General features: G+C 38.1%; 4 protein-coding genes and 1 non-coding gene across 6 annotated transcripts; 2 read left to right on the top strand and 3 right to left on the bottom strand.

The window, feature by feature from the left end:
• On the bottom strand, positions 15,962-24,407 carry LOC109825568 (E3 ubiquitin-protein ligase RFWD3-like). The gene is made up of 3 exons (XM_020392424.1): positions 23,883-24,407; positions 16,615-16,693; positions 15,962-16,509 (listed from the first exon to the last, which is right to left on the bottom strand). Exons 1-3 carry the CDS (start codon positions 24,332-24,334, stop codon positions 16,219-16,221), a joined length of 822 nt encoding a protein of 273 aa, XP_020248013.1. The 5' UTR covers positions 24,335-24,407; the 3' UTR covers positions 15,962-16,218.
• Positions 25,367-27,623, top strand: LOC109826807. The gene is made up of 4 exons (XM_020393826.1): positions 25,367-25,683; positions 26,527-27,144; positions 27,253-27,327; positions 27,500-27,623. Exons 1-4 carry the CDS (start codon positions 25,367-25,369, stop codon positions 27,621-27,623), a joined length of 1,134 nt encoding a protein of 377 aa, XP_020249415.1.
• LOC109826149 (arsenate reductase 2.2-like) lies at positions 45,551-50,156 on the top strand. 2 transcript variants are annotated; one of them, XM_020393131.1, is made up of 5 exons: positions 46,241-46,270; positions 46,301-46,336; positions 46,494-46,637; positions 46,756-46,894; positions 49,816-50,156. In XM_020393131.1, the coding sequence occupies exons 3-5, from the start codon at positions 46,555-46,557 to the stop codon at positions 49,984-49,986; spliced, it is 393 nt and encodes a 130-aa protein (XP_020248720.1). In that variant the 5' UTR covers positions 46,241-46,270; positions 46,301-46,336; positions 46,494-46,554; the 3' UTR covers positions 49,987-50,156. The 2 variants fall into 2 exon arrangements, with proteins under 2 accessions (XP_020248719.1, XP_020248720.1); XM_020393130.1 differs by lacking the exons at positions 46,241-46,270; positions 46,301-46,336 and adding an exon at positions 45,551-45,826.
• Positions 51,110-51,183, bottom strand: TRNAV-CAC. Its single transcript has one exon. It is a non-coding gene; the product is annotated as a tRNA-Val (tRNA).
• On the bottom strand, positions 54,909-60,040 carry LOC109825878 (F-box/kelch-repeat protein SKIP4-like). The gene is made up of 3 exons (XM_020392788.1): positions 59,957-60,040; positions 58,332-58,818; positions 54,909-55,628 (listed from the first exon to the last, which is right to left on the bottom strand). Exons 2-3 carry the CDS (start codon positions 58,787-58,789, stop codon positions 55,031-55,033), a joined length of 1,056 nt encoding a protein of 351 aa, XP_020248377.1. The 5' UTR covers positions 58,790-58,818; positions 59,957-60,040; the 3' UTR covers positions 54,909-55,030.

Raw genomic sequence — 72,089 nt, 5'->3', positions numbered from 1 at the left:
GGGAGGTCATGCCAACAGACGATACGATTTTTTGGCAATCATACCGATGAATCGTATTATCAAGTTGGGGGTGTGAATAAATTTCGAAAGAGAATTATTCGAGAAATAAACTCTTATTGTTCCTATACGCGACTCATTAAAGTAGCATTGTCAGAATATAACTACGCCAAACGAAAAGTCATCCCGCAAAGAGTCTCAGTGTTCCAGAGGCTTTTCACCGAAATGTCAAAGCCCAGGCCGAGACGTTTCAGCAAGAAGTTTGCTATTCAAGAGGATGAATTCCCTGAAGTCACCATCAACATGGCTAATAAAGGAAAATCTAAGCGATGTTCAAATGAATCAAACCCAGACTTTTCCCCGGGAGGAAAAGTCAATTCAAGAATTGCCCAACGGATGTCTCGACTCCAGTTAGCAGCTATCAGACGTAGAGATTACAAGAGAATGTAAGAAGGAATGTCCTCGGAGGATAAACTCTCGGACACTTGTTCTGCGATCGCTTCGGATGATACAATATCTAGCACAGGACAAACCAAAGAAGTGTTCACAATCACTTCTGATCAGTTTGCTCAAATACTTCAAGAAGCTCTAGCCAAGCAACGTGAAGAAATCAGAGCTGAGATGAAGACAGAGATGAAGTTAGCTATCCAACAAATGAGAGAATTGCTACCTCAATGGCCTCAACCTCCTGAGTCCAGTCAGCGACCTGAATCCAACCGCCACACTCAGAATGTTGTAGATGACAGTGATCCAGAAGTGAATAAAGTCATTATGGCTGATACACCTCCCAATGACAATAATACTGGGGGTGGTTCAACAGATCCTCCCAACAACAATATTGGGGGTGTTTTAATTTCATCACTTAATAACACTGGGGGTGGCCTAATTATTTCTGCTCAACATCACTCAAAGAGAGATGAAGATGAGGACAAGAAAATGCAAGACCTTGAAAACAAAGTCAATGCTTTGATGTCCGCTCAGGAAGTAAAGAAGACGGGTATTCCGTGTCCCTATCCAAGAGAATGGATTCAAATTAACTTCACACCGTTTGACGGGAAAAGCTCGCCTACTCAGCACTTGATTTATTTCAAGTCTCATTTGTGCATGATCTCTGGAAACGAGGCTTTAATGGTCAGGTCATTCGTTGGCACCCTTCGTGGGCCCGCCTTCGGTTGGTATCGATGTCTCAAGCCAGGGAGCATCAATTGCTGGGATGACTTGGAAAGTTTGTTCCTCAGCAATTTCTTCGATGATGACACCGAAGTGTCAATCGGATCCCTTTTAGATGAGAAGCAAAAAGACGGAGAGTCAGTCGACAATTTTGTCAAACGCTTCAGTAACAAAGCAATGAATTGCAGAGATCCTATTATAGAGGAGTTTATCCTGCAAACATACCACAATAATCTCTCAATCGATGTCCTGGAAGCCTTGGGGGTCGTTCCATCCGAAACTTGGAAAGATTTGAAAATGCACGGTGAACAAGCTGAACACTTTCTTAAAAGAAAGAAAGCTGAGAGAAGCCGACCGACGATATCTACAATCACTGAGAACGCGACTCTCGATTCGAAGTTTCAAAGGAAGTATTCTTTCGAAAATGATGAAGCTCCAACCATATTGAAATATCTCCTCGCCACTGACAAAATCGAGCTACCACCTATTAAAGATCAGGAAGGAGCTAAGAGGGTTACGGATCCAAACTACTGTACGTACCACAGAAGGGTTCTTCATCCCACCGAGATTTGCTTTGGACTCAAAAATAAAATCCAAGCCTTAATTGACTCCGGTGTCATAACAGCGGAACAAGCCAAGTAAAGACGACTCCAACTCCATTGGATACACGAGTATAAACCGTTTTCCTTAACTCCGATGAGTATACGAGTATAAACTGCTTCTTCACTCACTCCGAAGAGTATACGAGTATAAACTGCTCCTCGATACTCCAATAGGTATATGAGTCTAAAATGTTTCCTACTCTTGACGGGAAGTTCCTGAAGAATTTTTAAGGATAACCCGGTCATGTAACTCAGTATGATGTTAGACCCAGTTTCGCGAAGGAAGCTGGGGGTGGATGGTTCATATAACGGGAAGTTCTCGGAAGAATGCTATATGTAATTTTCTTAGGGATAACCCGATCATTACAAACAAAGTGACAAACACTACATCCCCACGGTGATTTCCGAATACTTTTTGCTGAGATGAGATTCGATCACTTCGTGGGATCAATCTTCCCTCACAAAACTCATATTTGGTTAAACCTTTAAACAGTTAGGACCAAAGCCAAAATCCCCTCTCGATTCCTTCAATGAACGAGAGGTCCACAAATTGAACGATCAAACATTTAAACAGTTAGGATCGTATCAAACTCCCATATGGTCAAACCTTTAAACAGTTAGGACCAAAGCTAAAATCCTCTCTCAATTCCTTCCATGAACGAGAGGTCCACAAATTGAACGATCAAACCTTTAAACAGTTAGGATCGTATCAAACTCCCACATGGTCAAACCTTTAAACAGTTAGGACCAAAGCCAAAATCCCCTCTCGATTCCTTCCATGAACGAGAGGTTCACAAATTAAACGATCAAACCTTTAAACAGTTAGGATCGTATCAAACTCCCACATGGTCAAACCTTCAAACAGTTAGGACCAAAGCCAAAATCCTCTCTCGATTCCTTCCATGAACGAGAGGTCCACAAATTGAATGATCAAACCTTTAAACAGTTAGGATCGTCTCAAAACTCCCATTTGGTCAAACCTTACTACAGTTAGGACCACAATCAAGATTCCCTTTCGATTCATTTCACGAACGAGAGGTCTACTTTTGAATTGAATAATCAAACCTTATGACAGTCAGGATTATTCAAACCAGTCCAGATTCTCAAAGTGGAGATCCCACTTTGAGTTTCTTTTGCGTCAGGAGATAGAATATAAAATTCCTAATCTCCGATTCTGGATTTATCTCTACCAACAAACAAGAGACCAGGAGATAGAATATAAAATTCTTCCTCTCCGATTTTGGGTTTATCTCTACCAACAAAAAAGAGACCAGGAGATAGAATATAAAATTCTTCCTCTCCATCATCGGGTTCAACTCTACCAACAAAAAAGAGACCGGAACACTCCAATAGGTACACGAGTCTAAACTGTTTCCATGCTGTCAACAGGAAGTTTCTGGAGAATATCACTCAGAATATTCTTAAGAATAACCTAATTACCTCCCAACGGGTATATGAGGTTAAACTATTTCCCAAACACTCCGATGAGTATATGAGTATAAATTGCATCTCCTTGAACCTCCCAACGGGTATATGAGATTAAACTATTTCCCAAACCTCCCAATGGGTATATGAGGTTAAACTATTTCCCAAACACTTCAATATAGTATATGAGTATAAACTATTTCTCCATTCTTCGACGACAGTTCTAATTCAAGACTTCGACAACGGGCACGCGATAAACGCAGCACCAGAGGAATTTTAGCTATTCTACAAAGCACTGAATAGGCTAAAAGATGAAGAAGTCAAGAATTGAAGCCATTTATAGGCCATCTTACGCAACTTCCTCAACAAAGTACTGAAGAAATTGCAAGGAAAACTTATCATATCCAAAGTGTCTCAGACTCCTCTCCAAAATAATGAGTCTGAGATACTTTGGAGGGGGTATCTGTAGGCGTCAGAAAATGCTTACAGACATCCAAATACCACTCAAGGCAAAGAGGAGACGATAAACGCCATTCTCTTAATCAGATGAGATCATTCAAAGGAGGTGAGACAACATGGAAGAACAATGTACACACAAACAAGCAGTACATGGCGGCGCGGCTGAGGCACGACAGTACATGGTGCCGCGGCTAAGGCGCGACAGCCCATAGTGCCGCGGCTAAGGCGCGACAGCATACATTGTCGTAACTGCCCCTTTAGCAGCGGCAACCCACACTACCTCGCCAATAGCCGCGGTAGCATGGACTGACGCGGCCAAAGAACAGTTGTTTGGTCAGTTATCTCGCCCCCATTTCCACTGTTATGCACTGCTACCCCTATAAATATCTCCCTAGACACGAAATAAAGGACAGGGGAGCGGATTGGAGCAGCAAAGGCTTGAGCTTTTGGTGAATTGGAACAAGAGAGAGAGTCTTCCTTCTTCACAAACATCCTCAAGAAGCTTTTGGCGATTCCTAGAGATCTAAGCTCTGATTTGATCTTTAGAAGAGTGAACATCTTACATCGATAAGATATTCGCTTTAAATTCTTACTTCGATAAACGAAGGAAGAATTCCCAAAACCTTCACGATTCAATCAGAATCTGTGAATCGGTGGTCCACGGGCTAACGCACCCCCGGCACAGGCAAAGATCCCACGCAAACAGCGATCCAAACAACGATCCTGCGTTTGTTTCTAAAAAGTTGTAATTTTCCTTTTGTTGTGTAAAAGAAGTCTTATAAAAATGTTATTTCTTTTGAATTTGTTGTAATCGACCGAAGATATAATGAATTCCACAACGAGACCAACTTTTGACGCAAACAACTATCAATCCCATAACTTAAGCTCAGGCATCAAAGTAACACTAAAATCCCTCCATAATCTATTAAAATAATGTTCAACTGGAAGACTGAGTCCTAACCTCTCAAGGTTTTTTATATTGGATGAAGACCTACCTATAATGCACCCCCATCCCTACCCCCACCCCACCCCCACCCCACGGGGCATTTAATCGTACAAATTTACAAATGTTTGCACTAATATCATGCACAAAAGAAATCATAGTTAATCTTGGGATCCCTTCAAATCAATTGTTCCAGCAGAATCCATTGAACTTAGTTTTTCAACAAGAAGGTACAAACAATGGTAAGGTACACAAGATTGAACAGAATTTGGCCTTCCCTTTCATAAATTTTGTTGCAGTGGGGGGATTCACAGACATTGAAGATATCTATACAAGAGTGGAGAATAACAACACTAAATAAACACAGTGAAGACAAAAAGAATAGCACACAAGAATTTAACGTGGTTCGGTCAGTATGACCTACGTCCACGGGCGAGAACAACAAAGAAATTCACTAATTACAAAAGAGAAGATTACAAAGGGAGATCAGTCTAATGTCTCACCGAACTCACACAAAGAAGAGAACACTAAAAAAAACTCTCCTTTTCTTTTCTCTTCAAATCTCTCTTTCTTCTCCCTGTTCTGAATTTCTGTTCTATGCTCTAACCCTTCACCACTCTCCTCTATTTATAGCCTTCAAAAGGGTTGGTGGAATAGTGTTTTGACTTGGTGGAACAGTGTTTTGGGTTGGTGGAATAGTGTTTTGGTTGGTGAGTTGAATTCAAAGTCAAATAACAAATCTCCACATTGACTGTGAATATGAAGATCTTCTCTTCACTCTTGCTGTTTCGCTAGAAGCCCCTTACGGGCTTAACCTCCGCTTTGTTGAACTCCAAACAATTGGAGACAATGCTCAAACTTACGTGAATGTACGAGCTTCGTCATCACATCTGCTGGATTATATGCAGTACCAATTTTCTCAATCTTGATGACTTTAATTTCTTTGATAAAATAATACCTGACATCTATATGTTTGGTTCTTTCATGATACATCTGATGCTTCGTTAAATGTATAACACTCTGGCTGTTACAAAATAATGTAGTAACACCTTGGTGTAAGATGAGATCTTCAACCAAACCTCTTAACCAAATGGTTTCTTTTACTATTTCTGTTACTGGCATATACTCTGCCTCTGTAGTAGACAAAAAAAATGTCGACTGTAGAGTCACCTTCCAACTTATGGAACTACCTAAAAGAGTGAATATATAACCTGTCAAGGATCGTCACTTATCCAAATCGCCCGCATAATCTGAATCAGAATAGCCAAATATTCTGCAATCTGAGTTTGTGTTTCTGTCAAAATATAAACCAATATTAGTTGATCCTCTCAAATATCTAAGTACCAATTTCATAGCCTGTCAATGGACCTTTTCAGGCTTATCCATATACCGACTCACAATACTGACTGCATGTGAAATATCTGAACGGGTTCAGACCATAGCATACATAATGCTTCCAACTGCACTCACATAAGGAGCACAAGACATGTACTGCTCCTCCTATTCAGTCTGAGGTGACAAATCAACTGAAAAACAAAAATGAGCAGCAAGCGAAGTCTTCACAGGCTTGACATCAAGTATGACAGATCTTTCCAACACCTTCTTGATGTATTTCTCCTGAGATAGGAATAAACTTCCTTCTCGCCTATTCCTGTGGATCTTCATTCCCAAAATCTTCTTCTGTTCTCCCAAGTCCTTCATCTCAAACTCATGTTTGAGTTGAGATTTCAACTCGTTGATTTCTAACATATCTTTAGCTGCAATCAACATGTCATCAACATACAAAAGTAAATACATAAAAAATCCATCATTGAGTTTTTTTGATAAACATAGCTATCATATTTACTCCTAGAGTAACCATGCTCAAACATGATAGTATCAAATCTCAAATACCACTATCTCGAAGACTATTTTAAGCCATAAAGAGATTTCTTCGACCTACAGACATGATCTTCTTTACCTTCAATAATAAACCCCTCTGGCTGATGCATAAAGATCTACTCTTCAAGCTCGCCATGTAAAAGGCTGTCTTCACATCAAGTTGCTCAAGTGCCAAATTAAAATAAGCAACCATAGCAAGCAACATGCGGATTGAGGTGTGTTTTACAACTGAAGAGAATACTTTATTGAAGTCTACACCTTCGGTCTGACTATAGTCTTTAGCTACGAAGCGTGCCTTGTATCTTACAAAAACTGTATTCAGAGTTTCTTCTTTCTTCTTGAACACTCATTTACAGCCAACGATATTATGTCCCCTTGGTGGCTTCACTAACTCCCATGTCTGGTTCTTGTGAAGAGACTTCATCTCTTCCGTCATTACAACAGTCCAATTTACAGCCTCATTCCACTAATAGCCTCCTTATAGGTAGAAGGCTCTGGAATCTCAATCGACTCTGCTATACTCAAAGCATAAGCAAGCATGTCTGCATAACGTTGAGGAGGTCGGATTTACCTTTTTTTTTTCTCCCGGTGGCAATAATATACTATTGCTCTTGCGGTGTATCAGTATCTGAAGTTGAACCTTTTATAGTGTCAACTGGTTCAACATGAGCACCCTCAAGCATTCTCTTTGAAGCTGAGCTCTCTAGCTCCACCTGCTTGCTAAACTCCTTTTCAGTACCTATGGTGTCAATAATAAAATCCTTTCTTAGGTAAGCCTGGATTTCTCATCAAAAGTAACATCCCTATTAATAATAAACTTAGGTGATTTGGGATCAGAACACCACAATCTATATCCCTTCACCCTAGTAGCATATCCTAGAAAGATAGTTTTCTTTGCCCTGGGTTCAAGCTTACCATCATTAATATGAAAATAAACAGAGCAACCAAATACTCTTAAATGAGAGCAATTAGCAGGGGCACCAGACCATACCTCTTCTGGAGTCTTAAAATTAATTGATGTAGAAATAGATCTGTTTATCAAATAGCAAGCTGTATTGACTGCCTCAGCCCAAAAGTTTTTTGACAAACCGGCATTAGAGAGCATACACCGAACTCTCTCTAGAAGTGTTCTGCTCATTCTTTTCGCAATTCTATTTTGCTGTGGTGTATGCCGAACTGTACAATGAAGCACAATACCTTCATTCTTGCAGAATTGATCAAACTCTGCGAAACAAAACTCCATATCATTGTCGGTTCTGAGGCGCTTCACTTTCTTTCCTGTTTGCTTCTCAATCATAATACTACATTGCTTGAAGGTTGCAAACACATCACTCTTATACTTCAAAGGATACACACAAACTTTTTTAGAATAATCATCAATCAATGTTAGCAGAAATAGAGCTCCACCTTTCGATGGAACCTAAGAGGGACCCCAAACATCTGAATGAATATAATCTAAAATACCCTTGGTTCTGTGGACACCGGTACTAAAGCAGACTCTATGATGTTTACCGAAAATACAATGCTCACAAAAGTTTAGCTTACTAGTTTTCTAATCACAAAACAGACCTTGTTTGCTCAATACATCTAGTCCTCTCTCACTCATATGCCTTAATTGCATCTGCCATAAACATGTGGTGCCAGAATCTGAATCCTCTAAGGATGATATTGCTGTAGCACCTGCCACTGTGCTGCCTTCAAGGACATAAAGAGTATTTATCTTCTTTCCTTTCATCACAATAAGAGAGCATTTACTAACTCTTAAAACTCCACCTTTAGCCAAAAACTTAAAACCATTTGAGTCAAGGGTGCCTAAAGAAATGAGGTTCTTCTTTAACTTTGGTATATGTCGGACATTGCTCAATGTTCTAACAATACCATCATGAGTTCTAATCTTAATTGATCCGATACCAACAGTCTACATTGCTCAATGTTCTAACAATACCATCATGAGTTCTAATCTTAATTGATCCGATACCAACAGTCTTGCAAGGCATGTTATTTCCTAACAATACCATCATGAGTTCTAATCTTAATTGATCCGATACCAACAGTCTTGCAAGGCATGTTATTTCCTAACAAGACATTCCCATCATCGATAGACTGATATGTGACAAACCAATCTTTATGCGGACATATATGATAGGAACAACCCGAATCAAGAACCCGCTCATCTTGTGAATAAGTATTAACACTAACTGAAAGAACTTCATGTGAACTAGAAGACTCTTCAGTTATAGTGACAACTAAAGGTTTTACCTCCCCAGACTTTGACTGTGAATTATCTTTTGCTTTGAGCGTTGGACAATTAGGTTTTATATGCTCATACTTGTGACAGTAATAACATTCAACATTTTTTCTTAGCCTGGACTTTGATCTAGACATATTTTTAGATTTTCCTCTACCACCAACACCCTTTTCAAGACGATCACGAGCGAATAAGCCTTCAGTTTGATCATCTCCTCCTACAACAGACACTTTCTGCCTTAACTCTTTTGAATGTAAAGCTGATTTGACATCCTCTAAAAAAATATATCTCTACCGTATAACATGCTATTAACAAAATTCTCATAGGAAGGGGGTGATGAACAAAACAAAATAAGGGCTTGATATTCTTCATCAATTTTAACATCAATATTCGTTAAATCCATAAGAATAGTGTTAAGTTCATCTAAATGATCTTTAATCTGCATACCTTCCTTCATGCAAAGGGTAAAGAGGCATTGTTTCAAGTAGAGCTTGTTCGTTAGAGATTTTATTATGTACAAGCTCTCCAACTTGAGCCACAAGCTGGGGACGGTATCTTCATTAGCCACCTCCTGCAGGACCTCATCGGCCAAATAGAGCTGTATGGCACTACGCGCCTTCATCTCCAGCTCTTCTTTCTCATCATCGGACATAAATTCGGGCAACTTATCCTTTCCGGCCAAATGAAGCTATTTCTCCCATCGAATTTATCCACTTTGTATTTTATAGAAGACATCTTGAAGTCCACTAGAACAGTAACTGTAATTATGAACAGTAACTGTAATTATGAACAGTAACTATAATTATGAACAATAATGATGCTTGTGAGCAGTAACAGTACTTATGAATAGTGTCGTGCTCATGAATAGTTTCTAGTGCCTTTAAAGAGTAAATGATAATCTAACTTATTTTCTGATGTGGAGGATCCACTTTTAGTGGCAGCCACAGAGCATACGATAAGCAGATACACGCATTCTAAGCCATGCTCTAATACCAGTTTGTTATAGCGGGGGGCTTCACAGACACAAAAGATGTCTATACAAGAGTGGAGAATAACAACACTAAATAAACACAGTGAAGACAAAGAGAATAGCACTCAAGCATTTAACGTGGTTCGGTCAGTATGACCTACGTCTACGGGTGAGAATAGTAAAGAACTTCACTAATAACAAAAGAGAAGATTACTAAGAGAGATCACTCTAATGTCTCACCAAACTCACACAAAGAAAAGAACACAAAAAAAAAACTCTCTTTTTTCTTTTCTCTTCAAATCTCTCTTTCTTCTCTATGCTCTGAATTTATGTTTGATGCTCTAACCCTTCACCACTCTCCTCTATTTATAGCCTTCAAAAGCGTTGGTGGAATAGTGTTTTGGTTTGGTGGAACAATATTTTGGGTTGATGGAACAATGGTTTGGTTGGTGAGTTGAATTCAAAGTCAAAGAACAAATTTCATGATCATATCTAGTAAATCCCACAAAACGAGGGTGAGCTATGAAGCATAAATTAGACTCAATAACACACTACAATAGAAATAACTAGACCTATAAAATCCAGTTTCAACTAACATTAACTCACTGAATTCTCCAGTCACAAGATAGATTGATGAGGAAGGGAGTCATAAATACAAATGTATGCAGCTTGTGTTCAGGTGATAGCTTGGAAAGTCAGAACCATCTTTTTTTTAAGTGCAGTTTTTCTAGTGAAGTATGGAATTGCATCATGAATTGGTTAAAATTCACTTGGAAATCTTGTGACTGGAGAATTCTATTGAATTGGTATTGCACAGGACTGAGGGGTAAATGATTCAAACAATGAATCAAACGCATGGCATTTTCTGCAGCAATTTACAGGATTTGGGGTGAAAGAAATGCTAGGATTTTCCAACGAAAGCAAATGAGCATGGAATGTTTGATTAATGATATTAAGATGAATATTCTTGTAGGCTGTCTAAAAATCACAATAGATAGTTGATCCCCCATCAAACACCAATGATGGAAGTTATAATCTGACAACTTCCAGAAGGCTACAATTTGAGGACTTTCACGTAGAAGGTTACAATCTGACGACCTTCACAACAACTAATGAAAGCCCCAATTCAACAGTCTTCACAATCAACATCGGGAGTTACAATCTGACGACTCTCGTATTTTTAAGGAGCCAAGACGAAGATTACAAGAGGACGATCTGTGCAAAGCTCTAGCAAAAGAGACTACAAATTGACGGTCTCTTCATATTAGAACGCAGATATCTCTCAAACCGTAGGGAATTTGGTGAAACAGAGGAAGCGAACTGAAGCATTCGGCTTGGTTCGGATGGCCCCGTCTCGTCGAGATAGCCGATTTTCATATATAATTCATCCAATTCTGACTTACAGTTTGAAAGTTACGACCTGTTCTTCGCAGCAAGTTATGTTCTGAAGTCCGTCTGCAAGACTGGACTTCGTCAGAACATTGGACTTAGCCTGAAGCTCGCCAAGCCCGCCTAAGGTTCGCCTCTGCATTACAGAGTCAAAACGCACAGGTCGAACCAGCGTTATAACCTCAAAACGTAAAGGTTATCCTCGTGATATAACATCAAAACACAGAGTTTTCAGGCCAACTGTGCGTTTTCAGGCCAACTGTGCGTTTACAGGCTCAACTGTGTGTTTTCAGCCTGAAACAGGCCAACTGTGCGTTTACAGGCTCAACTGTGCGTTTTCAGCCTGAAACAGGCCAACTGTGTGTTTTCAGCCTAAAACGTCCCAACTGTGCGTTTACAGGCTCAACTGTGCGTTTTCAGGCCAACTGTGCGTTTTCAGGCCAACTGTGCGTTTTCAGGCCAACTGTGCGTTTTTAGCCTAAAACGTCCCAACTGTGCGTTTTCAGCCTGAAACAGGCCAACTGTGCGTTTTCAGGCCAACTGTGCGTTTTCAGCCTAAAACGTCCCAACTGTGCGTTTTCAGGCCAACTGTGCGTTTTCAGCCTAAAACGTCCCAACTGTGCGTTTTCAGGCCAACTGTGCGTTTTCAGCCTAAAACGTCCCAACTATGCGTTTTCAGGCCAACCGTGCGTTTTCAGGCCAACTGTGCGTTTTCAGGTCCAGAAACGCACAGTTCGGGCCCAGAACGCTGTTTTCAGCGTTTGACTCGTTCAAGCACGATTTGAACGGTTCCAGAACCGTTTTCTCCCCAGGATTTTAGGGGATCACTACCCTATCATGGAGAGATTTATGGGGGGCAGTTACACCCTATTAAACCCTCATTAAGGAGAGATTTAAGGGGGCGGTTACACCCCTAAATCCCCTATAAATAGGGGGAAACTCAACTGAGTTCGGGGCTTTTTTTTGGCTGACATTTTGGGGATCCTTGATCGGGCATCTTTGAGCTTTCTGCAGCAACAGAGAGCTTTGGAGATCAGCGACTTGAAGGAGCTCTTGAATCATTTTGGAAGGCTTTTATTGAAGCCTTTGAAATTATTCGGCCTTGGCTTATTAACCGACTTTCGGTTAAATCAACTCTTCCATAGAGTTTCAAACTCGTTCAGAGTTATCAACTCATTCAGAGTTATCAACTCGATCAGAGTTCAAAACTTGCTCTGCAAGTTCTTCTAAAACTCACTCTGAGTTATTAACTCGTCAAGAGTTATTTTTAAGACTTGCCACGCAAGTTCTCCACAGCGTCGAATCGTGAGGAGAAAATCACGTTCCAGTGAATCAAGACGTTCGGATCGTCAACGAGAAGCAAACTCGACGCGAGCATTCGAGGGAGGCATCTCATCGCCACCGTGAAGAACCCAGAATTAAACAAAGGGGAGAATCAAATTCATTCTCCTCTCTTTTGTAATCGGAATCCAAATTGTAATTGATTTTGAGAGGAATAGAAGTCAATTTTTTTTTCATTGTCTTTTTACTGCAAATTTCCAACAAACAATTCTCATGTCCAATCTTAATGCACCAATATCGGATGAGAATAAGAATTGGTTATGTTCCTTGTATAAGCTCTGTACATATAGAGTTTTCTTTAGAATTTTCTTTTTGATTGATTCAGGTTTTGGATATCTCAATGTTAAGGAGATACTTGATGTACATAAATTTCTCATATTTGGTAGATGAATAAAAATTTCATTGACAAAAAAAACATTCTAAGCGTAAGTAGAAAGAGCATGGCACATTTAGCATGACTTGCGGTGAGGCTCATCCTGGCAGTTACATTAGAACTTGTGGATCTCACCACTTTTAATTCTCTGTAGCTCATTTCACTAAATGAGTTGGCGGACATGCGTGCACACACACACATAGTTATCGACGTACATGCATGTATATGCAGTGGCGTAGCCAGATTTTTTTTTGCCCTGGGTGAAAAATAAAAGTGGTCTACGAATATGTCATGAATCAAACTCCTCTACCATTTCTTCTGTGTCGAGGCTGGAAGTAATTTATTTTTCAATATAAAGTATCATGTTATTAGCAAGCAATTCATCTCTCATCTTGTTGTGCAATAATGTTTTTATGAGTTTCATCACCGAAAATGCTCTTTCTGTGCTTGCAGTCGAAGAGTCAACACGAACCGAATCAAGTTCTTTTATAATGTACAGTGCTGGTTCTGAAATACTAATTAATTTCTTTTCATATTGCTTAAGCAACTTATCTCAGTTGCTCATAAGAGGTTAATAACCGTCGTCACAAGTGTTTACCTTTGAATGACCCCTCCACACAAGATACAATTCTTGCCTTGGGCAGCTGCCCAGGGCAAGCCCTTACTGACTACGCCTCTATGTATATGCATACATGTGTATGTGTGTATAAGTATATCTGCATGTGTATATACATACATACATACGTAGCTGCCAGATCTGCATATTGTCTAGATGCGCTAATCTCCTGAGCATCTCGTGTGGCATAAAACTATTTGTGTTGCATTGACAAACAGGCTAGTGACAAAGACTCATAGGTCAAAACGACGACTAATTATTTGCATTTTATTGACAACAAGCTAATCGCTAAGAAATTAATTTACACTTCAAGTTGTGTGCTACGCAAGTTGCTTATTAGATATGCACGCGTAATTGATACGTGGATCCTGAAGCTACATACTGCATGTACAGGCACCTACGTATCTGGAATCAGTTCACACACATATCAAAACGAATTAAACAACCACAACTAAGAAAATCAGGATTTCCCCCCATAAAGATTCTGAATCACAACCTACCAAATTTGATGACGACCCTCCGAGTCCGAAGAACAAAAGCAAATGCATGGGGCGACCAGCGCCGCCATGCTTCGAGCTCTCAACCCTATTCTCTTCTTCTTCCTCCACCCCCTCATCAGAATCAGAATCAGAATAATCATCAGAGTCGTTATCGCTATCCTCTTCCTCCTCCTTATCCCCGTCATCATCGTCATCATCATTTCGGGGGTCGGAGCTAAGGCTTGAGGCTACTGATGGCATTTCAGAGGGAGAGGGAGAGTGAGGCTAATTTCCACTTTGATACCCCGAGTTTACCTATTTCTTTCACTTTGACGCCCCAAAATTTCAAATCTTTCATACCCCCATAAATTTTTTTGGGGGTAAATATCAAAAAGCACCCTTAACTTTGGACGATTAAAAAAAATATCTCTCTTAACGTGCAAAATATCAGAATGTATAGGTATTACCAGCAAATCACCTTTAACTTTTATAGTGTTTTGGGGAGTTTAGTAGGGAATGAGAAGGGAAAATAAAATATGGTAAGGGAAGGTGGAGAAGGAGAAGAAAAATATAATATGTTTTCTGGGAGTTCGGTGAAAAAACGGAGGAAAACTTGTTTTATCATTTGACAGTTTTAACTAAGAAAAGAGAAGGGAAAGAAACGATCAAATTTCTTTTATAATTATTTTCCTTCCCTAAACTCCCAAACAAAGTGACCTCTCAAATCCTCTTCCCCTACTCTCTCCTACCTTCCATCCAAACACACCATTAGATTTTTATAAGAAAACCCTTTGCTTTAACTTTGAGATTGTATTAGAGAAACCTCTAAATTAGGGTGTTTTCTAAATAAAATCTCAAAGTTAAAGGGCGGTCTTTTGAATAACTCTTAAACTTAATTATGGAGCATTTTCTGATATTTTCAAAATTAAGGGGATTTTCTAATAATCATCTGAAATTAGGGGGTTATGATATTTAGCCGATTCTTTTCGAACATTGTCCCCCATATTGATAGTTGTCAACAATACAAAATGCATCTAGCTAAAGCTGTCATACAAATTTAATAGAAAGTATAAAATTAAGGGAATTCACTTATGTTAGTCTTCTAAACGTGATGTAGATATGATGTATATAACTGTGTATTAGTAAAGACTAGTTTAATTTTATTTTTAAATTGGACTCATAAACGACCTTTATTTGAGATGTCATCAAACATATAGATATGAAAAAGCTAAAACTTCTATGACCAAAAACTAAGTTCCCCATACACCTTTTGGCACCGGGTCCCTTCCCAATCTCATGTAGACGAGTTAGCTCACTGATCCATGATTAACACTGTGGCATTGCGTGGATCAATTTTGCTCGTTTTATTTAGGTGTTGAATTGAGAAAATTGTCTATAAATTTCTAAGATAGCGAAATAAACAATACAAAACTTTTTGGATACGAATTCACTTATGTTAGTCTTCTAAACGTGATGTAGATATGATGTATATAATTGTGTATTAGTAAAGACTAGTTTTATTTTATTTTAAATTGGACTCATAAACTACCTTTATTTGAGATGTCATCAAAGATATAGATATGGTCCATATGGAAAAGCTAAAACTACTTTGACCAAAAAAAATAAGTTCCCCAAACACCTTTTTTAACGCCCAGGAAGAGGTGGGAAATAAATCTGGGATATAAATCTTGAATTTCTGTCAAAATTGAATTTCCCTAGAGATTTTAAACACTATGCTCTAATCATGAAACGGTCATGGAAATAAAACCATAAGCTCACACAATATGAGTCTATGGTCAGTTTCATTGAAAAAAAAAACTATGGTAAGATTCATTAAAATACATTCAAGCTCTACAGTTGAAAATCAAAAACAACATAAGCCCAAGGAGCTGGGGTTTAAGAGAGAGAGAGAGAGAGAGAGAGAGAGAGAGAACTCAATAAATAAAATTGACCAATAAAATGCCAAAAAGGTATCTATGAGATAAAGATACGTCTCCACCAAGAAGTCACCAAGATCATGATCACGTGAAAATATGAGTCAAGGTTAAGTGTCTTTAGGCATAGAAGCTGAAGGAACTGGAAAAACCCCAATTTTGTTCCTAAAATCCTCAAACCTCTTATTGATATGTTCATCTATCATTTTTCCAACCAGTTTCATCCACTACATCCACTATTTGCCTAATAAGCCCTTCAATTACTAAAGAAGCTGCTTCAATGTTGAGGCTCATTGTATCAAACGGATTCTCCGATACATCTGATGGATTCTTATACAATTCTAACAGTTTCTGGAAATTTCGTCGATTTTCTTTCCAATCCTTTATCCAATTATATCTGAATATTTTTTATTTCTGATTCCAAGATTTGCAGCATCTCAAGGATAAGTCCCAATCCGCTAAGTCTTGAATGCGAATTTTCATTTCTGTTATACAGGGAGTCCACTCTTGAGCACAACATATCCCAATTCGCTTTGGTCAAGGGCCGTTCCTCTTGCTCGCCTTGAACTTCAACTTTTTCTCCACTTGCACTCGCATTATTGCTTTCATTTGTAGCTGTAGTTAGTTGTGCATGTAGATTGATGATGTTCTTATGCTTAAACTTCTCTCTGCATTGAGGGCACTGCAGAATAACCGAAAGCAAAGTAAAACAAATACTCTAAAGAAGAATACCCTTGATGGGCACACCAAAGTCCAATGTATGATATCAAAGTAGTAGAGATATTACCTTAGCGCTCTTCCTCTGATGCCTTTGGAGCCATTGTTCTAAGCAAGATCTACCATATATATGTCCACAAGGAATACAGCTTATATAACAAAAAAGAAGATAGCATGAGGAAAAAATGTTAAACTGCTAGTACACAACAAAGTAGAAATCTACCACATCAATGTTCTTAACCTTAGGGTGGGTTGTGTAATGAGCGAAAATAACAACCTTAATCTTTTCAAATATACTTGAGTTTCCATGTTACTGACCACAGTAAACTTCTCTTATATTAATAAGAATAAGTGAATAACTTATCAAATCATGATACCTACATGGTTGTGTTGCAATTACATCTCTAGTTCTAGTTTGTTCCCGCAGAAAATCAAGTATCGTTTTTGCTCGGGTATTTTGAGGGTTGCATGACCCATAGGTCAGTCTACTCATCAAATGGCCTTGAAGATCTCAGGATTATTTGCACTTAAGTATGTCAACTACCTCAATTTTAACTTTGATAGCGCAGAGTAGGGTGCTAAACCATATCTGTATCCGAGGTAATATTTGTAACCGTATCCGTTAGGCTACGGATATGGTTACTCAAATCTATAACCAATGAGATATGGTTATGGCTATGGTTTTATAGTAAATATCCGGATCCGTATCAGAAATATCCGAAAACATATTAGTCACACTGTCACAATAGTTTTAATCCTTAGATTATGGATTTGAGGTTAATTTTGATGATCAAGATGTCTAATCTTAGCTTTTCAGTTATAGTGAACATATTAATGAACTCTTTTGTATCCGCATGAACTATTTTTTTTCAATACTATCTAGTTTTCCCATATCCATTCTGTATCCGCATGCATATCCATTTATATATCCGCATGTATATCCGTACCCGTATCCGAATTCTGCAGATATGGATATGAATTTTCCTTATTGATGTATATCTATATCTGTATCCGTATCCGAGATTGGTAAGCGGATATGGATATAATAAGTATCATATTTGAGTCGTATTCGGACCGAATGCACACCTAGCCCAAAGTCAATTTTGCCTAGAATATACCCCAAATTTCAATAAAATTTAATTATGGGATGAAGGAAATCGTGCTATGTCTACATGCATAATACACAGCGGAAGACATGTATGTACAAAAATACTAAGCATGTAGAGAGCATGAAATATTCATATGGATCGTCTAATTAAATCTAACATGATCCTTATTATTAAGTGAGCATACAAGAGTTAGAAAGTCATACTTTCGTAGCGTGATTCGATGGAAGATCGAATAACCCCTAGCTCTTGCTCCTTGTAGTAGAAAATCTCCTTGTAGTGGATCTCCAAGTCTTCAAGTGAGCTTGATAAAATGGGAGTCTTCTTAAGACACAAGGCAAGATATCCACCCCGGGGTTCTTAAAATCCTACTACTTCCTCTTGCTCAAAGATTGCTAAAGTTTAGTAAGAGGAGAGCTCTCTTTTATTCTCTTATGAAAAAAAAAATCATAAATACGGTATATAGTATTATTCCAATCTTTAACTAATTAGTCACTATATGACCAAATAAATCAAGAGTTGACCAAAAGTCAACTGTTGACCAAAAAGTCAACTAGTTGACTAAAAGTTAACTTTATGGGAAAAATACTGGAATTCATTTCCTAAGCATATAGCATTCCGATTTTATCGATATACATAACCGTTTATATGTATCCGGAAGAAATCATATATGCGTATCAATCATACGCATCACTCCATAAATTGTCTTTCATAGGATTCAAGTACGCGCTTGGTGTGACTCTAGGGCCCAACTTAAAAAACTCGGTAGTGGATCATATCCATAAGTACAACAGAGGTGCTAGCTACACATGAAGACCACCCGGGTATAAGTTGTGATAAAGGTCTGCAAGATACTTATCCACTTTTATCAGGACCACTCAATGATAATACCGTATAGTGCGATCTCTTCGTCAAACCATGTCAAACTATTGAGCCTAGGGTATGGCAAACTGTCAAACCCTAATAGCTTGATTAGTGTTTATTGATATTAAACTCATAACCTATAAGATCAAACTGACACTCAGTTTATCTTATTCACCTTGGCCAAGGATTTCCAGGCTATAGTTATATCAAACAATCTTATGACATCAACCCCTATACTGGGAGAGACGAATCCCTTCTTGGCATCTCAATATCTACTTATGTCTCGGGATGTACCCAACAAGAACCGTTATGCACAATTCAATAAGAACTGTGGTTAGGTAAAAGTCTAAATACATCTTTACTGACATATAAGATATTGCACTCATGCCTCAGGTCAAGAGACTACTATGTACTATATCACTTGAGAACTTCTATTTGACAGTTAAGTATATTACCAACTAGATGTTCTCGGCGAGTCGTTCAGTCAACTCATTCACTAATGAGTCACCTGTATACTGTATCTTGATGTCTCACATCAATGATCTAAGAGATTGATCATCTCCTTCAAAAGGAGAAATAAAGCATACACTAGTCTAAACCAAAATGATGATGTCCTATCTCAACACTTCATCAACTAGGAACATTTTAGAATATACGTTACTGACTAATCAGATCTCTTCATTACGATCACTATCCGAAATGTCTGATAGTCTAGTATTTATTCTAAGGATATTATCTGTATATTTAGAACATCAGACAAATCTGACCAAAATAGTTTATTTGGTCAACTCTTGATTTATTTGGTCATATAGTGACTAATTAATTAAAGATTGGAATAATACTATATACCGTATTTATGAAATACTGTATTAGTGATAATAATTTGGTATTCTCATTTATGAAATACACATACCATGTATAATGAGTCATGAGATGAGTCACTTAGTGGTATGGTTTGAGCACATGGTTTATTAGCACATGGTTTTGAAATGTAATGATTCATAAGATGATTCATTGCATGACTCACTTGATTAATCATTAATTTTTGATGATTCATTACATGACTCATAGGATGAGTCATTCATATCATGAACACATTTCACTCTATAAATATGAGCTCTTTTTCTTATGGAAAGGTTAATGAAAAATTGGCTAAGTGTTTTTTTCCATAAGAGAATAAAAGAGAGCTCTCCTCTTACTAAACTTTAGCAATCTTTGAGCAAGAGGAAGTAGTAGGATTTTAAGAACCCCGGGGTGGATATCTTGCCTTGTGTCTTAAGAAGATTCCCATTTTATCAAGCTCACTTGAAGACTTGGAGATCCACTACAAGGAGATTTTCTACTACAAGGAGCAAGAGCTAGGGGTTATTCGATCTTCCATCGAATCACGCTACGAAAGTATGACTTTCTAACTCTTGTATGCTCACTTAATAATAAGGATCATGTTAGATTTAATTAGACGATCCATATGAATATTTCATGCTCTCTACATGCTTAGTATTTTTGTACATACATGTCTTCCGCTGTGTATTATCTGTATATTTAGAACATCAGATAACCTGGCTCTGATACCATGAAGGAAATCGTGCTATGTCTACAGGCAATTATTGTATATTGTAACATGGGATCCTAAAGCTTTTTTTGCCCAAAAAATACCCCAAAGTTCAACATAATTTACCTTTGATACCTCAAACTTAAAAATTTCTGGTTAAATTTGGGGTATCAAAGTTAAAATTTTTTTAGAAGTTTGTTGAACTTTGCACTATTGTTCGGGAAAAAGAGAAAACCTTTGAGATATCAGAGTTAAAATACGTAAAATTTGGGATACTTTTTGGACAAAAGAAAACTCTGGGGTATCAAAGTTAACACAAAGCAAGCTTTGGGGATACTTATGTGCAAATAACCCTAGATCTCATGGAAAGTTCTTGTATTGCTTTCTGGTTTCCAGTCTTAAATGTGACACCAGCCAAAAAGGTAAATATCAAGCTGGTAAGCCAAAAAGGTTGTGAAATTTAATCTGAGGGAGGAGTGTGCTCCATAGGTAACCTTATGCTAACGGGACAAAAACTTTATGTTCAAACAAAATATCTGTGATACTGTGGCAACTCCCGGTCATAGGTCTAGTTGAGGGAGAACCGATGTCGCAAAGCCTAGAAAACAGGCAGGTACGAGTCTAACCAGAAAATCCATGGTCTCCAGACAAGCAAGAATTTGCTCAGTGTCAGGAAACAATGACGCGCTTGAGATAGAAGTATATGGGCTGGGGAGGATGGATTTCTGCAGATGTTATGCTAACAAAAATAGCTATCAATCCCATAACTTAAGCTCAGGCATCAAAGTAACAACAAAATCCCTCAATAATCTATTACACTAAAGTTCAACTGGAGGACTGAGTTGTTACCACTCAAGGATTTTGATATAGCATGAAGCCCTGCCTTTCTTTTCCCCGACTTAACCATACAAATTTACAAGTTTATTATATCTTATCTCCATAGTTTTCTCCATCCCCTATCCAAGGTCTCAACTTTACACATCCTTATATGTCATACTAAATACTAAAAGCACAAAAGAAAGGGAGTTAATCTAGGGATCCTCCCAAATCAAGTGTATTAAACTTTGCTTTTCAACAAGAAGGTATGAGCTATGATCAAATGTACACAAGACATTGAACGAAACTAGGCCCTCCCTTTCGTCAAGTTCATGATCATAACTAGGAAATACCACAAAAGGTGGGCCATCTATGGAGCATAAATTAGAGTCAATAAAGTACCATAATAGAAATATCCAGACTTTTAAAATCCATTTTCAACTATCATGAACTCACATTGAGGCTACATATTCATTGTAAGCATAAGCAAGAAGAGCATGACTAGCGGTGAGGCTCCTGCTAGATCAGAACATGTGGATCTCCACTTCTATTCTTTGAGCTCATTTTGCCAAAGGTGTTGGCAGTTTATACCCAATATCCCCACCCACCCACAACCATCCTACACCATGCATGCATACTCACATACACATATTTATGTATGTATATGAGTATATACCTAGATATATAGTTTCAAGTTCTATAGATCATTTAGTTGTGCACATCTCATAAGCAACTTCTGTTGCACAAAACTTGGGGTTTCAAGCTGCACAAAAACTTGAGGTGAAAATTTGTTACTTAGCAAAAAACTATTTGTATTAAACTGACAACAATTTGTTACTTAGCAAAAAACTATTTGTATTAAACTGACAACAATCTAGTGAAAAAGACCAGAAGGTCAAATGACAACTACCATTTGAATAATTCATAATTTATTTTTGGATTATCACTTTAATGCCCAAAGTTTTACTCATGTTTAGCTTTCGGACCTTGAACCCTGAAGTTTAAATTTCACAGATGAAACTCCAAAATTTCACCAATTTTACACTTCAGTGTCTTCCATTACATGACCGATGGAAGTTTTGCTTAAAAAGCATTACATGATATTATTTTTGGATTTTAGACCCTTAAATTGAAAAGGATTCCCCTGACTCCCTTTCTTAATCAAATATCAACTTATCCACAAAACCCATTTAAAACAAAACCCTCATTCATTTTTGCGCTCAACCTAAACACAAAGTACTTAAATTTGGTAAGAAATTTCCACATCACTTTACAATAACTATGTTTTTTCTTCTCATTTTTGCAGTGAAAATAATGATCTTTTAACTAATTACTCATGTTGTCTAAAAATCAATGCCATAACTTAAAAATATCAATAGTTGAAGAACTTATTAACATTACAGAAAGAATCCTAAATGCCAGTCCCATATTTTAACCTAATTTGGGGATTTGGAGAAAAATGGAAAGAGAACCCAAACTTGCCATAAAATCAAATAATTAACCAAGAAAATGGATACTCTCTCCAATGTCTCCATTAGGTTAATGAGAGTGAATTGTAGCTTAAAAACTTTGGAGTGTCATTAAAAAAAGTAAAGTATTAACCTGCAGCCCATCCCCCACCCAGGGGGCAACGTAATGTAGTGGGGTTAAAGTTACAATAATATCCATTTTCTTTAATTGGTTGATTACTTTGGCAACTCAGGGTTTCTTTCTTCCTATTTCTTCCAAATCACTGACGAACAATTCTTAAATTAGGTTAAAATTTGGGAATAATGTTTAGGTTCTTGCCGATTGTTAATAAGTTGTCAATTTCTGATATTTTTAGTTATGATGTTGATTTTAAGAGAATATGAGTAAATATGAATTTGAAGGAACATTATCTTCACTGAAAAATTGAGAGAAAAAAATCGCAGTCATGCCAATAACAATGCAAAATGAAGTAACTTAGAAGTGAAGAAATGAGTTAGGGTTTCTTAGTAGATGAGCTTTAAGTTAAATAAATATTGGATAACGAAGATAGATATTAAAGTGTATAGCTGGTGAAAAGTATCATTTCGAAAATCTAAACTTATGGGTTCCCTAGTTAAAAATGAGTGAAATTGAGGGTATTAAAGCAACTAACCCAAAAACAAATCTCGGTTTGAATAAGAGTTATTCTCATTTTGACCTTCTAATCTTTATCACTAGTTTACGGTCAACAAGTAATTTTTTGCTAAGCAATAACTTTATACCTCCTGTTTTGTGTCATGCAAGATATGCACATCTAAATGACAAGTATATCCAGAAACTCTATATACATATACTTATAGTCTTATACACACACACACAAACACACACACCCCTATCCATAGGCATACAAACATAAATATTACATCGTAATTAAATTATAGGTTTTTTGTAATATTAGATCCCAATTCTTTATTCTATATTAGGTCGCTAAATCTATTAAGCTGTTTTAAATAAGACCCTCAAATCTATTAAGTTATTTTAAGTAAGACCCCTATTTTCAACGAGGATTCAGATCCTCTCCAATTAGGTGGTAATTGGAGAGGTCCAATTCTCTCAATCCATACCATTTATCTCAATTCTAATGGATGAGACCACGCCACTTAAAATTTTCAATAGTGGTTTTGACTACCGTGCTTTTTAAGTTTACTAGTGGTTTTCAAGACCAGAGTGGTTTTCAAGATAAAACCTATGTGGCGTGACCTCGTCCACTGGAAGTGATATGGGTGGTAAGAATTGAGAGAAGTTAATCCTCTCCAATTTCCACCTAATTGGAGAGGATCCCGATCCTTTGAACAAATATGAACATTTTGGGGCATATAACTTAGAAATATGAAGATTTAAGGTTCTAATATTTGACAAAAATCATACATTGCATATGAGTTATCTGGAATCAGTTCATATACAAATCAAAATGGAAGTAGCATCGCGCAATTAAACAAACATAATAAAACAATTAGGGGTTTCCCCTAAAAATTTTCAATCTAAACTTACCAAATTCGATGCGGACCGTCCGAGTTCCAAGAAAGTAAGCAAATGGGGCAATCAGCACCACAGCTTTGATTGCAGCTTTCGATCCCATTTCCTTCTTCTTCTTCTTCCTCTTCCTCCTCCTCCTCCTCCTCAGAATCATCATCAGAATCATCGTCATCATCATCACCATCGCCATACTCTGTACCATCATCATCATCGCTACCCAAAAGATCATCGCTACCATAAATATCATCATCATCATTTGTGGACATACTATCATCTGCATCAGCTTCGATGGCATTGGGCCTTCTCTCATGTTCTTCAACTAGGGTTTCTCGTCCGCGTTGTGGATTGGAACTAGGGTTTGATCCAGAAGATTCGACGTCAGGGGGGCTCATCTCTTCTTCTTCTTCGTCTAGGGTTTCTTGTTCGGGCTGGAGATTGGAACTAGGGTTTGAGGCCATTGATGGCATTTTTAGAGAGAGAGAGAGAGAGAGAGAGAGAGAGGCGAGGTGAGGGTGAGAGAGGAGGAACCAGCTCTAAACTAGCGGAGCAAGCCGAGGGCCCAATTTCTATTAATTATTGGACGAATTTTCAAAACCAACGTATTTCCACATTTAATCCTAAAAAAAATCTGCTTAGAATTTATTTTTAAAAAACAACCTGGTTTTAGCTCTATGCTGAAATCAGAACGGTTTTTTAAAAAAAATTCCGAAACTTCACGGGAATTCAACTTCCATGAAGTTTCATAGTTTAAAAATTTTTCACAAAACTTAACAGTTTTACTAAACTTCATGGGAGTTCAACTCCCGTGAAGTTTTAGAAGCTTTTTCACAAAAACCGACCTGGTTTCAGCGCCAACACTGAAAACCAGGTCGGTTTTTGCAAATAAGTTCAAAACAGATCGTTTTTTGGGATTAAATGTTCAAATAGGATGGTTTTGAAAATTTGACCATTAATTATTATTAGGGTTATTTACACTTTGGTACCCCAAAGTTTAAGCCATTATTAACGTCGACAACCCCAAAGTATTTTTTTTACCACTCTTTTGTTTGTAACAGTGCCAGAGTATCATTACTCTTTTTCTGACACTTCGGTACCCAAATTTTAATATATTTTTGGGATTTTTTTTGGGAAAAATGTGTCCAGGCCCCAAAAGTGGGAACTTCGTGTGACTAGCCCCCCTGTACTTTGCCCCATGTGGAATAGCCCCCAAAGTTGAGCTTTTATGTTTTAAGCCCCCTTCACGTCAGCTTTATACTAAAAGCAGATCGTATTTTGTAAAAAAACCGAAACTGCCCTTCTCTTTCTTCCCCATACGAGTCCTGGTCCCGAACAACAGAAGTCACTTCTCATTAATGCGATATGATGGGGAAAATGAAGGAAAATTTCCCCCTTTTTTTTACTCCATCATGAGCAATAACTAGTTAGTTCTCCATTACTCCTCCTCCTCAAACCAAAATTCTCTCCATAACTCTCTCCATTACTCTTACTATCCCTTCAAAATGGCTGAAAAGGACATCATCTGCATTATCTCTTCGCAGTATAAAGCGGTATTCTTGAAGATTAATTCTTCAACCACCATCTTGGATCTCAAGTTTGATGCGGCAGAGAGGTTAGATCTTCCATACGAGTCATTAATTTTGGCATACGAAGATCAAACAGTTGGAAGCTTAAAATTTCTCATTGAGAACGATGGTGATCTGACGTCTATGGTGGAGCATTGCCACAATCTTGGACTGAAAGAGGTTCACGCGCAAGCTTTTAAAGAAGGAGATGATTCTTCGAATAAACAGGAAAACGAGCAAGTCCGACAAGACATGTAGGTTAACTGTAAAATCAATTAACTTAAGTTCTAATCGTCTTCTTGTTAGTTCTATACTAGGTTTAACTGGACTTCAGTTCTAATGTTTTATTTGTCATTAAGCAGTTCTTTGTTATGCTCCATACTAGAGTTCTAATGTTTTATTTGTCAGTTCTAATCGCTATTTTGTTAGTTCTACTAGACGCCTATGGTTAGATCTACCATGTTTTATTTTGTTATAAATTAGATATAACGTGGTATAAATTAGACAATGTAGGTATAAAATAGAACTAACAAGCCATCAGTTAGAACTGACACTAACACACTACAGATTAGAACTAACACTGTGCATATTAAGAGAACTAACAAGCTACAGAATAGAACTAACATTGTGCAGATTAGAACTAACACTCTACAGAATAGAACTAACACTGTGCAGATTAGAACTAACACTCTACAGAATAGAACTAACACTGTGCAGATTAGAACTAACACTCTACAGAATAGAACTAACACTGTGCAGATTAGAACTAACACTCTACAGAATAGAACTAACACTGTGCAGATTAGAACTAACACTCTACAGAATAGAACTAACACTGTGCAGAATAGAACTAACATGTTATAATTTTGAAATAGCTTGTTATAAAATAGAAATAACTTCGTTAAATTAGAACTAACCTTTAATGGCTATATTGTTTGTTCTAATAGCTATTATGTCAGTTCTAATCAATGCACTGTTAGCTCTAATGGTTATATTGTTAGTTCTTTCTAGTTCTAATTGATTCTAACTGCAAGCAATTGTCGTTTTTGCTTTTTAGCTTTTGCTATTATCTGTTGATACTTCTATTATTTGTGCAGTTTGAACTCAAAAAGTGTAGACTGTGGCCCGTCGGCGTTGTGGACCACAAGTGTTCCAGATAAGAATCCCAATGACAATCCTTCCAGAGATAATGTCATGACGATTGATGACATGATTAGCAGATCAGAGAGGATTCCTGCTTGGTGGCATACAGCTTTAACCGGTGAGGGACAACGATTTGAAAGTGCGAAGGAGTTAAGATTGGCCTTGCTATACTACTCCATGGCAAAAAAATTCGAATACGAGTTTGGGAAGAATGAACCGAAGCGTATTCGAGTGTTTTGTCGGTTTAAGGAAGCCAAAAATTGTCCGTGGATGTTATTTGCCTCTCCACCGAAAAATGATAATAGACTTGAAATCAAAAGGTTTGTGGACAATCACAGTTGTGGGCAGCATGGCAATAATGCTGGTCAATCTAGAGCCTCAAGGCGATTCATTGCTACCCAATTACAACCCACGTTAAAGGTTCGACCGGATATACGGCCTATTGACGTTCAAAAGGAGTTTCTAAGCTCGTATGGGATTAGGGTCGACTATAGTAAGATTTGGTGGGGTAAAGAAAGAGCACAAGAGAAATTGTATGGTGATGCCCGTGAGTCCTACGATCAATTACGATGGTAAATAGAAGATGATATCTAACAAAAGACAAACTAATTTCCTTTATGTGACGTTGATTATACTAATTTTTCAATGTTGGTACTAACGCTTAATCTTCAATTTTCTAGGTATGTAGAAGAGGTCAAGAAGACAAACCCAGGTAGCTATATTCATGTTGAACAACATGAGGGGAGGTTTACAAGGTTATTCATATGCTACGCCGCCTGCATAAATGGTTTTTTATACGGCTGTAGACCACTCTTGTTTTTGGATGGTACCTTTCTTAAAGATCGATTCAAAGGCATACTCCTAAGCGCCGTAGCATATGATGGAAATCAGGGGATATTTCCATTGGCGTACTGTATATGCGATCAGGAAAATAACGTTAACTGGAAGTGGTTCTTACAAGGTTAGTTCTATCCCTAGCTATGTTAGTTCTATTGCAGGTTATGATAATTCTAGCTCATTCATTGCTAACTCTATAATTCGTGTATGGTAACCACAACTCTTCGTAGGTTTGTGGTCCATTCTCTACAAAAGGCCAGATCCATACAACCCTCCACGCAAGCTGGTGATAATTTCAGATGCGGATAAGGGGATCAGAGAAGCAGTTAGAGAATTTTTTCCAGATTCTATACACTCTCGATGTGTGTTGCATCTAGTTGAGAACTTCAGGACAAAGTTGAAGGATTTGGGATTCAAATCAAAAGATACTCAGATCTTGGGTAATCTATTGCAATCTGCCTGTTACAAATATACTAGAGCAAAATGGAATGATTACATGGACGACATTAGACTGGTTGACGAAAGAGCTTACAATATTGTGATGAACTACGCTCCAGAAAACTGGGCCAATGCGTTTTTCCCTGGAGTTAGGTAAGTTATAAGCTATTTCATTACATGACTATTATAAGCCGCTTGACGAATTCCCTATTATATTTCAGATATGGTCACGTTACATCAAATGTTGCAGAGTCATTCAACAAATGGATACATGAGGCTAGGCTACTACGGATACTTCAACTGGTAGAGCACATACGTAAACAGATTATGGTTCGTATGAACGAGCGACGAACCATGGCTGAAAGCTGGAATCAATTTCTTTGCCCCAAAGCTGAACTTGCTCTCAAAGAGAACATGGAAAATGGCCGTCCATTGGAGGTTCGTCAGTCCCACACAGGATTATTTGAGGTACAATCCCATAGATCTTGTCAAGTGGATCTAGACAATAAAACATGCACTTGCCGTGGGTGGGATGTAACCCGTGTCCCTTGCAAACATGCATGTGCATCCATTATGTTTATGAAAAGGGATGTCTACCAGTTCTGTGACTGGTTTATGACGGTTGAAGCCTTCAAAAAAAACTACGAGCCAATCCTCTACCCTATCCCTGACTTTGAGAAGTGCATCGTGCCAAGGGATGAGATACAGATCCTACCTCCACTTACAATAAAAAGGAAAGGGAGAAATAAAACCAGGCGTATCAACAACAGAACTGTTTACACGCGGCCAGTAAAATGTTCTCGATGTCATATGGAAGGTCATAACCGTAAAACATGTAATGAATCTATAGCTGACTAAGTGTTTGATATGTTGAAGTGTTTTCGTCCCAGTATGCAACAAATATTTTGTTTTTTTCCGATTGAATGTTTACTCTTTGTTAATCGGGAACTAACATCAGCTTACACTAGATAAAAAGTTGTAAGTAACAAAACAACTATCATATTAGGCCTAACACGCTTAAAAGAATAGAACTAACATCTCAGTTATTCGATGCGCTCGAGGGGCTAGGAGTAACAAGCCAAAGAATAGAACTAACTTGGTATCAGATAGTACTAACATGTGCAGAAGCAGAACTGACTTGGATCGGAACAGGTTACAGAATAGAACTAACACTCTACAGGATAGAACTAACACTCTACAGACTTGAACTAATACTGTGCAGAATAGAACTAACACTCTACAGAATAGAACTAACACTGTGCAGATTAGAACTAACACTCTACAGAATAGAACTAACACTGTGCAGATTAGAACTAACACTCTACAGAACAGAAATAACTTGGTATAAATTAGAACTAACTTGGTATAAATTAGAACTAACTTGGTATAAAATGAGAACAAACTTGGTATAAAATAGAACTAACTTTGTATAAATTAGATCTAACGTTGTATAAAATAGAACTATCTTGGTATAAATTAGATCTAACGTGGTATAAATTAGGTTTATAACGTTGTAAAAAATAGAACTAACTTGGTATAAAATAGAACTAATTTGGTATAAATTAGGTTTATAACGTTGTAAAAAATAGAACTATCTTGGTATAAATTAGAGCTAACGTGGTATAAATTAGATATAACGTGGTATAAATTAGATATAACGTGGTATAAAATAGAGGTTTATAACGTGGTATAAATTAGGTTTATAACGTGGTATAAAATAGAACTAACTTGGTATAAATTAGAAATAACTTGGTATAAAATGAGATATAACGTGGTATAAATTAGGTTTATAACTTGGCATAAAATAGAACTAACATAAATTAGATATATAACGTGGTATAAATTAGATATAACGTGTAATAAAATAGAACTAACAAGCCATCACAAGCTACAGATTAGAACGAACACTGTGCAGAATAGAACTAACACTCTACAGATTAGAACTAACACTGTGCAGATTAGAACTAACACTCTACAGAATAGAACTAACACTGTGCAGATTAGAACTAACACTCTACAGAACAGAAATAACTTGGTATAAATTAGAACTAACTTGGTATAAATTAGAACTAAGTTGGTATAAAACGAGAACAAACTTGGTATAAAATAGAACTAACTTTGTATAAATTAGATCTAACATTGTATAAAATAGAACTAACTTGGTATAAATTAGGTTTATAACGTTGTAAAAAATAGAACTATCTTGGTATAAATTAGAGCTAACGTGGTATAAATTAGATATAACGTGGTATAAATTAGGTTTATAACGTGATATAAAATAGAACTAACTTAATATAAATTAGTAAATTAGATCTAACGTGGTATAAATGAGATATAACGTGGTATAAATTAGGTTTATAACTTGGTATAAAATAGAACTTGTTAGACCCTAGAGGGGGGGTGATTAGGGTCTTGTGCTAATCTAATCCGATTAAATACCAATTAAAATTAATTAACAAGTTATCCTAGCAAGTATGAAATACAACAAGATATATGAGCTAGGATAAGCAATATGAATAATGAATTATATCCTATATGATAAACTATATATGCAAGGATATATAAACACAAGGGTAAACAATGTAAACAAGATAGTGGATGATATAGATAATGAGCTAATGACAATGGCGATATAAGATATGAACATAAATATGAAAGAACGCCAAAGCACACTCAAACAAGCAATATGATCACGGAGTTCGGACCTTCCGTCCTACGTCTCCGCTCCCCACTCCCGGGGAGAAATCCACTATCACAACCGGGTTTTCTACGGTCACCCGAATAACGTTTACACCTCACAGTGTCGGTTTTCAACGCTCACCGATCAACGTTCACACTCACCCTCACAATGTCGGTTTTCAACGTTCACCGATCAACGTCCACTCCTCACACTCGGTTTTCTAGTTCACCGAAAACTTCACAACACACTCGGTTTCTAGCTCACCGAAAACCTTACAACACTCACAAAGTAAATACAACAAATTTGTTCTCTACAATAGATGAGAACATAATGTAGCACAACTCAATGTTACAATCTCTCACCACCCAACTATACTATGTATGCAAATACTATAAGCTCAATGTGGGTGTGTGTAACAATGAGTAAATAAGATCAAATCAACTAAACTCAAGTAGCAAATAGCGGGAGAACACAGATCCGGTCGACCGGTGCGGTCGACCGCATTCTGATACAAACAAAAACTGCCCCAGCAAACAGCTCAGAAAATAGCCGTTGGAAAAGCAACGGTTATATTGTCGGTCGACCGGAAATTCTGTCGGTCGACCGATTTGAGCTCTCGGTCGACCGGACCGGTCGACCGATGACTCTCTGGAAAAATACTGACGAATGGTCAATTGACCGGTCGACCGTACCGGTCGACCGAAAACAGACATTTCAGAAAACAAAGCTGATTTTAAAACACTGTTTAAAAATATCAAATAAATTCCAAAAAATGTAAAACTTTGGGGAATGATTGTAGACATGATAATACACATGCTACAAAAACTGGTTTTCTAAAAAGACTTCCCAAATGAGAAATATCATCTTTTTGCAAAATAGTCCAAAACATGAAAATATGAGATACTTGAATTTTGATGTTTTGACATAAACCAACTTTTGAAACTTTGTGAAATGTTTTTGTAGACTTAGTAAAACATGTATAAACTGATATTGAAGTCTATAAACTAAGAATATAATATTTTCACAAATACAATAGAAAATGAAACCTATGAGTATGTATATGAGAATATATTTGTTTCATATCTATGTAGATAAACCAAATCACAATAATAAATATGAAACATGTAATTTCATATTTATAAACATGAAAACCAAAACTTGTGTTGTATATATATGTGATTACATATATATACAAGGAAACTAATAAAATGTGTGTGTATAGATAATTGAGCTTAGAGTACTTAACACACATAATATAAAACCTAAACTAGATTACCCAAACCGATCTTGATCTTCAATAAGCTTGACTTGGTACACGTTGCGGATGAAGCTTGAACTTGATCTTTAACTATGAATTGCATGTTGCTTCACTCCACAATTCCGCCAACCTCCATTTGATATCGTCGTTATGGCGCAATCCATCCAACCTCCAACAACGTTGTTTGTCTGTAATAAATAAGAAAACACAAATACTAGACAAACAACATTAGTGGTAAATTGTTTGTTAAACATCATCAAAACAAGAAGGCCAACAGAACTAACACAAATTAGATATAACATGGTATAAATTAGATATAACGTGTAATAAAATAGAACTAACAAGCCATCACACGCTACAGAATAGAACTAACACTGTAGATTAGAACTAACACTCTACAGAATAGAACTAACACTGTGCAGATTAGAACTAACACTCTACAGAATAGAACTAACACTGTGCAGATTAGAACTAACACTCTACAGAATAGAACTAACACTGTGCAGATTAGAACTAACACTCTACAGAACAGAAATAACTTGGTATAAATTAGAACTAACTTGGTATAAATTAGAACTAACTTGATATAAAATGAGAACAAACTTGGTATAAAATAGAACTAACTTTGTATAAATTAGATCTAACATTGTATAAAATAGAACTAACTTGGTATAAATTAGGTTTATAACGTTGTAAAAAATAGAACTATCTTGGTATAAATTAGAGCTAACGTGGTATAAATTAGATATAACGTGGTATAAATTAGGTTTATAACGTGATATAAAATAGAACTAACTTGGTATAAATTAGTAAATTAGATCTAACGTGGTATAAATGAGATATAACGTGGTATAAATTAGGTTTATAACTTGGTATAAAATAGAACTAACACAAATTAGATATAATGTGGTATAAATTAGATATAACGTGTAATAAAATAGAACTAACAAGCCATCACACGCTACAGAATAAAACTAACACTGTGCAGAATAGAACTAACACTGTGCAGAATAGAACTAACACTCTACAGAATAGAACTAACACTGTGCAGATTAGAACTAACACTCTACAGAATAGAACTAACACTGTGCAGATTAGAACTAACACTCTACAGAACAGAACTAACACTCTACAGAATAGAACTAACATGTTACAGAATAGAACTAACACTGTGCAGATTAGAACTAACACTCTACAGAATAGAACTAACACTGTGCAGATTAGAACTAACACTCTACAGAATAGAACTAACACTGTGCAGATTAGAACTAACACTCTACAGAATAGAACTAACACTGTGCAGATTAGAACTAACACTCTACAGAATAGAACTAACACTGTGCAGATTAGAACTAACACTCTACAGAATAGAACTAACACTGTGCAGATTAGAACTAACACTCTACAGAATAGAACTAACACTGTGCAGATTAGAACTAACACTCTACAGAACAGAAATAACTTGGTATAAATTAGAACTAACTTGGTATAAAATGAGAACAAACTTGGTATAAAATAGAACTAACGGTTAGGGAGAAACAGCTGCCATTGGTCTCTCTCTACCGTCATGTGGATGCCACCCCAACTAACCTCAATTAACTCGGGGTCGGTCCTAAAGGGCTGCGCACGCTGGGGCCCTAAGTTGAGTCGTGTGGATACCTGAGCCCTCTCCAAATTCCTCCCGCATTGGACCTGCGTGATGGCGTATCCTTACCTGGCGTTACCGTCCACCGGCGAGATGTAACAGAACCCAAGCCTCTTAGGGATTTCAGATAAATCCCTAACCTTGAGTAGAACTCTACAGTCTTTGAAGTTAGAATGTGTTATGACGTCCCTGGAGCACATTACACATTCACCGATACCAATGAGCAGAGATTGAAGAAATTCAAAATTCCAGAGGTGGTATGGGAGATTGAATAGGCGAATCCATACTAGAAAGGGTTGAGGCAACGTTGTTAGCCTCAGATCCTCTTTCCAACGGCGAAATCTGCCCTTAAATGTGCCCATATCTATCAAACCGAGTTCAATAGCTTGGGCAAGAACTTCATCGGATGGAAACTGCACCATGAAGCTGTTCCCTGCCGCCTCCTTGATTTGATGGGGCCATGTCCTAAGATTGAAGCGGTAGGCCAGCATCTCTCGGAGCTCCTGCACAGATGGACGGCATCTATCAAGATTGAAGATGGCGTAAGAAGAAAGATGTCGTATGGTGCTGGAGGTGTTGGTCGGGACGGTAAGCATCCTCGGAGGGGCACGAGCGGTAATTCCATGACATCGTAAGAAGAAAGCTGCAACATAGAATGAGTTCATTAGACATTTTCGTTCCGTTCTAATACTATAACACAAATTAACACAATATAGACATCAGAACTAACCGTCCTCTTTGTTGCTCGCATTTGATGGCTTGATATCTAAATATTTTGCGCATATTATCTTTAATAAAATCAGCATGATGGGCATCAAAGAAGTTTATGATTTTATTAACAGGCTTCATCCAAGCTTCGTGCCCAGCGGAGCTGTAATGCTTGACGACTTTATCTTTAAGATCAACTTCTACAAGATGCCAATGATCGTGCCTGACCAAAGGGATCAAGAGATGCTCCATACGGAATGCGGTATATTTCTCAATGAATGACAAATATAGCTCGTAATTGTTCGCCTCCAAGCCATGGAGTGAGTGCTGCAAACACATCATGTTTGAGTTGAAATTAAAACAAACATAAGATGCGAAGGCTAACTAACACCGTATTAATTAGAACTAACACGCTGCAGAATAGAACTAACACGCTACAGAATAGAACTAACACTCTACAGAATAGAACTAACACTCTACAGAATAGAACTAACACTCTACAGAATAGAACTAACACTCTACAGAATAGAACTAACACTGTGCAGATTAGAACTAACACTCTACAGAATAGAACTAATACTCTACAGAATAGAACTAACACTCTAAAGAACGGAACTAACATGACTTATGGTAGGTCTAATTTGATGCTAACTAGAACTAACGTGACTCATGGTATAACTAGCATGGATTACACAAGATCTAACATGAATTTCAATCAAAACTAACGTGGTGAAATTAGGAATAGCATGTTCTTACAAGAAAGAACACCGATACGACTCCATATCCTTTGCCGTATGCCTCCTGGTTAATAGTGTCCAAAACTGCTTCTTCCACCTGTTATTGTTATGAAACATTAAAATTTAGTTTAAACAATATTATACTAATTATTAAGGAAGTATATGTTAACCTTGTCGTCAAGGCGGCCACCACGAAGTACATATAACAACTCTTCCCTGTTAATACTGCTGTTGGTTGTTACTATAACATTATATCTCCTGGTATAAATTAGAAGTAACATGAATTAGAACTAATATATGGAGAATTAGCATATAAATAGTCAATTGAAACTTACCTGTGAATCTTCTGAGAACTTAGGCTCTCAATTTGAGCTTTGTCGAGTCTTTCTGCTACGGGAGATGTTATCTTTAAATTATGTACAAAAGCACCTGTGCTATCTATTATGCGTAAGTTAAACAATGTAGGGTCTGGAAGCTCATTATTCAGCTCTCCCAATAGAGCTTCCTCTTCATCTGTCATTAGCTTCGAACTCAACACATCAAAAGTGGGGATTTGATTACTGGGGTAAAAATGAGTAACTTTTTCAGCTAGTTTTACTTTTGATTCAGGACTTTCAAGTATATCTATACTAATTTTTTCCTTTTTCTTTCTTTTGCCTTCAGTATATGGTGTCCTCTTCCATTTAGATCTCCTGCTTACCCTTCTTGGCTGTGGTCTACGCTTTGCTTCCACATTGCTCGTTAGAACATCTACAAGTTTGTCCACATCATGTTCAATATTCACAAGATCCTCTTCCTCCTGTGCTTCCAACTTATCTACATTCTCCTTGCCTTTATCTACAATATCTTCCTCCTTATCTACACCATCAACAGTATCCTCATCAAAACCTTTGTTATCTACAATAAAATTTTCATTTTCCATATGCTCCTCTTCCTTATCTACCATATGCTCCTCTTCCATATCTACAATATGTTGCATATGCTCCTCTTCCTTATTTACACTATCATCAACCTTAGTATCTACAGTCTGGTCAACCTTACTATATACCCCCTCCCCTGGAGAAGTAACTGGCTCCTCTTCTATTGCCTCATCGTCAGCAAGATGCTTTACATCCTCTTCAACAATCTTATGTACATGTTCTTGACTGGTGGGCTCTTCCTTATATACACTGCTTGTTTTGGACTTCTGTTCCTCTTGAGCTCCCTGTCGCTTCTTCCTAATTTCATTTGCAATTTTCTGTTTGATATTTGACTTAAGCAGCACTGGGTCTATAACCTCATCATGTCTTCCACATTTTTCAATTATCCTGTTAAGCCTGTTGATCTCAATCATGAATTCTTTACAATATTTGCTCTTGGTCTGCTTTGTAGCATCAAGAAGTCGCTTGAGAAATTTAGCAGAATTTCTCCAAAATGTGAGTTGCTGCTCAATGGGAAGAACATTGATCTCCTCTTCATCGTCAAAAGCAACGTCAATATGCTTTGCCATGATCTGTTATTGATACAAGATTATAATTTTAAGTAGGATTAAACATAATTAGGATATTCTTTGCAGTTAGATATAAATGAGTACGACTTAACATAACAGGATACTTACGTAACCTATTGAGAAGTTCTTAGTAGTTTCTTCCTGGAAAGCCTTCCTCTTTGCCTGATGCTTTGCTGAAGAACTTCATCCCTCTGTTCAGCGGGAAGTGAATGAACATGACCAGGAGAAGCGGCCTCCGTAATAGGCCTATGGACAAATATTATTGACGCTGACTTAGCCTTTGAAATAATTGTCGGCATCCTCATAGATGCGATTCTCTCCTCCCCTGATGCCCAATTTGTCATTGGAGGTCTGGTTGGGTCTAAGAGGGCATATTTCTTTATGCCTGTCATCTCGTAGTACCAAAGCTGTACCAAATAATATATTTACCATTAACATTTAATACTAAACTAGACCAAAGAGAATAAAATATGGCTGCATCTAGAACTAACATGGTGTAAATTAGTACGTGGTACGACATGAATTATGATAGAACTAACATGACCTATGATAGAACTTACATGAGTGCAGATAGAACTAACATGGTATATCTTAAAACTAACAAGGTGCAGATTAGAACTCACACGCTACAGACAGATTAGAACTAACACTCTACAGAATAGAACTAACACTGTGTAGATTAGAACTAACACTCTACATAATAGAACTAACACTGTGCAGATTAGAACTAACACTCTACAGAATAGAACTAACACTGTGTGTTAGTTCTATTCTGTAGAGTGTTAGTTCTAATCTGCACAGTGTTAGTTCTATTCTGTAGAGTGTTAGTTCTATTCTGCACAGTGTTAATTCTAATCTACACAGTGTTAGTTATATTCTGTAGAGTGTTAGTTCTATTTTGCACAGTGTTAGTTCTATTCTACAGCGTGTTAGTTCTAATCTGTCTGTAGCGTGTGAGTTCTAATCTGCAGATTAGAACTAACACTCTACAGAATGGAACTAACACTGTGCAGATTAGAACTAACACGCTACAGAATAGAACTAACATAGAATAAGTTAGAACTTCCTCGATATCCCGCTTTTTTGTAGATTCAACTAGCCGTTCAAGTAGCCCTTCAAGATGCTTACGTTGGCTGGTTTCTGCTTTTTTTAACTTCTTACCCTCTTCAGAAATGAAGAGCTTAGAGAAATATTCCAGCCATATTCTGCTTCTTGAGTCCCTATTGTTCCTTATGTCCTCCCCATAAATTGGGAAATAAGTATGGTTATGGACCCATTGCAAATCAAAACTAACATTTTTCATACCCCCACTTTTTGAATCAGGTATACAAAAGGTGTTATTATCTCTATCGAAAAAGCTCAGCAGCAGCTCAAGGGTGGGCCGATCAGGCGCAGGAGCCCCAAACAAAATGTAGTGCTGAAATATAGAACCGCAGTATGCATCCCTATGCCACTGACGGATCTTCGGGGCAAGGCGCTTCATAAATGCCCAATAAGCCCCGATATTGGCCGTTAACCTTAGTGTTTCTGCTGAGCCTGTTAGAGCAATTTTTTCCCTGCAAAAAATTTTCGAATTTGTAAGTTCAATAAGACATATGAAACAATATTAGACCTAGCACTAACGGGAACAAAATAGAGCTAACACGTAATATTATAGAACTAACATTGGACTCAAAATAGAACTAACATTGGACTTAAACTAGAGCTAACATTGAACAAAGCCTAGAACTAACAATATTAGGTTAATCTGCATTCTCTCTTCGCGGTATAACATAACACTTACTGTTTTTTTGAGGGGGGTTCGTTGGTATGACCAACCATTGCCGTCCTCCTTTTCTGGTCTCGCCATTGTAATGCCTCCTTTTGCATTTCGATTAGGGTTTTCGTAGCTTCCGTAGCTTCCTCCGCGCTGCCACCCGCAGATGAAGCGCCTTTTCCTTCCAACTCGGCTCGGTGCCCGACCTCGTAGTCGTTACTGGATTCTTCCGTAGACGATGACATTTTTCCGGTGAAAACCCTAGAAACGTTGAAATTCGTACAGAAATTAGGAAGATGAAGAGTTCTTGATGACGGTGCTAGGTGGAAGAGAGAGAAAGAGAGGGAGAGTACTTGTAAAGGTGAGGGGCACATTAACCCAGCTCAGTCCCATCAGAGGGCAAGATCGTAACTTCCGCTGGGCTTTTTCTGAAAAGAGTCAATTCGGGGTCTCGTCGCAAATACTATGCGTATTTGGGGCTATTCCATATGGGGCAAAATACAGGAGGGCTAGTCACACGAAGTTCCCACTTTTGGGGCCTGGACACATTTTCCCTTTTTTTTTCCTTTGGAAACAAAAGATTTACCAGAATTTATTTATAAACCACACAAACTTTCGATTGTACTCTCAAATCCAATATACCCAAATACTAAATTTACACAGAAGCTACGCTCTTTGAAGCTAAAATACCAACTCTACCCTCGTCTTCATCCTCCATCTCTCTGCTCACGACAAACCCATTGCTCCTAACTCAACGGCTACTCATAATACAGCAACTCTCATCCGGACGAGCAAGATACGATCTTTATCATCTGGATGAAGTATTTCTCCCTGTTCTCGATTTGGGTGTTGCTCAAAATTGCGCCTTCCGGAGTAGCAGCCAGCACCGGGGTTCACCGAGGTTCGCCGACTCGCCATTTCCGAGGAGCTCCACTGCTCTCCTCGTCTGAGTCCCAAAACCCCTTGGTTCTTAACAGAGTTCAAGAAATTGTTGGGAGATTACTCAGATTTCCCTATTTCCAGACTTAAGAGGAAGCGAAATAAAATGCGCAAATTTGGTGACACGCAAGATTTACGTGGTTCGGCACAAAATTGCCTACGTCCACGGGCTGCTGCAGATCTTTCACTAATGGAAGAAATATTACAAGCACTCTGAAAATTGTCTCTCAATTTTCTCTCACTGAGTACTCTCTTTCTCTCTCTAATTTTTTTTCTCACTCTAACCTTTCTCAAGGAGTGCTCTCTCTCACTATTCTCAAGAAGATTCAGAAGCTGAGGATGGATGATTGATTAAGGGGGGGAGCGTGGGGTTTATATAGCCTTTGCGTTCCTTTTTTTTCTTCCTGATGTCTTCTTTTTCAACAAACACCAACCACCAGCCTTTCTTTTTCAACAAACACCAACCAACACCTTTTTTTCAACTTTGGCAGCCCCCCTTTCTTCCTTTGTCTGCTTTTGTCAAAGAAAGATGCTTTTAGGTGGCAGGAGCTTTTTGACCAACAATCTCCTACTTGAAGACTGATTTCAATCTGTCTTCATACTATTGCAGGCCAACTGAAGCTGAACACAGCTTCAGTTTGTCAGTAGTCACCGTCTTTGTCAGCATATCTGCCGGATTTTGAGCTCCACTGATTTTTTCAAGCTTCAAAATTCCATCTTCGAGAAGTGACCGGATAAAATGATACCGCATCTGTATGTGCTTCGTTCTGGAATGGAAAGACGGATTCTTCGCTAGATGAATAGCACTTTGACTGTCGCAGTATAAGACATTGTCTTCTTGTTTCTTGCCTAATTCATCCAAGAAATTTTGAAGCCACACCATTTCCTTGATGGCTTCTGTAACAGCGACATATTCTGCTTCAATTGTGGAGAGAGCAACTATCTTCTGCAGTTGAGAAACCCAACTCACTGCAGTACCTCTTAGAGTATATACATACCCTGTAGTGCTCTTTCTGATATCAACATTTCCTGCTAGATCAGCATCTACATAGTTTCTGATATCAACATTTCCTGCTAGATCAGCATCTACATAGCCTGTTAGTATTGTATCTCCACCTTTGAAACAAAGTGCTTTACCTGTGGTACCCCGTAGATATCTGAGGATCCATTTGACTGCTTCCCAGTGTACCTTGCCCGGATCATTCATGTACCTGCTAACAGCTCCCACTGCTTGAGCAATATCCGGTCTTGTACAGACCATGGCATACATCAGACTTCCAATTGCTGAGGCGTACGGGACCTTCGCTTCTTTAGAAAGTCTGAAATGAACACCTAAAGGTGTACCCACTGGTTTAGCATCTTGCATATTAAACCTGGAGAGTACTTTGTTGATGTACTCAGCCTGTGATAACATCAAGGTCCTAGACTTCGTGTCTCTCTTGATCCTCATTCCAAGAATCTGCTTTGCAGCACCAAGATCTTTCATAGCGAACTGCTTTGACAATTTCTGCTTCAAATTTATAATCTCTTGCAGATCTGATCCTGCAACGAGCATGTCATCAACGTATAACAATAAAATAATGAAGCTATTGTCAAACCTCTTGAGATAGCAGCAATGATCTGCTTGACATCTAGTGAAACTGTTGCTGCCCATGAAGTTGTCAAACTTCTTGTACCACTGTCTGGGAGCTTGTTTTAATCCATACAAGCTTTTCTTCAAACGGCATACTAGATTTTCCTTGCCTGCCTTTATGAAGCCTTCTGGTTGCTTCATATAAATCTCCTCCTCCAAATCACCATGAAGGAAAGCTGTTTTTACATCTAATTGCTCAAGATGTAAATTCTCAGCAACTACAATTTTCAACACCAGTCTGATTGTAGTCAGTTTCACGACCGGGGAGAAAATTCTTATAGTCAATACCTTTCTTTTACTGAAAGCCTTTGACAACCAATCTTGCCTTGTAGCGCTTGTTCCCATCATGCTCTTCTTTGATCCCGTAAATCCATTTGTTATGAAGAGCTTTCTTACCTTGTGGTAATTCAGCTAAGTCCCATGTCTGATTTGACATGAACGAGTCCATCTCATCTTGCATAGCAGACTCCCACTTGACTGAATCCTCCACCTGCATTGCTTCGTCATAACACTCCGGTTCACCACTGTCAGTCAGCAACAGATAGTGCAAAGAAGGCAAATAACGCTGGGTTGGCTTAGGAATTCTGGAGGAGCATCTCACTTCTGGCGTGCTTGGTTCTTCTTGAACTGCTTCAGGGCTAGTCTGAACATCTTTTTCAGAAATCTCCTCAAATTCAGCAAATTCCTTTGTTTCAGCTTTTGTACTAGAGCTACTTGATTCTGCAGTTGATCTGTCTTTGTACATCACATTCTCATTGAATATGACATCTCTGCTTCTGATGATCTTCCGATTTTCATAATCCCAAAATCGGTAACCAAACTCATCACCACCATAACCAACAAAAACACATTTGTTAGATTTGGCATCAAGTTTACTTCTTTCAGCAGAATCTATGTGTACATAAGAGATACAACCAAAAATTCTTAAATGTGAAAGGTTTACCTCTTTTCTGCTCCAAGCTTCTTCCGGTATTCCACCATCCAAGGGAACTGAGGGTCCACGGTTGATTAGGTAGGCTGCGGTATTGATAGCTTCAGCCCATAGGAACTTGGGCAAGCCGGCATGTAACCTCATGCTTCTGGCACGTTCATTCAAAGTTCTGTTCATGCGCTCTGCTAGTAAAGATTACAAAATGACGATCTTTGCAAAACTTCGATAGAAAGAGACTACAAATCGACGGTCTCTTCAAATCAAGACGTGGAAGTCCTCCCCGCGTACCAGCATCAAGATGTGCCGCGTTCATAGCCACGAACGCAGCTCAGACACAGCTCCAAAAGCTACAAACGCAGCTCATGCTCGGCCGCAAACGCAGCTCCAAAAGCTGCAAACACAGATCAGATTTGGCCGCCAACGCAGCTCATGTTCGGCCGCAAACGCAGCTCCAAAAGCTGCAAACGCAGCTCAGATTCGGCCGCCAACGCAGCTTCCAAATCGCTGTAAACACAGTCTTCAAACGCTGTAAACGTAGGTCACATCTAGCTCTAAACGCAGCTCAGATCCGCTGCCAAACGCAGCTCTTAAATTGTACAAACGCAGCTTCCAAATTGCTGTAAACGTAACTCAGAACCGCTGCCAAACGCAGCTCTTAAATCGCTGCAAATGAGCTTCCAAACGCTGCGTCCGAGCTTCCAGATGCTGCGTTCAAGCTTTTAGGCATTGCGTTTGGACACAGAATTCATGCCAGAACGCGGGCCTGCGTTTGACTCGTTCAAACACGAGCTGAACGGTTCCAAAACCGTTTCCCACGATCTGAGGGGATCACAACTCCACTCAGGAGTGATTTAAGGGGGCGGTTACATCCCATTAGCCCCACTTAGGAGCGAATTAAGGAGGTGGTTACATCCCTTAATCCCCTATAAATAACTGAAAATCAATTCAGTTAAGGGGCGGTCGGTTGGAACTTCTTGGCTCATCAACAGGATCCTTGGAGCATTTCTGGAGCTTGGGAGATCTACAACAAGAGCTTCTTCATCCTTGGCTTGAGAACCGATTCTCAGTTCAAATCAACTCTTTTTCAAGAGTTTCCTACTCATTCAGAGTTATCAACTCGTCCAGAGTTTCAAACTTTCCACGCAAGTTTTCCACAACGTCAACTCGTGAGGAGAAGATCATGTTCCAGTGAAACAAGACGTCGGATCGTCAACGAGAAGCAAACTCGACGCGAGCATTCGAGGGAGGCATCTCATTGCCACCGTGAAGAACCCAGAATTAAACAAAGGGGAGAATTTAGATCATTCTCTTCTCTTTTGTAATCAGGAAATCCAATTGTAACTGAGATTAAAGGAATACAAATCAATTTTCCTTCATTTCTTTTACTGCAAATTTTTTCACAAACAACATAAGAGATACAACCAAAGATTCTTAAATGTGAAAGGTTTACCTCTTTTCTGCTCCAAGCTTCTTCCGGTATTCCACCATCCAAGGAAACTGAGGGTCCACGGTTGATTAGGTAGGCTGCGGTATTGATAGCTTCAGCCCATAGAAACTTGGGCAAGCCGACATGTATCCTCATGCTTCTGGCACGTTCATTCAAAGTTCTGTTCATGCGCTCTGCTACGCCATTCTGTTGCGGTGTCATGGGAACTGTTTTCTCCATCTTGATCCCGCTGTTTGCGCAAAACTCTTTGAATCTATTGTCTTTGTACTCTCCTCCATTATCTGACCTCAACTTCTTTATCTTCAAACCAGTTTCATTTTCCACCATGGCCTTCCATTTTCTGAAGGTATCAAAGACTTCTGATTTCTTCTTCAGAAAATAGACCCACACCTTCCTTGTAGAATCATCGATGAAGGTAACATAGTACAGTGAGACTGCAAGAGATGAAACTGGAGATGGTCCCCATACGTCGGTATGAATTAATTCTAACCTTTCTGTCTTGGGTGTCTTGCCAATCTTTGCAAAACTGACTTTTTTCTGTTTGCCAAAGATGCAATCTTCGCATAGGCTTGGGTGTCTTGCCAATCTTTGCAAAACTGACTTTTTTCTGTTTGCCAAAGATGCAATCTTCGCATAGGCCGACATCTACATTCTTCAGATCCAGTAGCTTTTCTTTTGACAGAAGTGTCTTCATCCCTTTCTCGCTCATATGGCCAAGCCTTTGGTGCCATAGGTTTGATTTTTCATCTGCATCTGTTACTGCAATGATATTCTCTAAGTTAGAGGTTATATAGAGAGTACCACTTTTCTTACCTCGAGCAATGACGAGTGCTCCTTTGGTAATCTTCCATTCATGACCCGAGAAGGTTGTACAATAACCCTCTCCATCAAGCTGTCCCACAGAGATCAAATTTCTTCTAAGACCAGGAATATGTCTTACTCCTTGCAGCTTCCATGTGGTCTGATTTGGTAATTTTAATTGGATGTCTCCCTTGCCAACAATCTTCAAGGTTTCATCATCTGCTAGATGTACCTTTCCGAAATCACCGCTGACGTAGTTCTCCATGATTTCTCGGCATGGGGTGGAGTGAAAGGATGCCCCTGAATCAAGAATCCATGATTCAATTGGACTGTTGACGCTTAGAATCATAGCATCGCCTCCTTCCTCGGTCACGTTGGCAGACTCCTGTGCGCCGGTATTTTTCTTCGGTGCCCGGCACTCCCTCTTGAAATGACCCTTCTTGCCATAATTGTAGCACTTGAAGTCTTTCTTTCCTGATCTAGATTTGCTTCTTCTAGAATTTGATCTGCCGTGATTTGAACTTCTTTCTGAAGTTCTTCCCCTAGACTCTGTGTGTAAAGCTGAGGAGGTTGAAGCTTCACCTGATTCTCTCCGCCGAATTTCTTCACTAAGAATCAGATCACGAACGTCATCGAACTTCAACTTGTTGCTTCCCGATGAGCTACTCACAGCCGTGACTGTAGCGTTCCAGCTTTCTGGTAGAGAAGAAAGAAGTATCAATGCTCGTACTTCTTCATCAAATTCAATCCCAACTGAACTCAACTGGGTTGTGACTATGTTGAGTTCATTGAGATGTTGAGCTGTCGATGCGCCTTCCGTCATTCGCAAATTGAACAGCCGCCTCATCAAGTGAACTTTGTTTGAGGCAGAGGGCTTCTCGTACATGCTGCAGAGAGCCGTCATAAGACCTGCCGTGGTCTTTTCCTTTGCTATGTTGAAGGCAACGTTGCGGGATATCGTCAATCGGATAACTCCAAGGGCTTGTCTGTCGAGGAGAGCCCACTCTTCATCCTTCATATCATCTGGCTTCTTTCCTGAGAGAGGTTGATACAGCTTCTTCTGGTACAGATAGTCTTCGATCTGCATCTTCCAAAAGCCGAAGTCCGCACCATCGAACTTCTCAATTTTCACCTTCCCTTCGTCTGCAGCCATCGCTCCCACTCGAATCTGACTTCCTTTGGATCATTTCTGATAATTTCTGCGAACCACCTTGTATTAAGATACCTCTGTCGACAAGTCGGTACCGTCGGTAAAATTTCACTATTCACGAAATTCACTATTCACGTGAATAGTAATCTCACAGAAAATTGACAGACGTCACAACCAGAGCTCTGATACCAGTTGTTGGGAGATTACTCAGATTTCCCTATTTCCAGACTTAAGAGGAAGCGAAATAAAATGCGCAAATTTGGTGACACGCAAGATTTACGTGGTTCGGCACAAAATTGCCTACGTCCACGGACTGCTGCAGATCTTTCACTAATGGAAGAAATATTACAAGCACTCTAAAAATTGTCTCTCAATTTTCTCTCACTGAGTACTCTCTTTCTCTCTCTAATTTTTTTTTCTCACTCTAATCTTTCTCAAGGAGTGCTCTCTCTCACTATTCTCAAGAAGATTCAGAAGCTGAGGATGGATGATTGATTAAGGGGGGGGGGGGGGGGGGGGGTGAGGGGTTTATATAGCCTTTGCGTTCCTTTTTTTTTTCTTCTTGATGTCTTCTTTTTCAACAAACACCAACCACCAGCCTTTCTTTTTCAACAAACACCAACAGAAATTTGGGGTATCTGTGCTCCTGTTAAGGGGTTGATTCTTCATTCTCATTTGAGAGTCGAGAATTGGGTTCGCGCTCGTTTTCGGTGGGATCGAGGGAGGAGGGAATTGAGGGGCTCCGGTGATGCTTTTAAGGGTGATGGTGATTGAAGAGAGAGGAGAAGTCGAGAGGGCATATTTGGTATTTCAGCTTTAAAGAGTTTTATTTTCGAACAATTTTTCAAAACCGACTGAATTTTTTTTTTTTTTTCAAAACCGACTGTTTTTTTTTATTTATCAAAATCGACCCGGTTTTGTGATTAGCAGGCTAATCACTATCCTAAATAGTCGGGGTTGGCAACCCCGACTATTTAGGATAGTGATTAACCTGCTAATCACCCTTTAATTAGGGTTTAACACCCTCCTAAATAGTCGGGGTTGCCAACCCCGACTATTTAGGATAGTGATTAGCAGCCTAATCACAAAACCGGGTCGATTTTGATAAATAAAAAAAAAAACAGTCGGTTTTGAAAAAAAAAAAAAAATCAGTCCGTTTTGAAAAATTGTTCTTTTATTTTCTGTATAAATTCACTGCTTTTTTGGTTTTGAAGATAAGCCCATTTCGATGTTTTGGGTTCAAGAGTACATTTGAAAAGTTAGTTGAGTTCAAGAGTACATTTGAAAAGTTAGCTGAGTTCAAAAATAAAACGAGGTAATTTTTTTTAAGATAATTTACACCTTTTGAACTTTTATATCTCAGAATTTTGTTTTTTTACGCTTTGATGCAATAAGGTAAAAAAAAATTGTAAATTTTGGTTAGTTAAGATATATCTTTTGTTGATTCCCACTCCCAAAATTTCCAATCGAAGCACGAGTTTTGTTGATTCCCACTCCCAAAATTTCCAACTTTTCGCGGGGAGGGGGAGATCCATGGCGAGAAGCGTCTCTTACATCACTCCATCTCAGCTCATCTCCCTCAACCGAACCAAATCAGTCGCCATTGTCGATGTCAGGTTATTAAGATTCCTCCCCCAAAGAAAGAAAAAAAAAAGAAAAACTCGACTCGCTCGATCTAATTCCTTCAATTATTATTATTTTTTGATTATTTTGTTTCTTCATGATTTGGTGAAGGGACGAGGAGAGGAGCTATGATGCGCATATCGCCGGCTCTCATCACTACGCGAGCGATTCGTTCGAGGAGAAGATGCCGGAGCTTTTGCAGGCTGTCGAGGGCAAAGATACCCTCGTCTTCCATTGCGCCCTCAGCAAGGTGCAATTTTGCCCTAACTTTTTTTTTAAAACTTTTTAGGGTTACTTGCACTTCAATACCCTAAAGTTTCGAAATTTGGCATTAAACTGTAGCAAATTGGAGGACACGAAATTTGGCGTCGAAGTGTTGCTTTAATCTTCATCTTGAATTTTTTTTTTTTGGGTTCTTTGGGCAGAACTTAAACTCTAGGATATCCATGTTAAATTTCGGTGCACCTCCAGGGCATTAAAGCGCAATTAACCCTTTATTTTATGCTGTGACACGAAACGAGATTCAATTGAGGAGGAAATTGACGGAAGAAGAAATTAGTTTCTAAAGTAAAGTTCGGGCGAGCTCTAGATTTTTTTTTTGAAAATAATTTTCCCTGCTTAATAAAAATGGTCTCTTTTTGTTAAAGGTCTCGCTGCTTATCTCTAGGTTCCGCGATGAAAGTGTGGCTGATTATGTATAGTTGAGAATTGGACGACTACGTTTTAGATCCGGAAGTGCGAGCCTATTGATGAGGAGGAATCTTTTGAGGAGACGAAATAGATGCTTTATCTCTAGCGTCTGTTTTCGCCGTAAAATAGATGTTTCCTTTTTGTGGATACAACACCTAGATTTCTTGGATATCTTTCATGGGCATTTGCTTGAGCCAACTGCTAATCTATGCGTAATTATAGAGATGGGAACAATATATACACGGAATCATCCATACTTTCAGTTATGGACCTTGAAAACAAGGTCGGACTTTAACTTGTAGACTGTGCATTAAGAATAAAAGTCATTTGTAGCTCCGAAATAATTTATAATTAGGTAGTTCTACTAGTCTATGATTTGTTAGACTGATCTGTACTGTCCATTCAGAATGATGTAAAGCCTTGGTAGACAGTTGATAAAGATAATAAAGTGGGAACATAAGGAAATTTCTCAATTATAGACTGTATAGTGAGTGAAAGAGTCCTTTTTTTCTTATTACAACCATTAAGTATTAAAGGCATGGATCAAGGTGATTGTGGGTATCTTGTTTTTGAGGAAAAGGATGAGATCTTTACAGTTCCCTGCCACTTCTACTACTATAACTTGGCTGGATACAAATATAAACCTATCATCCCTGACCGCAATATGATGGGGAACCCAATTTTGATAGCATATAACTACATCTCAGTGTATAATAAAACCCATAACATCTCCAAACTAAAAAAAATACAAACAACGAAACAAACACCCACCCCATAACAACTGTAGTGTATAACAAACACCATGATAAACATAAAAAACTGAATTGCTGTTCAACCTTGCAGCAGCTGCTTCTGCATCTTCAGCACCATCAGCACCTCTGAGTTTGCGATGGTTATAACGAGCTCCACCATACTTAGCTGGTAAATGACCTAACCAGAATTTGGCAAAAAAAAAATCATTTTCTTCCAAAAGCTCAAGAGGATGCAGTTTTTTATTTTGAAATATTATTATTTTGCGTTCACGCCACACGGACCATAGAATTCCCACACGGATATCCCATTTTAATCTCATATCATAAGGAATTTTTTGAATCCTCCACCAGCTCCACAAGTCTCTCAAATTCTCGAACTCAATTGTCATATGAAATCTAAATTTGAAAGAATGCCAAATAGATCTAACATAATCACATTCAATGAAGATATGTGTACTACTATCTTCCTTCCTATCACAGAGAACAAAATTGCTGTTAATAATCGGTTCCCCTCTTTTAGCAGAATATCCTTGTTGTTCAATTTACCATTAATAGCTAACCACAACATTGTCTTAACCTTGAGAGGAATAGGGACATGCCTTATACTTTCAGAACTACACCGTACAAAACTACACCTTAATCCTCTGTCGCATAGAAGGTGATTGTAGATATATATTCGTTATTTGCTTTTCTTTCTCTAAAAGATATGCCAGTCTGAAACTAGGGGCAAAAGAAACATTAATGATATTGTTCTGCTATTTAGCATCATAGGCAGGGTTTAGTACATCAGTGGCCTAACTTTTTGAGTAATTACCTTATTAATACTCTGCTTACTGTGTGTTTTTAACCTTCTGAATTTGGTAAATAAGGCTATCTGAATCTGTTATGTAACGTCCTAGGTCCAAGACTGGCCTATGGATTTTACCAAGATAAAAGGAGAGAGAGAGAGAAAGAAGGAAAGATACTTGGGCCAAATGAGTAGGATATCAAGCATATTTTTGTTGTTATCTCTATTGGAGATTATTCTATGATTGTCTCTGTTGAAGAGCAACTCCTTGTTATTTGAATCCTTTCTTAACAGAGTCAAAACTCAGACTGAAATGAATAGATTTACTATCAGGTCTAATTAATTCCTTGTCTCTTATATGAAACTGGTTATATATTTACTACAGCATCTAAATTGCATAGCATCTTAGCTTATGAAGTTGAGCTTGTTGCTAGCTATTATGGGGTATCAGTGCAAAATTCCAAGAGATTGGAAATGCTTAGACATATCCAATAGAATGATCAAAATCGAAAAACTTTTTTTTTATGGGCTTATGTGGTTGAGTCTTGCCTACATCAGATAACTATGGGAAATCTTGATGGAGTAGTTCTTGACCTCCATGAAAGCTTTACTATGGAAATCTTGATTGAATTGGCTAGCATAACAATCATATGAAATAATGAAAGTTTGGAATATGAAAACCCATCCCAGCTTTAGCTTGACAACTGAAGTTTACATAAGTGATGATATGATGGACAACTTAGTTATGTTATCGATGCCCTTTAGTTGAAACTAACAAGCAGCAAACAAGTTTACATGTGAATTCCATCTGATATATTCTGCCAAGAAGAGTTATTTCTTATCAAGTACTCAGTATTTTCTTCTTGTTTAAAGAAAATCTTAATACATTCTGACGTTGTTGCTTATCCTCGGTTTATTGATGATCAGCCTTTTTTTATGCAGGTGAGGGGCCCATCTTGTGCACGCATGTTTGCAGACTATCTATCGGAAATGAAAGATGATGCAAGGATTAACAAGGTTATGATTTTGGAGCGAGGTTTCAATGGTTGGCATTCTTCTGGTAGACCTGTTTGCCGATGCACCGATATTCCCTGCAAAGGTGAAATCGAATGATTTTACTCCTATAATATAGTCACGGCAAAATTTAAAGACGAGGATTGTCAAGCGTCACGTAGCTCTTCTTTATATTTTTCGTATATGTATTGTAAATGTCTTTGGAGGTTTGAAGTGCGGTTGGATTAATTTCGGAATATTTATGATATCGAGCAGTTATTTTTGCTTCATTTGTGTTGTACTCTTTGGGTTTAAAGCTTGATACATTCTTGATGATGTTCTTGTTTATGATAAGTTTAGTTTCTTTTCATCCCCTTTTGTTCTGTGCTTAAGTTTGTATATGTTAGTTTGCATCTTCTGTTACTTAGGAAATTGCATCCGAGTTTTGGCTATTGGTTTGGACTGAAACTCAAGCAGGAAAGTGTTTATGTGGGTTAGATATAAGGACCCCAGAAATATCTGGGCTCAAAGCCCGGGCCTTTATGAGAGAATAAAAAATAATCTCTTTCTAAAGACAATATGTTCAGCCTTTTAAGAAAGCATTTAAAATTTGTTTATGCTAAGTAAAGGAATTAAGAGAGTGAAGTATATGCTTTTAAGTACGATTGGCAACTTTGGGGTGTGTTTGGTTGGATGATGTTGTTAAAATTAACGTAGTTGGATCCACGTGTAGTTCCAAACTCAAGTTGTTGCATCCGCATGGTAGTTCCGGTTGTCACGCTTCCAAACCACGTAAAACTATTGTGTTTGGATTTGTGCCGTTGTTTTGATTTGTTTGGCCTTTATCTCGACATTTGTTTGATTTGGTTCTCGAAGCACGCCCGTTTGGTTGTCACGCTTCCGCGACGCGCACAACAGTTCCAATGTTCTAAAATTCGAGCGTGGATGCAACAAACTCGTTTTTGGTATATTTTGGTGTTGCAATAGCATTTTGGTCTTGCAAGTACATTCAACCAGACACCCATTGATATTGTTGAAACAACATTATACTCCAACTAAATCAATCTAAACACATCTTAAAATGCATCAAAAAAAGCATTTAAAATCTGTAAAATGGCAACATAATTTCCAACTCAAAATGATAACATAATGCTTCAACTATATGAATCTAAACACATCTAACATGCATCAAAAAAGCATTTAAAAACTGCAAAATGGCTAAAAATAATAAAAAACAAATTAATGTCTGAGCCCAGGTTCGAACTGGGGACCTCTAGTGTGTGAGACTAGCGTGATGACCAACTACACCACCCAGACGAATGCGATGCCTCTGTTATGCATTTCATAATAAACTAAAACACTATTATATATTGTCATCATTTATATATACTTTCTATTAGTTTGACAGTACATTTAGTAAGGAGTTAAGGGGAGTTAACTCCTCCTTGACCTTCCAAAAATAAAAATTTAACAAAGTGAGTTAAACCCTCTTAACATAGAAAACACCAAAATTATAAAAGTGTTAAAATACCCCTTCTAGAGGGTTAAAATGAGTTAACTTCTCAAAGTGAAAAGTTTACTAATCCATTTATTAGGTGGGTTAATAGATAATCACTTTATTTATATAGAGAATAATTATAAACTTAAAACCTTCATTTTGGCGAGCACTATAAGACAAAAGAACTAAAAAAAAAATAGCCCACATGCTAAATAATTTACTTTTTTGGGCTAACAAATGGGTTAAATAGGCTAATGCTTTTCCTCAGCTCTTCATCCTAAAACCTTCGCTAAATTAAGGAATTTGTGCATATAAACACCTTAAATCTCTTAAAATTATATATTTATACCCTCGGATTCTACTATTTATAAAAAAACAAATATTTCTCTCTCCACCATCTCCTCCTCTCTTCCCAATCTCTAACCTCCCCTCTCTTCTCAACTTCTCTCTTATTTCTCCCTCACTCTCCTCCTACTCTCCTTCCTCTTTTCTCCTCTCTGCCCTCAAATATTTACCTGAAATGAAAGAAGGAGTAGAAGAGGAGGAGAGAAGGGATGAGGAGGGAAGGGGTAGAAAAGAGTGAGGAGAGGGGGGAGAAAAATTGAGAAGAGGGAGTAAGGTTGGAGGAGAAGGGAGAAGAGGAGGTGAGGTAAAGGATATGTTTTCTTTTGCAAATAGTAGAATCTATATGGGTAAATATGTAAATATGAGAGCTCTGAGAGGTATATATGCAAAAAGTAGAGGAGGAGGTGAGGTAAGGATATATTTTTTTTTGCAAATAGTAGAATCTGTAGGGGTAAATATGTAAATATGAGAGATGCGAAAGGTATATGCAAAAAGTCCTAAAATTTTCCGCTCAAATAAAAAACCCGTGATCGGAATAGATCTTATTGGTTAAGTGTGTCACTTTATTTAGTGTTATTGTCGCCGACATCGGTTTTTATGACTTATTGGTAAAAATGTACAACTTTATAGATCCATCTGATAATTTAGTCAAAATCTTCTCGATATTGTTTTGACTTGGATCTTAGCGCCTATTTGGCAAAATGCTAAAATCAATTTTCGGTAAATAAGCCCAAACCAATAACTCGGTCCTAATTTGGCAAAAAAATTGGGCTAAACTAGATTTTGTCTTGCGCAACTGTGTTTCATAACCGGGCCGTAAAAAAAGGACAAATTTTTAGAAGGACCCTTTTTTTCCAATTTTATATAGTAGAAACGATCTAATGAGAAAATAATCTGCAAAACTAATCATTTTTTTCGGAAAAGGGTCGGTTTTGCAGTCGCGAAGTTTTTCAAACTACACGGGACCGCTAGTCCCGTGTAGTTCGGCCAGCAATTGAAATGCACAGGACTAGCAGTCCCGTACATTTCATTCTTCTCTCGGGAGCAATTGTAGAAGAAGAAGCACGAGACTTCTAGTCCCGTGCATTTCAATTGCTGACCAAACTACACGGGACTAGCAGTCCCGTGTAGCTCGAAAAACTTCGCGACTGCAAAACCGATCCTTTTCCGAAGAAAAGGATCGGTTTTGCAGATTATTTTCTGATGAGATCATTTTTGCTATATAAAATTGAAAAAAAGTTCCTTTTAAAAATTTGTTCCCTGGTTTGAAGTCTAACTGGATATATTTGGCCCCAAAAGAACAAAAGAAAAGGAGAAAATATATTGTCATTACCAAGTTGACAAATAAAAATATACATTTGTTTATCAAATTGGAACTCTATCTTCATACAAATGTGTATTTAGTTACCAAACAATATTTAGTTTTAGACCAGTTTCATCTAAAATTAGCCAAACTAAGTTTAACTCAAAACTAGCTCAAAAGAAACTAGTTTAGTCTAATCTAGATTAGTGTAACTGCATCAAAACTAAACCAAATTAATTTCCAAGTTTTCAAACTGATCCTTAGTTAAAACACGCCGTGTAACATAACGTAACTTTAACATAGGGTTTATTTTCGTTATTAGTCCCTTATAATCGTAACTATTTTGATATTAGTCCCCCATATCTTCACATTCTATGTCAGTCCCCAAATTGCTAAAGGATGAAAGATGTGTTCGGCAATGCAAATGGCCTACATTGATTATTCTTTGGAAATTTTCATCTACTTCGTTGCTGTAAAAGGTGAACCAAATCGAAGAAAACAACTCAAAAGAAAGGAATTTTGAATAAAACGTGGTTTATTAGTGAGGTATCCTGGTCCTAGATCCAAGTCCTATTGCAGATATTTCATAGACAAGTTTCTTCTCAATCAATTAATCTGTATTTATGTATGCATTGAATGTTGGACTATTAGAATATATGTCCAAAAAAAAAAGTAATGAGCATAGCAAAAAGGAGAATGTTCTGATGGCCTTCGGGTATACACTAAAAAAAAAAAAAAAGAAACGGCATGCATTCATACGAAGGTTTGGATAAATGAGAGAGAATTGATTGAAATAGTTTAGTCATGTACGATGGAGGCCACTAAATGCACTAATTAGGAGAAACGATAAGACTATAGTTAATGGGAAAAAGAGGGCTAGAGGTAGACCTAGAAAAACTTAGGTTGAAAACAATTAAGAAGTATATAATAAAACTTAATTTAGTGGAGGAGATGGCCTGTAATAGAATTGAACGGAACCTTATAATTCATATAGCCGGCCCCAAAATTCAGAATAAAGTTTTTTTTTAATATTTTATTTCATTTACGTATATATGGCTTAGGAATGACCTCTCAACATTGCATTAAATTTCCTATATTAAAAAAAAAGAAAAAAACATTACATTAACTTTACTTCACTTGATTCACCATACACCTATATAATAGATCCACACGTAAGTACACGTTTCCTTGCGTTTTGGAGCAATCCTGAGAAGTTCTACAGATTGATTGTTTAAAAGAATAGCTGTTAACTTTAGGAATGATTTTATACACTTACATGCTAATTTTAACCAGCTGCTTGAGAGCTATATTTGGGGGTTTCAAGAGCTTTTTGTTGCTTATTCAGCGTAATGGCTGGTAGTTCTATTGAGCTCAATATTCTGGCCAAGGAATTTTTTTTTTCAATTTTTCTTTTCATGGGTCTAGTAGAATGCTATCCTCTTTGTTTCTTTCTCTCTCTCTTTTCTGTAATCGAGTTTGGTTTTCGAGCATTCAAGACATCTGATGGGAACAATCCGTAGAGATTTTATACCGCAACAAAAAACCCTACAAGCACTGCGAATCTCTCCGCAGGATTAACCATTGCCATTCGCAAAGGCAAGGAATTAAAAGAACCACAATGACGCTAATGAATCATAACAACAACTGCGAAAATGGCAACCCGCTCGCCTTCTTTGTCGACGGACAACCGTAGAAATAATTTCGGAAATGTCATAGTTTTTTCGCAGGCCAAGTCTTTACTAGCATTTTATCTACACGATTTACTGATCACCAGATACCTGCAAATCTCTCCTACACGGCGAACGATATTTTTCGCAAGTACTGACGCTTGATTCAATTCTTTCATCGAAAAACCGCTACAACGCTAATTATAACAACAATTGCAGAGAACGGCACCCATAAGAGATTCTTTTTACTTGTAACTACTCATAGGTACACATTATCACTTCGGCTGCTTGTCATCAGACAACAATAGAACCATCTCCTGAGGAAGTTTTGAGTCTTTCACGAGCTGAAGTCTAAATGGCAATGGCCTTACAACCAACAATATCAACATTATCAACATCACGAGGAGCAAACGAAGAGGTCACCAATATCCCCCTAGCATTCACAGCCATATCCACGTCAACCACCACAGTACTCAGCCCTGTACCAATAATAAAAATTTTCCTGCCGATGGCTGCCAGCTGGCACGGAGGTCTAGTCAGCTGCAAGGAGAGCCGAGCAAGTGGGACCCAGAGTTGATATTCCTGATCCCAAATCATTAGCCTTGTCCCCGAAGTCTCATCCAACATGTATAAAGTTCCATCGACTATTACCATTGGCCCAAATTGGCACGACGCAATTTCTTTGTGGATATCTTCCCATTTTTTGCTTAGCGGATCATAGACTCTGGCATATATTTTGTTGTACCATGTTTTGTGGAAGGTATATATTTTGCCATTGAAACAAGTGGATTTCAAACGGTCTGAAATGGGCATTGGATTACTTTCGGATCTCCAGCTATTAGATATTGGGTCGTAGATATCCCATTCTTTGAGTTTAGTCGGAGAGCCTGATCCTGTGCCAGCTGTGACAAAGATTTTGTTGTCCACAGCTGCAGACAGAAAGAAGCACCTGGAATTACACAAAGGAAATTGGATGTGCTTATCTGATGGATATGATAATGATAAACTTACGGGAGCAGATAAACTTAACTTTAGTAGAACTGAATAGAAAAATAGGATTCAGCCGACCACAAAAACGTGGGATAAAATCACGGTGGTTGTATGCTTATATGTTTGACCCTTGCAAACCGTCTTGGTAGATTTATGCCATTAGCAAGGTTGTAATCAATAATGTTTTCCTGAGGCATTGAAATTTGAGATTTTCTTTAGTCTGGTTTGGAATCAGTTCCCTATTGAAAACGAAAATGTGCCAATTGTAGCTTTTCTTTTATAAAATGGGGAAAAGAAATGCTTCCACCCCTATATATTTTCAAGACCTCCCCAAATTTGACTAATCAAAGGAGATAAAACCCAACAATTGTAAAGCTTTCCTCGACCCCTTCTTACATCACTTTTGTTTTAAATACCAATAATATCCTTCTCTCTCTCCTCTCTTTTTACTCTTCCTTCTACCCACCCACTTGCCTTCCATAACCCACTCTCCTACTCCACCACCACAACCCCAAATCCACTCATATGTAATTTGTCCATCACTACATCAAATTTCATGGACAAAGTAGTTTGATGCAATGAAATCTTCAAACAATAACAAATAAGCTTTCATAATGACGAACTAAATTATTTGGCTTCTCAAGAACATAATGTTCGATATTTCCTATGTTGCATGGGCATGGGTGCAGGTGAAAGACAAGAAAAATTTGTAAAAGGTAGGGGACACGCACACATGCGCACATACACACATTGAAGTTAATAATTTGCATGAGGTAGATATTATTTTTTCATTCACATGTCATGAGAATCAAAGTTCCTATAACGTTTTTACGTTTCTTTATTATGTACTTTATAAAATATTGCTATATATGATAAATTGGAAATCTGCTCGTTTCTTAACTACATACACATGATGAATCCTATAGAACATTCAATGAGGGCATCCCCACTGCTACGCGTTGCATCTATGCCACCCCGATGCAATGATAAGTAGGCAATGACGGTTTGCTAGGGTGTTCCCCAGAAGCTACGCATTACATCAATGTCACCTGGGTGTAATGACAAGTACGCAATGACGTTTTAAGAAACTACAATCCTCTAATAGATTGCCAAAAAGTACTAGGCATAGATTAGAATGTCACAAGCAAGAAAAAGTGCAGTAGACTTTTAGAAAAAATCTATGGAGCAAGAAAAGGGCAGGAAACTTTTAGAAAAGAACTACGGAACATAGGTACTCTGACCGGAAAGACGATAGAATTAGTAGATATCATGACTAGTAGAAAGATTAGTATAATTTGTTTACAAAAAACTAAATGGATAGGTAAAAAATCTAGAGAAAATGAAAAGACTAGATATAAACTTTAGTACATGGGAGAAAAGGAGGATAGGAATACAGTGGGAATACTTGTAGAAAACATAATAAAAGATAGTTTGTAGATGTAAAAAGAGTTGGAGATAGAATAATACGAATAAAAGTTGGATTAGAGTAGAGGTTATTAACTTCTTAATTTTGTTAGTGCTTATGCACCAAAAATAGGATTGTCCTAGAATAAAGGGAATTTTGGTATAGCTTAAATGCATTGGTATAGGGAATTCTAGTAGGAGAGAAATTGTTTGTGGAAGGCCTTAATGGACATTGTTGGCAAGGATAATAATGGATATGAGAAGATACATGAAGGTTTTGGTTATGGAGATAAGAACGACATGAGAGAAAGGCTTTTAGATTTTGTTATGTCGAATGATTTAATGACAGTAAATATACAATTTAGGAAAATGAATGAACACTTTATAACGTTTAAAAGTAGTTCTAATAGCAATCAAATAGACTTTTATCTTACTAGAAGGGTAGGTAGGTTAACATGCAAAGATCTTAAAATTATACATGGAGAGAGTTTAACCACACAACATAGGTTGATGATATTAGACACTGCTATTAAGAAGTGAAATACAAAAACTAATAGGAACAATAGACTAAGAACTCAATGGTGGAACTTAAAAAGGAAAGCTTGTAGTTCATTTGAAAGATAAGATGATGAAGGAGATGTATGGAATATAGATAACAAGACTAATATTATGTGTAGTAGTATGTCTTCTTGTATTAAGAAGGTGGCTAAATATATACCAGAATCATCTAAGAGTTTTAGATTAGATGGTAAAGAGAGTTGGTAATAACATAAAGAAGTTAAAAAATCAATTAAAGTGTGACTGGCAAAAGTGCAGGAGTAAGAAAAAATTTGAGAAATATAAACTAGCAAGGAAGGAAGCAAAAAAGAGCGGTGATACATAGAAAGGAAGAGCATGGACTTGGATAATATTAGATGCATCAAAGAGTGAAAATCAAAGTGTTCTAGTAACCAAAAAGTGTTGTGGCGATGGTTTTAAACTTAAACATGTATCATATATTTTAGTATGCTTCTGAATAAAGATATGCATACATTCAAAAACTATTCAAGGAGTCTCGGTGTCTGTTATAGGTACAAGAAGTGTCAGGTAGGGGTACATTCAAAAACTATTCAAGGAGTCTCGGTGTCTGTTATAGGTACAAGAAGTGTCAGGTACGGGTACGGCTTCATGATATAGTTGTCCATGCAACATAGGATATTTCTGATTGGAAGATGCAGTTACAATAACAAGTAGACAAGAATATAAGCACCACAGATACCTATCAGTAGGCATTCTAGCAGCTTCTTTCCACCTCTCTGCAGAAGGATCATAGCAAAAAACATCATCTGCACAATCTTTATCCCAGCCGTCACCACCACCCAATAGATAAAGTTTCTTTCCTGAAGCTTCAAATGACATGCCCAGCCTCTTTAAGCATGCAGATGGGATGGTATCGATGTGTTTCCAGCTATGCCTTTCTGGATCCAATACGTACAGGCAGTTGTGTCCACATTTGTCTCTACACATGGCGTATATCCAAGCCTCCTCTAAACTGTACTTCCCACGACAAAAATGCCATTCTTCACTTGATAGAAAGGCTCTCCATCTCTTTGAAACACATCTAAGAACATGATGGTAGCGACGGGGAACTTTAGCCAAGCAAAGAAGGGAGAGGTCATCGGGAAGACCACAAAACAATGGTACAAAGGATTCCTCTGCTTGCTTGCTCTGCAACATTTTTCAAGGAGAAGCCGCCGAATTGAGTCCTGAAGTGTACAAATTTGATTAGAAATTGGCATGCCTTCATATATAGAACCTACCAGCAAAAAAAAAAAAAAACTGCAACAATTAACTTCAATTATGTTTAATGCATAGAATTATCTCCCGACTTTACTTTTCACTTTCATTTGCTTCAATAACCAAACAAGGGCCTGGTGTGAGCTCAAGTGACACACGTCAAGAGCCCTACAACGCACACCAACACTACGCCCCATATCCTAACTGATTGGCTGAATACTTAACAACACATCAAGCCACATTAATCCTATATGAATACGTTCAAATATGTTCCAAAAACAGTATATAGCGCACAACTAAACTTCAATGATCGTTTCTTAGGTGCTCTTCATTTCTACTGTTGTAAAATTGTTCTAGTGATTCCGTGGCAAATAGGCACAAGCTTCTAGTATACGCAGAAAAGAAAAATTTTGAGGGCTTCTTTCCCAATCATTTGAGTAAAGTTTAGTTGTAGAATATAACCTTCACACAGTTTCTATGCTTCATTTCCAATGCGTGTGATCTGTAAACAAGAATTTGAGTTCAATCTTCATCCCACGAATACAAACTATGTCCTCTTATGGCTAGGTCTAGCTTGCTTAACAAATGCACAGTTACAGCAGAAACACATATTTCCAATGTACAACGGAAGGCTAACATGTCGTGTAGACTCCACTTCAAATTATCTCAAGAGTTAAAACTCGTAGGAACCCAATTTATTGATTCTAGTAAAATAGGCCCATGTCTTTTAACAAATTTCCAATCTTTTCTTCACCCAAACTTTAATGGGAACCCTAAACTTTCCCTTTGATTCATGGGATTCGAGAACCAAGATAAAAGTTCAAGTGCGCATTAGTCATCAATTTTGCATCTAATCTAATAAAAGAAAAAAAAAGCATCCCTAATTTGGACACTGAATCCCAAATTTTTCAGATCCAATTCAGATGAGCCTCTACTGAAGCCTACTTTAAACGATTAAAAAAAAACATGATAAATGAGCCTAAAAACATTGGAAAACGAACCTAGATCTATGTCAACGACCATGGATTTCGCCTTTGGGTCAAAATTGAATGAGAAAAAAGGTAATTTTCATCACGATTTGAGAATCTAGGGTTAGATTGCTCATACCTGCGCCCGTTGCAGCCTCGCCGATCGAGGGGGATTGTCAGATTGCCGAGGAGCGTCAAGGGAGGATTTTTTTTTTGGGGGGGGTACTTTTGGATATAATTTGAGGGTAAATTTCGTAACGTGGTCAAGAATTGGGGGGTTTCTTAGAATAATATCTTAAATGTGTATTTCTCTGGACTATAAAATAAAATAAAAGGGTTAATTGCCAATGTACTATCACCCATTTTAAGTAGATCACTGTAGTTCTACGTGTGTCAAATATACCGCATGTAGTATTGGGACAAGCGTGTCAATACGTATTTTTAGTGAAACTTTGCCGAACATTTTTAACGATTTTTAGAGTCAAAAGAATTCGCTCAGGCGGCCTATTCACTCAAATAAAACGACAGGGGAGCTATTCGAAATTGAGTGATAGCACAAGGGGTCTGCTATAATTAAACTATCAAATTTTTTTGAAAATCTCCAGTAAATTTAGATGTTTGTGACAAAACACCAAATTTTTTTGGAAATGACACTTAGCCTCTCTGAGAGCATCTCCAACCCAAAAACCTAAAATGGTGTAGTTTTTACACCAAGTTGGTGTAGTTTTTATACCAAATCACTATTCCATCTCTAACCATTACACCAAAAATAATATTCATTTTATTTACAAACTATAAAATGGGATATAGTTGGAATATTTGATTTGTTATAACAAACTATCATTTTATTTACAAACTATAAAATGGGATATAGTTGGAATATTTGATTTGTTATAACAAACTATAAGGGTAAACTTGGGAAAAACCAAAATCTTGGGATATAGTTGGAATATTTGATTTGTTATAACAAACTATAAGGGTAAACTTGGGAAAAACCAAAATCTTCATATCTACAGTGCTGCGCCAAATCTGGCGCAACACTGTAGCACCTCATCAAAATGGCGCTGAATTTGCAGTCCGATTGGAGGAAGATTTGGCGCAGTTTTTGCTCTATTTTGGGTTTTTGGAGTTGGGTTGGAGATGCTCTGATAAGTTTCGTCAGAAAACACACAAAATTAACAAGATGAGTCATTGGCAAATCACGTTCGTTAAAATGGCTAAAATACTTCCAATAACTTTTGTAAGAAATCTAGTGAGTTTTGTCACTTAACTGTCAAAATTTTAAAATTATGGTTTTGAAGATAGTACATTAGTCCTCCCACGAAAATAGAGAGTCCCATCCAAAATACATTCCTCCACTTAAAACAACTTATTAAAAAACATTCAAGTTATTTTTTTTATTGTTTTGTTTTATATAAAATTAGTAGTTACATTTTTCTTGATGGTTTTTTAGCGAGGAGGAGGGGATAATTTTTGCTTTTGAGGGCATTTTCATTCAAAAAATAATATAGCATAACACCATTTTGCAAGTTACTTGAGAAATTTTTTAAAATGTTTTAGCAATTTTCTGAACTTCCCAAACTTATAGAAGGGTTAATATTTAAAAAGTTTTCGTGGTTATGTAAACAATGCTCAAACTTATTTAAAAAGCTATCTTAATTAAACTACGGATTACTAATGACTAAAGATTATTTGGTTGATTACATGGAAGAACCTTGTCATGCATTTATAGACTCCAAAGGTGGTTGTGTTAGTTTTTTTTCCCATGCTATATAAAGAAAGTATGTATACATGGAGCTCATATGCACATTGATCTCAGGAAACATATTTCATATTTTCATGTTCATCACTCAATCTATAATGTCTCCTACATAACATATTGACAAACTCTCATCAAGTTCATTCATATAAATATTAATCAAAGTAACAATATTTTTAGGGATATAGTATTGATTTTGGGAAATTGTGCATGGGAAAGTTAAAATACAATGCATCCACATATCAACATGCCTAAGTTCAATGTCATGGTTTAGCTTGAGGAGCAAATTCGAGCGTTAGTTTTCTTCCATATATACCAATTATTTGATTCATCAATTTTCTTACTGACCAAGTTGGAGAATTGAATCTTTCACCCTATAAATAACCATGTTGATGATATCTTGAGGCTACCCGAGCCCAATTAGTTAGTTCTTCTGCCTTATAAGGTTCTCTTCTCAAATATTTACTTTTTTGTTACTCATTCTAATCTTTTAGTTGTAATAAATTTGGAGAGCCATCTTCATTTTTTAAGGTTTTCTTCCACTGCTTTTACGATGATTTTTTGTTGTTGTTGTTGGAAATGCAACACGTTTATTTTCGTATGGTTGTGAAAATAATGTTGATAATTTTATAAAATATAGGTTTTCTACATTACAGCCGTTCCAATAAAAAGTTGGAGATGCACACTGAAGAATTACAGTAAACAGGTAAAAATCAGCAGGTAGAGGACAGATAGATCAGCGGTCGACCGCCAACGTGCACGAATCCTGGTAGTCTTCGGATCTGGTGGCGGTCGACCGCGCGGTCGACCGACGATGTTTCTGGGCTGGGCTTCAGGTTTTTGACCCGATTCGTTTTGTAAGTTATATATATCCCTAAACCTGTTTTGTTAGGGTTAAGAAAGGACGAATTTGAGCAGTCTTTTGAGAGAGAATTATTGCATCCAATTGTGAGAGAGTTGTGAGAGATCAAGAGCTTTGTTTTAGGGTTTGATCTGAGAGATTTGTAATCCTACTTGTATTCTCTGATTTCTAATAGTTAGAACTCCCCCCTCCTTGCCCCGTGGACGTAGGCAACTTGCCGAACCACGTAAATATCTTGTTCTTGCTGTGATTGTGGTTTGCATATTGTTTGTGGTTTAGTTCGAGTTATTGTTCGTGTTGCACGAGAAAGCTTCCGCCGCGCACAACAATTGGTATCAGAGCTAGATCGACAACATGGGAGATGCAAGCACGTCAGGTTCGTCTCTTACAAAGGCGATACAGAGTCTGAGCATCAATAACACAAAGATTGATGTTCCGAAGTTCGACGGCAAGATCAATTTCGGATTGTGGAGATGTCAGGTGATGGATGCTTTGGATGCACAGAATTTGGAGGAGACTCTTGAATTAAAAGAGAAACCCGTAGAGTTGGAGGATAAGGTTTGGAGAAAGATGAACAGTAGAGCTTGTGGTGTTATTAGGTCATTCTTGACGCCGGATCTTATTTATGATGTTATGAACGAGACGTCGGCGAAGAAGATGTAGGAAACACTCAATGAGAAATATCTTACGAAGAGAATTGAGAATCGACTTTACTTGAAGAAGAGATTTTACCAGTTCAAGATGAAGAGGGGAGTTTCCATCAGAGAGCATGTCAACAACTTCACTAAGCTACTTTCAGATATGGTCAATGTTGATATTATAGTTGAGGATGAAGACAAGGCGATGCTACTTCTGTGTTCGTTGCCCGAAGATGATTATGGTACGTTCGTTCTCACTATGATCAATGGAAGAACTACAGTCAGCTACAAGGAGGTGACCTCAGCTTTGGTGAACTATGAGTTGAGGAAGAGTGATAGTGAACCCTCCGAGAAGGCATCGGGAGATGCGTTAGCAGTTCGAGGCCGAGATCCAAACCGTCGCCAATTCAACCGCTCAAAATCAAGGAATATGAGTGCCTATAAGAGTGTTGGTAGAAATCAATGTCGGTATTGTAAAAAAGAAGGACATTAGAAGATTGACTACCCAAAGTGGAAAGCAAAAACCGGGAAGAATAAGGGGAAAGCTGCTCAAGCTTCAGAAGTGAATGTTGCAAAAGCTATTGGTGAGCATTCAGATTCAGATTCTTCAGGCTATTCATGCCCTGCATTACCGTCGGTTTGCTATGCGGATTCCACGGAGTGGATGATGGATTCGGGAGCTACATATCACATCTGCCCTAAGAGAGAGTGGTTTTCTAGCTTTGAGGAACTGGAAAGAGGGGATGTCATGCTTATGGGTAATGATCACGTATGTCCTATTGGTGGTATTGGTTCAGTCCGGATTAGGATGCATGATGGTGTAGTGAGGGAATTGAAGGAAGTGAGGTTCGTGCCGCAGTTGACGAAGAACATCATTTCTCTTGGGATTTTGAAGGTAGCAGGATATCGAGTGATCTTAGAGGATGCTACAGTGAAGGTCACGAAGGGTTCTATGGTGGTGATGCGAGGTGTCAGGAAAAACAACCTATACTACTTGAAGGGCAAGACAGTTACAGAGGGTCTGGCAGCTTCTATTACTACAGAGGAGGACACTACCACCTTATGGCACATGAGACTTGGACATACAGGTGATAAGTCCTTACAGTCATTGGCAAAACATGGGCTATTGAAAGATGCTAAGACCTGCAAGATGGAGCTGTGTGAGCATTGTGTACTTGGGAAGAAGACTAGAGTGAAGTTTGGCACCGTTGTTCATAACACCCGAGGTACTTTGGATTACATTCACACAGATGTTTGGGGTCCTTCCAAGAACACATCTCTTGGGGGAGCCAACTATTTTATCACTTTCATTGATGATTATTCCAGGAGAAATTGAGTATACCCGATGAAGCATAAACATCAGGTCCTGGATATTTTTGTGGAGTGGAAGAAGAAAGTGGAGCTGCAGATAGGTAGAAAGGTGAAGACTCTACGTTCAGATAACGGTAGAGAGTACAAGAGTGATCCGTTTCTGCAGTTTTGCCGGGATCACGGCATTAGAAGATACTTCACAGTTCGAGAGACACCGCAACAGAACAACGTGGCTGAGAGATTGAACCGTACCTTGCTGGAGAAGGTGCGGTGTATGATGACACAGAGTGGATTACCTAGATCCTTTTGGGCTGAGGCGGTAGTTTATGCGAGCCATCTCGTGAACAGGTTACCGTGTACTTCGATAGACGGGAAGACTCCTTTGGAGCGTTGGTTTGGTTCGGTGGCTAGTGACTATGAGTCGCTTCGGATATTCAGGTGTCCAGCTTATTATCATGTCAGTAATGGTAAATTAAATCCGAGAGCGAGGAAAGCAGTCTTTGTGGGATTTAGAGATGGAGTTAAAGGCTTCAAATTATGGGATCCACAGGACAAGAAGATAGTTATTAGCAGAGATATCACATTTGACGAGGCGTACATGATGAGGCCTCGAGCCCCTCAGCAGGTGGAGGGAGACCAGACATGAGAGATATCGTAGCAGGCGGAGGATGATGTGACTCCACCCACTCCAAAGAGCACTGTATCCATTGAGGCTCCTACAGAGGTGACACTGGGAGGAGATGAGATGACAGCCGGATAGATACAGGATATAGTGGATCATGGGACTCATGAACAGGGTCATGTTCAGAGGTCCATTGCAGCAGATAGACCGAGGAGAGAGATTCGTCAGCCAGCTAGGTATAATGATGTCATGGTCGCATATGTATTATCAGTGGAGGTCGTTGACGATATGGTTCCAGCCACATTCAGAGAGGCAGAGTCTAGCCCCGATTCGATCAGGTGGAGGGAAGCTATGGAGGAGGAGATGCGGTCTCTTCAGAAGAACGATACTTGGACATTTGCACATCTACCTAAGGGTAAGAAGGCTATAGGTTGCAAGTGGGTATATGCGAAGAAGGAGGGATCTTCTATTGGGGACATAAGGTTCAAAGCCAGATTGGTTGCCAAGGGATATGCACAGCTTGAGGGCATTGATTACAACGAGGTATTTTCACCCGTTGTGAAGCATTCGTCGATACGGATTTTATTGGCGTTGGTGGCACAGTTGGATTTGGATTTGGTCCAGATGGATGTGAAGACAGCCTTTCTACACGGTGATTTAGATGAGGAGATCTACATGACACAACCCCAGGGTTTCAAAGCTGCAGGAAAGGAAGATTTGGTTTGTAAACTGAAGAAGTCTCTTTATGGTTTGAAGCAGTCATCAAGACAGTGGTACAAGAGATTCGACGGCTTTATGATTGGCCGAGGGTACACGAGGGGCCCATATGACCCATGTGTTTATATGCACAAGCTACATGATGGTGAGTACATATATTTGCTTTTATATGTTTACGATATGCTTATTGCTTCCAGGAATTCTTCCGCTATTCGAAAGTTGAAAGATGAGATGTCATCCGAGTTTGAGATGAAGGATCTTGGAGAGGCAAAGAAGATATTGGGTATAGAGATCGAGAGAGATAGGGTGAAAGGGAGTTTGAAGCTTACACAGAAGAGCTACTTGCAGAAGATGTTGAAGAAATTCAGCTTTGATGGCAATGCAAAAATAGTTAGTACACCATTGGCTCCCCACTTCAAGCTTTCAGCGTTGATGTCACCTGTTTCAGTAGAGGACAGAGATTATATGTCGAAGGTTCCATATGCCAGTGCAGTAGGTAGCTTGATGTATGCGATGGTGTGTACGATGCCAGATTTATCACAGGCCGTGAGCATGGTATCGAGATACATGCACGACCCCGAGAAGGGTCATTGGGAGGCCGTGAAGTGGATTCTACGGTATGTTAGAGGCACCGTGGATGTTGATTTAGTATTTCAGAAGGATGAGAAGGATGGGCAGGCTTGTATTGGATATGTGGATTCAGATTATGCTGGAGATCTTGACAAACGCCGGTCTACTTCAGGTTATGCTTTTACATTGGCAGGTGCACCTGTATGTTGGCGTTGTACGCTTCAGTCCACAGTGGCTCTCTCTACTACAGAGGCAGAGTATATGTCAGTTACTGAAGCTATTAAGGAGGCTTTATGGTTGCGTGGATTATTGGAGGACTTGGGAATCGCTCAGGAGACTATTCGAGTATATTGTGATAGCATGTCGGCTATCTATTTGGCGAAGAACCAGGTTTATCATGCGCGCACGAAGCACATCGACGTCAGATTCCACTTTGTACGTGACGTTTTGGATGATGGAGATGTCATATTAGAGAAGGTCCACACAAATGACAATCCTGCAGATATGTTGACCAAAGTTGTTTCAGGAGTGAAATTTGGTCATTGTTTGAAGCTTTTGAACATCCTTCAGTGCTGAGGCCTTTGGATGCCATTTGGGTGAACTACGTTCGGCTTGATTCCTTGGGCAAGAGGATACGTAGGCAGTCTTTCAGATGTAGCCTGTTTGATCAGTTGATTCAGATGGGGGGAGATCGCGTTTCAGCTCTAGTTTGGTTCCCTGACTTGTTGAGGGACTATTGGATGATTTGGTGTCGGCTCAGTTTTGGTGGAAACATTCGCCGAGGTGGAGAATTGAAGAATGACAGTAAACAGGTGAAAATCAGCAGGTAGAAGACAGACAGATCAGCGGGCGACCGCCGCGGGCGCACGCCAACGGTGGCGGTCGACCGCCGCGGTCGACCGAGGTTGACTGTAAGTCTTTTTGCTCTCGGGACTGAGATTCGGTCGACCGCCGCGGTCGACCGCGAGACCTGCACGGTCGACCGACGATGTTTCTGGGCTGGGCTTCAGGTTTTTGACCCGATTCGTTTTGTAAGTTATATATATTCCTAAACCTGTTTTGTTAGGGTTAAGAAAGTACGAATTTGAGCAGTCTTTTGAGAGAGAATTGTTGCATCTAATTGTGGGAGAGTTATGAGAGATCAAGAGCTTTATTTTAGGGTTTGATCTGAGAGATTTGTAATCCTACTTGTATTCTCTGATTTCTAATAGTTAGAACTCCCCCCTCCTTGCCCCGTGGACGTAGGCAACTTGCCGAACCACGTAAATATTTTGTTCTTGCTGTGATTGTGGTTTGCATATTGTTTGTGGTTTAGTTCGAGTTATTGTTCGTGTTGCACGAGAAAGCTTCCGCCGCGCATAATATCTTCTGCAGTCAATACCCCTCCTGCTACAGTGCACCGGGGCCCACTTGAGATTTAAAATTTAAATCTCAAGTGGGCCCCGGTGCACTGTAGCAGGAGGGTAGGTGTGGTGGAGAGTGTGCCTCTATTATTTCTCCTTCGATTAAATACGGGGTATATCTCCAGCTCATTCTTAAAAAGGAAAACTTTTGTTGGAAAAAATATCAAATAAGATTATAGCATGCATATAAATCTGAATAAAATAAAACAATAAAATCTGATCTGAACGGGAGCAGTCGTGTAATCACTGCCCTAGAAGATTAATGATCCGCCTATCGTCCTGACACAGATGATCCTCTCTCCCCTAGCGGTTAAAAACCCCGGAAGCGGCCGACCTCTATACTCGGGCGAGAGAACAAAGCTTCTGCTCAGATGAAGAAAGTTGACCAAAAAGTAAAACCAAAAATATAGAAGAAATAATATGCAGAGTAGAGAAGAGAAACAAGCTAGAACAAAATCCAGCAATCAATTCTGTAACGTTTGCCATAATGTCGACTGTTACGTAATAAATCCGCAGCCGTTACACACGTGAAAAACGTGCAAAATAAAGCCAGAGAAAACAAAAAATGTGTGGTGCTGTGTGGCGCGCGTCGTGGCGTGTGCGGTGCGGCGCGTGTGATATACAAAGCCCAAACAATACAAAACCCAAAACACTATTCAAAGTCTAATACAAGGATAACCATTACAACCACCAACTATTCATTTCATTTTCCAATGTGGGAGTATTCACAAAGGCAAAATTGTCTTTTCTACAACAAAATATCCAACAACTTTTACATTATGTATGAAATGTGAAAAGCCTTATACAAATATCGTTTTCGTTTCGTTTAATTTTAATGTTTATTGATTTTTTTCCTTATTTGTTTGTATCAGTGGAAGACTATTTACTATGGCCGGCAACACTAACAAAAAAAAAAATGCTTATCCGACCACTCACAAAGCTGATTTACGCAGTATCAAATTTTTTACCAACGAACAAGATCAACTTCCTCAGGAGGGTCTACAGCGACTTGATGGTAATTAAAGGGTTTTTGGTTAGTTTAAAATAATATTTTAGGAACTGGGTTTTAAATATAAGATTTTGGTGATAATTTTTGATGCAGGAGCACAAAATATCTCGAGGGCAGATGGTTGGTTTCTGCAGGAAGCTCGTTGGTGATCGCCTCATACTTGCTGCTATTGGACTCTACAACAGCAAGGTATGATTTAAGTCAACATGTATTTATTCACTTTATAATATTTTTTGTTCATCACAAGTCAGCATGTATTCATTATTTAATATTTTTTTGTTGTTTTATGAGCCTAGCTAATGCCTTAGCAATAGTTAGTTAATAGTTGTTCTAAAAAATATATTATGTTGAGATATTCTTTTTGGAAAATTGTGTCTAGGCCCCCAAAAAATAAAGGGGATGTGACTAGGTCCCCCGTAATTTTTTTTGGGTGCCAAAACCCCAAACACAAGAAATACTTGTGTTTCAGCCCCTTTTTTCTTTTCCAAGACAACACAGTGAGCCATTAATTAGGAATACCCAAAAATACCCTCAACCCCTTCTCCTTCCCCTCAAAACCTTTCTGCCCTCTCTCCCTCTCCTCTCTGAATCACATCCTCCTCCACAATCACCGATTTCTCCTGCCGCCTCTGAGGTGACCTAACCGCGGCCATCGACGTTGACGCCGATCTACTCTTCCTCAGCCTCCTCGAAACGATCCTCAATGTCCTTCCTTCGCTTCAGATTTCCTCGAATCCTCCTTCTCTTTGTTCACTACTCGACAAGATGCGAATCGATGAGAACTCTAGCCGTGTTCAAGAATCTGATGCCGGAGGAGGAGGCGTTGATGCCCTGAAGAGAATAGCTTCTCCCGATGGGATTTACTTCCCCTGTGGTCTCCCTTCCCTCTGATTCTTCATCGATGATGAAGGTAAAATAGAAGACCCCTCTCTTTTACTGCTGATTATTCATCGAATTTTATATTTTACAAAATTTGGCTTTTTAAGACTTTGGGTATCCTCAAATTTTAGTTTCTTTTAGGTTTCAGCAAAAGTTGGTTATAGGCTATGGATGTATGAACAAACAAATTGGAAAAATCATAAGCAAATAATATATTGAGTTAAATTGGAGTTGTTAACTATTTTATCTCCTTCTCTAGTGCTTGAGATAGGAAGTGGTGAACCTTATAGAGGTATTAGTAGTTTTTGTTATTTCGTATTATGAATGTTACACATTGAGAAACTTACGTTGTAGAAAAGTGAGTTTGTAATCTGAGATCATCTATTTTTACATGAGAGTGTGTTTATGTTGACTTTCAGAAATAACTCTGACGATAGGCTGTTTACATTCAACATCTTTTGTATCTCCAACAGACGCGATATGTTACCAGTTTGACATTTCTATTGATGCTCTAATCATCATGTAAGTAATCTTGGATTTATTAATTGCTTTTGCTCAAGTGGCTGTGATTTATGGTTCATGATTTAACTTGATTTTGATTTTGTTTTTGTGCATAATTTTAGAATTATGGTTGTAGATTTCGGGAGTGGTTTGACAACCCCGTCTTTATTATGGGAACTCAGTTATTTCCACTTATGAGAGAAGAACTCACTGATTTGAGGAGAAGCTTGAATTTGAAGGATAAATTGATTCAAAAATACTATGAGACTGAGATGTCATGAGGTAATTTCTATACTCAAACAAGAGTTTAAGTTGAATAAACAAGAACATGGAGCTTGTTATTGCTTGGATGAGGTTGTGAAAATGAGAAGAGAAAAAATGAATTTGATGGGTGAGCTTGCAGAAGAAAATAGGAAGAAGATGTTAATTTTTATAATAAGATTATTTGTACTCTTTACTCTTGTATAGTTTCTCCAGAATTGCTTGTAACGTGTCATGTTTCATTGTTCAGTTGATTATACTATATGTTCTTGTGGTTTGGTTGTACTTAGATCAAAAATTAATAAAATGTATTGTATCTATTTAGTGATCAATTTTGGTGTAATTTATTACGATTGTATGTAAAATGTATTGTGGCTGTCATGTGAATATGTACAAGTTCATTCAAATAGAACAATTTGGATGGAAAGAGTATTTTGAAGCGTTGAAGGTTTTTAAGAAGATGAGGCTTAACCTGATTGTTAACGACTATGTGGCTTTACTTGGTCTGATAGGGGCTTGAGAAGAACATTATGGTGGGTACGACTCTTATTGATCTCTATGTGAAGAGAGGGAGGCTGAGGACTGCTTGAAGATTGTTTGATAGGATGAATGACATGAACTTGATTTTAAACCCCAATTTAATCGGATCTCGCAAGTTTGTTTGTGTTTCATCGAAGTTGTAATATGTGAATTTGTAAGAATAATCATATTGTGTACTTAAGCAATATCACATGTAAAAAGTTTTAAAAGCAGCTTATCTTTTTTTTTTAAACTATGTTATCTTTCAGCTGAATAAGTTATCTTTCACGTGAACATGTCAATTTTCTTCATCACATGTTAACTTTAATCTGAAGATGTTAACTTTCATCCTAATATGTTAACTTTAATTGTTACATGTTAACTTTCATCATTATATGTTAACTCTCCTCGTAACATGTTAATCTAAAGTTAAAATAACATACAAAAATGAAGACAAACATATGCCTCATTGTACCAACAGACGTGTATTAGAATCGACACATTGAAACTTCAAGAATAAGTGTACCAACAGACGTGTATTAGAATCGACACATTGAAACTTCAAGAATAAGAAAAAACCCACTAAAGTAAAACTTGCTACAACTTCTCATGATATCTTAAAAAAACCCACTAAAGTAAAACTTGCTACAACTTCTCATGATATCTTAAACATATGTAAATCGTTCAAGCACACAGTTATGGGTCATTCTTCTACTCAGTTTCGAGTACAACCACAAAAAAATAACTAATAGATCATAAGTTCTCACAAGTTCAGACATGTTTTCTTATACAAATATCTTACAAAAACCACTCCAATCTCCATACAAATCTACAAATTTTAGTATACAGGCAATCTTTAGAAAGAAGCTGAGCTTGATCTTCACAGTTGATGCTTTGGTTCTGGTAGCGACGCAGAATGTAATATCGTTCTCTTCTTCAAGTCGTGAGACCTTGATCTCCAGTTCATTGGTGTATGTCTATCCATTACAAAAACAAGCTTCTCCCAAAACAAAACACATTCATAAGATGAGAAAAAGTAATTATTATGAGAAAAAGTTGGCATGTTATGAAAAAAGTTAACATATTATTATAAAAGTTAACATATAACAGTGAAAGTTAACATATTATGATGAACATTAACATGTTTAGCTGGAAAGTTAACATGTTACGAGGAGAGTTAACATATAATGATGACAGTTAACATGTACCAGTTAAAGTTAA

Source organism: Asparagus officinalis, chromosome 10, assembly GCF_001876935.1.
Source record: "Asparagus officinalis chromosome 10, Aspof.V1, whole genome shotgun sequence".
Lineage (NCBI taxonomy): Eukaryota > Viridiplantae > Streptophyta > Magnoliopsida > Asparagales > Asparagaceae > Asparagus > Asparagus officinalis.
The sequence above is the reverse complement of the archived record's forward strand: the minus strand, read 5'-3'. Positions and strand labels throughout refer to the sequence as shown.

Excerpts from the sequence above, each read along its gene's own strand:
- LOC109825568 (XM_020392424.1), bottom strand. The coding sequence starts at position 24,334 with ATGCCATCAATGGCCTCAAACCCTAGTTCCAATCTCCAGCCCGAACAA. Across the intron at positions 16,694-23,882 it reads GACGGTCCGCATCGAATTTG|CTGTATTCCTTGTGGACATA; the intron begins GTAAGTTTAGAT and ends TTGTTATATAAG. Across the intron at positions 16,510-16,614 it reads ATCAGAGGAAGAGCGCTAAG|TGCCCTCAATGCAGAGAGAA; the intron begins GTAATATCTCTA and ends GTTATTCTGCAG.
- LOC109826807 (XM_020393826.1), top strand. The coding sequence starts at position 25,367 with ATGGCTGAAAAGGACATCATCTGCATTATCTCTTCGCAGTATAAAGCG. Across the intron at positions 27,145-27,252 it reads TCCTACGATCAATTACGATG|GTATGTAGAAGAGGTCAAGA; the intron begins GTAAATAGAAGA and ends TCAATTTTCTAG. Across the intron at positions 27,328-27,499 it reads CATGAGGGGAGGTTTACAAG|GAAAATAACGTTAACTGGAA; the intron begins GTTATTCATATG and ends ATATGCGATCAG.
- LOC109826149 (XM_020393130.1), top strand. The coding sequence starts at position 46,555 with ATGGCGAGAAGCGTCTCTTACATCACTCCATCTCAGCTCATCTCCCTC. Across the intron at positions 46,638-46,755 it reads GTCGCCATTGTCGATGTCAG|GGACGAGGAGAGGAGCTATG; the intron begins GTTATTAAGATT and ends GATTTGGTGAAG. Across the intron at positions 46,895-49,815 it reads TCCATTGCGCCCTCAGCAAG|GTGAGGGGCCCATCTTGTGC; the intron begins GTGCAATTTTGC and ends TTTTTTATGCAG.
- LOC109825878 (XM_020392788.1), bottom strand. The coding sequence starts at position 58,789 with ATGTTGCAGAGCAAGCAAGCAGAGGAATCCTTTGTACCATTGTTTTGT. Across the intron at positions 55,629-58,331 it reads GCTAGAATGCCTACTGATAG|GTGCTTCTTTCTGTCTGCAG; the intron begins GTATCTGTGGTG and ends GTGTAATTCCAG.